The sequence below is a fragment of the Cibotium barometz genome, chromosome 48 (genome assembly GCF_041138505.1).
Source record: "Cibotium barometz isolate CiBa-2024 chromosome 48, ASM4113850v1, whole genome shotgun sequence".
NCBI classification, from domain to species: Eukaryota; Viridiplantae; Streptophyta; class Polypodiopsida; order Cyatheales; family Cibotiaceae; genus Cibotium; species Cibotium barometz.
In genome coordinates, this window is record NC_141093.1 from 28,849,046 (window position 1) to 28,921,134 (window position 72,089).

At 43.1% G+C, this 72,089-nt stretch overlaps 1 protein-coding gene and 2 long non-coding RNA genes across 3 annotated transcripts; 2 read left to right on the plus strand and 1 right to left on the minus strand.

Annotated features, from left to right (window-relative positions):
• Window positions 1–5,640: 5,640 nt before the first annotated feature.
• LOC147611036 (uncharacterized) lies at window positions 5,641–7,217 on the minus strand. The gene is made up of 3 exons (XR_015263945.1): window positions 6,582–7,217; window positions 6,097–6,195; window positions 5,641–5,770 (listed from the first exon to the last, which is right to left on the minus strand). It is a non-coding gene; the product is annotated as an uncharacterized LOC147611036 (long non-coding RNA).
• On the plus strand, window positions 5,676–51,276 carry LOC147611037 (uncharacterized). Its single transcript, XR_015263944.1, has 3 exons — window positions 5,676–5,776; window positions 6,139–6,201; window positions 50,408–51,276. It is a non-coding gene; the product is annotated as an uncharacterized LOC147611037 (long non-coding RNA).
• Window positions 13,154–14,882, plus strand: LOC147611038 (uncharacterized). Its single transcript, XM_086785683.1, has 2 exons — window positions 13,154–14,313; window positions 14,491–14,882. Exon 1 carries the CDS (start codon window positions 13,458–13,460, stop codon window positions 14,055–14,057), a length of 600 nt encoding a protein of 199 aa, XP_086641809.1. The 5' UTR covers window positions 13,154–13,457; the 3' UTR covers window positions 14,058–14,313; window positions 14,491–14,882.
• Window positions 51,277–72,089: the final 20,813 nt, after the last annotated feature.

Here is a 72,089-nt window from a genome sequence, read left to right on the forward strand (position 1 = left end):
AAATATTGATCCACCAAATGAGTTTTGTAAGCTTGTATCCTTATCTTGCTTTTTTTCAACGAGTTTCTTTTATGGCATACATTTTGCCAAATGGAGGCACGGGATATAGGCTACCAAGGAGAGAGAATCCAGTTGTCCGAAGATTGTTATAAAGTCGTGTTCAGGTGTGTTAAGGTTGTCATCATTTTATGATCAGAGAGGAGAGGGCGGATACGAAGGCGGCGAGCAAAGAGAAAGAAAACAAAGAGGTGCAACAGTGCATGTTTAATTATATAAAAAATAAAAAATAAAAAAAATTTAAAGCTTTGCTTACAATGTTGGTCAAAAGCAACTAGCGCTCAGCATAATATAGAGGAAGAAAAGTGAAAAGATAAATTAGGGAAAAATAATTCTGTGCAGCCGCCGTCGTCCGTCCATGATGGATTTCCTACTCCATCAATCTTCTGAAGATTAGAAGAGTGGGGATAAGGGTTTTGGGCTATGGTGAATCGATCCATACAGTTGGATTTGAGGAAGACAGAGAATAGAGTAAAAACACTTTCAATCTCAAAGTGTGGTTTTCTACTTGTGCAAGGTGGTTTCAAGAAAAGGCGATGATTTACTCCGATCCCTTGATCAAGACCTTCATCCAAGCGTCCACAAATTTCCCATGAACCTTCCAATCTTTTCCCATAGGTTCTTGAGGCTTTGTCTTCTTTACCCTCTGGATTTTTGTGAGCTTCTTGTTTTATTTTCTTCAAGTGCAAGTATCCATGGCTCTAATACCACTATCACGGGACCTTTTGTACATCTTGAAGAAATAATTAAAAACTCACAAATACATTAAGATTAAATCATAGACTTGATGAAAGAGCATAACATAGTATAAATAAGAGCGATAGAACAACATCACCATCAAGATAAGATTGGGTGCAATCTCGCCCCCTCATTCCTGTAGCTCCACTTCCATGACATGAGTATTTTGAGAATTGTATTCAATAAATAGCCCAAGGAGCTATTAATTGTTGTGCATACAAATTTGGGCTTTGCTTGTAATTTTTACAAAAATAGCTCAAGCACTAGAGCTTGTTCACACACTAAGTGTAAATAATCAAAACTCTTCTAGCATATGTGCTAGGAATATAGCAACGCCATGAACAAGCGTGCGTAAATAATTTGTACAAACATTTGGCATGAGGCCAATAAAAATAACTCGTAACCTTGTGCACATTCGCACATATAATAACCTCGTGCACATTTGCACATTCCATTAAGCCGATTTATACACACATTAAATCAAGCAGATTTTTCTACGATCATTATGCATCAAAAATATGATAAAATATATACCTGTAATAGCGGCCTTTTTTCTTCGCCCCATATTCAGCTTCATTAGACTTTTGCCAAGTGGCTTGGCATATCACAATAACTGCATTTGATGTAGTCTTCTATTGAATGTCCCACAATCTCTCACACTTGGTAAGTCGTGTGATGGAAACAGCTGAGGGGGATATTGATACTACCTTTTTTATGCTGTGTCAATAAGGCCCATGTCTACCTGTGTGGGTACATCAATAATTTTGTTGGGCTTGTTATAGACTCCCCTCATCTCCTTCAGACCCCATCATCATTTAAAGATGAAAACTTGAGATGCTTTTAGGACTATTCTTTTTTTTCCCCGAAGAAAAGATCCTTCTATTAGTTACTAAGAAAAACAACCAAAATGGCTACGTTCCCAAATGGGAAACAAGAGTCAAGATGAACAAAGGCGAGGATGCACTTCTCCACGAGGTTGGCCACTTTAGGAGAAGAAGGCTAGGAATGGGTTATTTGTACCATCCACCGGTGAGGTTTTCACTGTACCAGGTATTTGAGGGAGAACCAAAACCTATCTCATACAATGGGAGGGAGGGGGAAATAACCACATAGGTGGTCTGTAATGCCAAGTGAGCTCGCCACCACTATATGTAAGAAAGGGACCATGCTGCCAAACCTAAGGAAGGCCTCCCAACGATTCGTCATGCGGTTTGAGCCACCCTCAAGCTGCCAGACCTAAGGAAGGCCTCTCGATGCTTCCTCATACGGTCTAAGCCACCCTAAACTGCCCCCACCACTAACCTCAAAGGGTATGGTATGAATGATATTGAGCTAGATACTCCAGGTAGACTCCGCTGGGCGGGGTGAGGGTGCCTTCGCTTCATCGAGCTCTCCATATATGCCATGTGACTATATTGCTACAAATCTCCCATCTTTGGCTACAACCTAGAGTCCACCAACCTACAAGTGGAGCTAAAACTGGCACAATAGAAATACAAAGGTGAGAGACCTGAAGGGATAGTCCCCCACCTTCCTCCTCATACGGCATGATGATCGTGGCCTCAATGGCCCAAGCAACAGTGCCCCATATAACAATACAGGTGAGAGCCCAATCCATAGTGAAAATGCATAGGATGCTCTACTAGGCCTGTTGCAATCCCAAAGATAGTGACGTTGAGACTCCTGGGGATGGCCACACCTCCGAGAGATAATGCTTGTCTAACCCTAATGGCCAACCAAGTGCCAACTGCTAAGCTCTATTGTGTTAACTTGCTGTTATTGCCATATGAAAAGAGTGAACTTTGGTCAAAAACTAACCCATATCCAATTCTAGAAATCTAAGAGAAAATAGGGTGGGGTGGGATGCCCTAGGACTACCAATGTGTTGTTGTGCTATTGGAGTGCCCTCCACCTTTGACATCTGAATCCTATAGCCTAGCCGTGTGGTGTAAGAAAAGAAGGGGGTACCAAGCAACTCCTCCCTATCCTCTAGATAGGCCGGCCCTATTCTTAATCCCATTGATAGGCTGACCCTCCCACATCCACAGCCACCATAGTCTCTCTTTGGCCACCTTGGCTAGCGGAGGGTCGATGTTCCCCTCATGTGTATGAAAACCAATCACCCTCACCCTTTGTAAGGTGCATCCGAAGGGGTCTTCGATATCTCCAATCTGCCCCCATGAAGCCCAATAAAGAAGGTGAGTAAAGCAGAGTACTCATCTGCGCCACACTTTTAGGTCTATTCTTTCTTCAGGACTTTTGAGCCCATGCTCTTGTTCTATCTCAAAACTCTCATGGTCCTTTGCCCAATGAAACATACCACTCTAGGTATATGCCTTTGGGAGGGTTGATTTGTCTTCATTTTCTTCCTCTAGAGGTGTGGGACGGCTTCTTATTATGGCATGTACTCACTTCTAAGGGCTTGCTCCTGATTTTTCTTCCACTTGATTCACAAGAGTTATGTTTCCACAATGAAGCCTTATCACGAGGATTACATTAATAAGTGTTGGATGACACATTGATTGAGGTTTCACGTGTGGAAGATGTAATCTTAGATGTCGACCCATGCACATGGAAGATCTATTGCAATGCATTGTTTGAGTGAGATTCTTCACAAAGGATTGGAAAATTTATGATTGTGATCTTTACGAGGATGTTCCATATGGTGCATTGTTGACTCATGTGGACAACATGTTGATGGTTCATTTTAATAATCATGGTACTACCGTTCACACGAGGATGAGGATGCGGATGATGGTAGCCTTGATGACAAAGATATTCATTATGAGAGGACACATGTTCTATGCTTTGTAGTAGAGATCTTCAATTGGACTTTGAGGATGACACTTATGTTCACATGGGCGTTGATTTTGAGGTGTGCACTTTTATATTTTGTGGATGCCAAAGTAGTTCTATGGTTTATGAGATTGGGGCATTCACTTCAGATGCATCACTTGTGAGATGCATGGTGTGAAACTATGTGGCACGTCGTGGCTTTGGTGTATTGCCCTTAGATGATGGAGATCCTCTTGCACGTAGAGTCGACTCACTATTATAGCAAGAAGGAAAGAGCACATGCCCCAAAAATGGCTCTTCTTACATAAAGCTAAGATTATGAGGCATATTTCAATTAAGGATAGCTGCTTTAGATGCCATATTGAACACGACTCTAGCAAGTGACTTAGGAATCACATTCAAATTGAAGAGTTCAACGAGAAGTTAAAAAACTCCACTCTTTGACTTTGAAAAGCCTCAGCCCAAAAAGCTATAAAGGCATATCATGATTGCTTTTCTTTAAAAAAATTCTCAATGGTAAGAAGCAAGTTTCATAATTATGGTTATTTATAGATTTCATACTCAATTATTTCATAATTATGGTTTTTTATAGATTTCATACTCTCATTTTTTTCATTATTATTGTTATTTATAGATTTCCTACTCTTATTGTTACATCAACTTCAAACAAGATGCATCCAAAACATAGAAGCACTACTTTCTAGCTCTAGGAGAGAGAAGGGAGAGAAAAAAGAGACATTTACACCAGCTTCCAATACATGTAATCCTTCTCTATACAATCCAAAAGCACCTCAGAATTCTAAACTTTTCATTCACCCAAATTTGAGATACACATGTCGTGGAAAATACCAACCACTAGTTTCATATGGTCAAAAGTTCCACAAGCCACTAGTTTCATATGGTCAAAAGTTCCACAAAGAACACACACTATCCATTCCTAGTAGTCAACACCTAATACAAACTACTAGTTTCAACTGGTCAAAAGTTCCACAAAGAACACACACCACCCGTAACTACTACTCAACACTTGATACAAATCCTTAGTTTCATATGGTCAAAAGTTCCACAAAGAACACACACCACCTAACTACTACTCTTGATACAAATCCTTAGTTTCATATGGTCAAAAGTTCCACAAAGAACACACACCACCTGGCACCCATTACTAGTCGTTACAATTACAATTTTGAAAAATTTGAAGCAATTTTATGTACACATAGCTTGCCTTTTGTACTCATCAAAGGAGGAGCCAACAAACCCAAAGTCTATATAGGTACACCAATGTCCAGTGAAGGCAACGTGAAAGCCTCTTGTCCATGTCCATACATACAATGCACCACTACCCATTGGTGGCCAGTTTTTTAAACGTTTTAAAGGTACAAGTTCGCTGCTTTGTCAAATCTAAACGGGGGGTTTTTGTGTACCAAAGTTTATAAACCAAAGAACGGTTATAAAATAATTACATGCTAACTAATCCAGAGGTTATGAAATAATGAAATGGTACATAACAACTCTTTAGAGCTTCTGGCGGCCAAAATCAACAGTACAGCTCGCATGTCACACCACACATTTACCCTTTCTCCACTTTCGAGCCATCTTTAGGTTATCAGTCGCCTTTCTTACATCTTCACAAGCTTTTCTTCAGCTTCGTCTTCTCCTTTTTCGATCCGTGGACAGAACTCTGTGGAGGCTTTCTCTTGCCATAGTAGCCTGTACCAAAGCACAGCTTCTGCTAGATCTGAGTACAAGGAAGCGCTTGCAGAGGTTCATGTCTTGGCCCTTTCCTGATTTTGCTGTATTTTAAGTTTCATTTGGATATTGTTAAATCTGGTTTTATTCTTTGAAAATCGGTCAACCAGGACGCGTTTTGCTGCAGCGAGATGCTATGGCTTGGAAGAGACAAAGCTGGGAGAGATATTGCAGTTAGAGAGAGAGAGAGAGAGAGGGGGGGTGTGGTGGTGGTGGTGGTGGTGGAGGAGGGGAGGGAACGTGGGGCTTGACGACGAGAGAGAGCACGCTCGGAAACACGCACGATTAAGAGCGAACCTCGCGCGTGTGAACGTGCGTGCCCCCTCTCGCCGCCAGGCTTGACCGCACACGTCTCTTGCAAAAATCCTTCCAGCTTTCTCTCATGTCTCTGTGATCAAGCCTGAAGACATGAAGTCGCACGTGCTAGACACTCCAGGTAAGGTCTCTCACTCTCTCTCACACACACTTACATTTGCTGAGGATGCCCTACTATTTCTTCCCATAGATAGTCTCATTTGGCTTCTGCAGCTATGCTCTCTTTACTCTTTACTCAGAAACTATCGCCGTTTACTTTAGTTTTTAGCTTTACACCAAGATATGTGTGTAAGCGTGCGAGAGACAGAGAGAGAGGCTTTTTAATCATATGATTGCAGAGATGTTAGTCTCACCTACAATATTCTTTTTGATGATTAACTATGTGAAGAGAGAAGAGAGAGAAAGAGCTCACATGTATGTGAATGTGTGCGCCCCTCTTACCTCCAGGCTTGACCGCACACGTGTCTTGCAAAATCCCTGCAGCTTTCTCTCATGTCTCTGTGATCAAGCCTGAAGACGTGAAGTCGCACGTGCTAGACACTCCAGGTACGGTCGCTCTCACTCTCACTCTCTCTCTCTCTCTCTCTCTCTCTCTCTCTCTCTCTCACACACACACACACACACACACACATTTACATTTGCTGAGAATGCCCTACTATTTGTTCCCAAAGATAGTCTCATTTGGCTTCTGCAGCTATGCTCTCTTTACTCTTTACTCTTTACTCAGAAACTATCGCCGTTTTACTTTAGCTTTTAGCTTTACGCCAAGATATGTGTGTAAGCGTGCGAGAAAGAGAGGCCTTTTTAATCATATGATTGCAGAGATGTTAGTCTCACCTACAATATTCTTTTTTATGATTAACTATGTGAAGAGAGAAGAGAGAGAAAGAGCTCTCATGTATGTGAATGTGTGCGCCCCCTCTTACCTCCAGGCTTGACCGCACACGTGTCTTGCAAAATCCCTGCAGCTTTCTTTCATGTTTGTGAGATCAAGCCTGTACAAAACATAAAGCGTGTAAAGAGATAAGATCTCATTCCTCTCTGTCGTTTACATTTGCTAGAGATTACCCTACTATATGTTTTCAAAGATATCTCATATGTCTTCTATGGTTGTGTTCTCTTTATTTCTTTTGTTTAGAAACTATGATCATCTTACTTTTAGCTTTGCACCAACAAGAGAGAGAGAGAGAGAGAGAGAGAGAGAGAGAGATATGATTGCATGACTACTATGCCAACTACAATACTATGGAAAAAAAACAAGATGATTGCAAGAGATATTAGTCTCGTATCGAAGATATTTTGCTGATTTACTATGAGAAGAAGAGTTATGCGTATGATTGCAAGAGATGTTAGTCTCACATAGTTTTGAACGATGATTTATGAGAAGAAGACATGCGTTATGCTTGTGAAGAATAAGAGACAGATTTGCCTTTCTTGATGGCCATTGCTCATAATGTCACTAATTAGCTTTTGTTTTTTGATATCCTCAAGCACGTTCTTGCATCATGCATTTTTGCATGATGCTTGACTTCTGACATGTTATCCTCAAGCATTAGCATTTGTTTTATGATATCCTCAAGCACACTCTCTTCGTGCATCATTCGTTTTCACATGGTGCTTGACTTCTATACATATGGTCATGACATGCTATGTCATGACCTTTGCTAAACAAAGTTTTCATGTGTGATTTCTTTCTTACTTATAACCCTTGTAGAGAGAGTTACTTAGACATTGCTTGATGTAACACGTATTGGGCTCCCACGAGGTGCCTATCAAAGGTGTAATCTTGGGCAGGAATAAGCAAGTTGTAACCAATGAAATTTCCTTACAGTGTTCTCATTTATTACTTGTCCATCTATGGGTGAGGACGGTGTTGAGAAAAGTAGTACCAAAGCGTAGCACTAGGAGATTTCCACAAAATAGGTAGACCGGAGGTCTCTATCACCTTAAGGTTTTGGGGTCTAGATGACTAGAATTTCTGGAAACCTCGAGGTAAGTGCACATTGGCGTGAACACATGGATGGGTGACCTCCGAGGACTTGCCTCCCACCCAATTTCCAACATATTTCAAATAGGGCATTTGTATGTTTCTATTTTAGAAATTGTGTTGAGGAGTCATCTACTCTATTGTGTGCTTAATTTGGTGCAAGGCACTTTGTCTTTTTCTTTTGAAGAAGGGAGAGATGGCACCCATCTTAAGGTATATTTGCTTTGGTATGATACTGGCATATGATTCAAGTACAGTGCAGCTTTGATCTTTGATCCATAGTAATGTGGAAACGCAGTTTCCATTTCCTTTTCCGTTTCACGTTTCTTAATCTCTCAAATTTTCCCTAACCTTCGATTTTTCTCGATTTTCCTTGCTATCTCCTCCAAATCATGGTCCACCCCACTTCTCTCCTCTATTTTTCCCTCATTTTACTAGTTTACTGTTATGTATACTACACAAAGTTTAAGAATTGCTATTTGTGTTTCTGATTTCCATTGCTTCGGCATCAGGAAGCCGTTGTTTCCGTTTGATGCAACTATGCCTTGATCTTTAAATACCTTCCTTCTTGCTAGGTTGATTATTGGCCTATGAATCCAAGCTGAAAAGGAAGCGAGAACTTGCTAAACCGAGTAGAAGCTATGCTAGACTAGTAGATGGCTTTCTGTGTTGGATTTTCAGATTCTTGTTTTGCAAGGTTGAAGGATTCTTATGTGTTGGGACTTGACGATTCTTGTTTTGCAAGGTTGAAGCAAAACACCGATTTTCCTGTGCTCTCTTTGTTGAAGAAGATTGTTGAATTGTCTTGGATGATTAGAGGGGGGAGATGAGGAGCCTTGCGATTAAAGCTGGTTGGCTAGCTTCACGCAGGTAATGTCTACCTTAATTAGCATCTTCTTGCTGCATAAACTTTATGCCCAAACAGTAATGCAATTGACCAAATCTGACAACTCAAAGGCTGTCCATAAATCAGCCATTGTTCCGCGTTAAGATCATGTCATCAACATAGAGAATGATGACCGAAATTTCTAAACCTTCCTTCAGAATGTATAGAGTACTCTCTCAAGTGTGTTAAGGCACAATACATTGATGCTTAATCCCTCTATTCTGCATAAAAGCTTTGAACGCATTAGATATGTATTTGCCCCCCTATCTATATGGAGGATCTGGATCTTGCATCCAACTTCTGGTACATGATGAGGATGATCATAGTAATCATAGCCTTAATTAACTTAATTATTGTAGAGATGAATTTAGATGAATGCAAATGCAACTATATTAATGATGAATTTAGATGAATGCAAATTATTGTAGAGATGAATTTAGATGAATGCAAATGCAACTATATTAATGATGCAAATGATTACAACTGAGATGAGATCTGTGAAGAGATCTATGATGGTGATGTTGATGTTGAAACAACTCCAACTGCTGAACTTCTGACTTAATTAACTTTGATTTGATGATTAGAATGAATGACCTCTTTGTTTATATAAGGATTGGAGGTGCTAGTCGGTCACATAAGTTGCGTCGGCTTGCTTTTTAAGAACCCGACTTGGATAAATGCTTTTTTATGTTGATTTTGCCATGTGTCAATGCTGCCGATTGGGCGTGTTATGTTACTGACTAGATTTGGATCAGGATCAGGATCAGATCCAACCTGGTCTTCAATGCTAGATATACTTGCCTAGATGATAATGATGCTAGCTTGTCACCGTGCAACCTGAAGGGTGTGCACGTGACAACTTCATTCTCAACCATTACAAGATAGTGCAGAAATGCACTAAAAACCTTGTAATTGCCCCAAAAAGGGTTGAGCACAATCTTGACACACACGCGTAAACTATTAATACTATTAAACAAGATGAAATGGCACAAAACCAAATGACATAGCAATGCTACAATAGGGCCGGAAAGGGCTGACCCTCCTTGTAATATGATTGTATTATCAAGGATTTCTCAAGATGTCCATACTATGGACGGATAGTCCTCCTCGAGCAATTTTCCCATCCGACGGCAATTGGAAGCGTTGTCGGTCATGGCTTGCACCACATTCTCTGGTCTGACCTACATGTCACAATGCACATGAATGGACGCAATGAGTGTATACAGTATGAGACTTAAGTCATGACATAGCCACATATGACATTTTCTAAAGCCAAACTTTAAACTTTAAACTTTAAAGACTTGAGCTTAATTTGAAACTTACCTCCATGTTGGCTTGCTTAATATGGCGATATATGAATGTGCTCGATGTTTTCCTTCCCGCCTTTCTGAAATCCACGCCCCGCACAAAGTATGTGCCAAGAGGGCAAGAGACAAGAACGTTGATGATACCTCTCTTCTTTCGGTCACTCCATCCGTCGGAGAGGATGCTACACCCATACTTGGACCATGCCGCCCGCACCGCGGACTGAGAGATCTATTGATTCCCTCCCTCTCATCCACAAGCCTCTTTGTGTGCATGTCATGATAGGAGACACCAATCCATCCTTTACATGGGTCCACATTTGCAATGGCTTTCACCATTGACTTCCATTGATCTACCTTGAGCACGTGGAATGAGATATCGTACAGTATTGTACCGTACGAACCATACGGTACAAACCGGTTCATATCGGTACGAGAAACAACTCTTGTTGCCACCAGTGATTGCCTCACCTGTGAGGTGGGGAGCTGCTACGCGGACTTTGTCTTGAGGATCTGTTAGCTTTGCCAATGGAAAATAAGCATTGAACTGATGAATAAATTGATTGACAGCTAAATGATCACACTTACTAAAATTCAGTTGAGTTCAGATGACGGTTGTTGATGTCATGAGATGCTGGCTGGTAGCACCTATGGGTGGGGAACTGAAGAAAGGTGCTGATATTTGAGATCTTTTCCCGTTGGTGTTCGAGTAAACATGCGCTCTCGATCGAGCTCTCGTTGGTGCTCTGAGAGGACTCTGTAACCACAACTCAATCTAGAGCAGTCCAACTTTGCGAAACATGTCACAAAACCATTGACGAGGAAAAGGATAGCGAGGAATGTGCATCTCTTCCAGAGTTGGAAGACTCTGAGAACTGGATGCATATCCGAAGCGGCGAGTTCAGCTTGACATCGGTCTCCTTCAAGCCTACGTTGGTCTTCTTCAAGCCTGCGTTGGGTTTCGAGTAACATGCACTCTCAAGCGAGCTCTTGGTGGTGCTCCCGAGTGGCGAGTTCAGCTTGACGCCGGTCTTCTTCAAGCCTGCGTTGGGCTTCCTCATAGTCCCATCTGTGTGCTTTTTCTTCCCGCTGTCTGGCTTCATCCTCTCGTCTTTGTTGTTCCATTTGAAAGAAGAGGGTGATGAAGTCGGGGGTAACTGGAGGAGTGGGTTTTGCTGCTATTGCCTCCAAGAGTTGGAGATGCTCCGTAAGAGGTTGGTTCTATGCTCCGAGTAGAGCTATGGTATCTGTAGTAGGAGGAAGAGCAAGGTCTCCTTCAGGGGAGACGTCTTCCTGTTGATGTGTACTCTCCGCTATAGACATGTTACTGAAGTCGGTGGTCGTGCCGGAGCGAAGTATGACCATCCAAGGATGCTCTCACGGTAGGATGCGGTGTGTGTGTGGACAAGCTGAATCTAATACCAATGTAACATGCAACGGAATTATGTGTAATGAAGGATCCTGTCACACAAAATCTCACACCGTCTTCTTTATCCTGAATTTCGCGAGTCTTTAGCAATCCACTTTATCACTTCAAACTTTAAGAAATGAGAGAGAGAGAGAGAGAGAGAGAGAGAGATCTGTACACCTTATTGGGTCTCAAATTACCAACTGAAGGGTCCCCTCCTATTGCTAGGAGTATTTGCTTTATTATCTTTGAAGAGAATGAATGACGGATTGAAGAGAATGAATGACGGATTGACTTGGGACTGTAGATAAGCCAAACGCAAGACCTTTGAAAGACCAAGAGTCGGGCTAAACTGTACACAGCTGTAGAAGCACCAATGATGACCGATCTCAAGCCTATACACTCTTCCAATGGAATGTAGTGTCATGTGCACATTGTGTATCTACCGTGTGCTACACACACACACAAAACTAGCTTCGAGGTTTGGGGAAGCTTGGAGCTAGGCAGGCTAATTGGCGAGCGGAGTTAGGGATAGACTAACGGGCGGGCACCCAAGTATGGATGAGTGGGCACCCAAGTGTGGACGCTCGATGACCGGCCAAGAGCCTATAAAAGGGTGGCCAAATTTAGTCATTAGTTCATAGAGTCTCGCGTGTCTTTGTGAGAGCTCTATGGTCAGGAGCCTGGATCTAGTGCAGACGTGTACCTGCTTTATGCAGCCGAGGCTGGCAGCAGTCTCGAGGCCCACGAGGGTAGCTTTGTGGCAGTATGGGACGTCACGAGGTAGAGATTGGTCGGTATGTCCATCTAGTTAGCTCAGCTCGTGGCTCAGTGGGGACAACCAAGACTTGTGGGCCACGGCTGTCAAGGTTGGGAGGTGAGTCAGGCCTGCACCCCCTTCACGTTTGTTTGGTTTGTTTGCAGGTTTTGAGTCTTGTACAAGGAGCGTTCTACGAGGTGATCCTATGGGGATTTGACAGTGGTATCAGAGCAAGCCTCGTGAACGAGCAAGTCGGTAGGTATAGAGAAAGAGGTCAAAGAAAAGGTATGAGTTCGTGAAGATTGCTGTTTTTCTGAGTATACTGCTGTTTTCTCGGATTCAATATGTTTCTTTGCATTGTAGGAACCCGTGATGAAGGTTTGGTCTTGTATGGGTTGTTTGCTTTGCAAGAATTAGGGCTTAGATGTTTTCAACTGTGTAAACAGTTGAAGAGAGAGAGAGAAAAAAGAAAAATCCAGTCAGCTATTTTTGTAAGAGAGAGAGAGAGAGGTGTGACGTCAGGGTGTTGTAGTGCAGCCCTGAAGCTTTTGTGCGCAGCCAGGGCGCAAGCAGTCGTTGGTGGACTGGTACACGCAACCAGGGTAGGTGGCCATCTGTACGCCCAGGCTGGCCAGGTATGTGTGCAGGCGCAAGCAGGCGACTGCTTTTGTACGCAGGCAAGAGACAAACGCAGGCAAGAGATAGCTTTTGCGCAGGCCAGTTGGATACACAGGCGGCAACAGCGCAAGCAGGCACAGGCGCCCAGGTGGATGTGCAGGCGGCCAGGTACGCCTAGCAGGCGGTTACGGCCATGTACATACGCGTAGGCGCCAACTGAGTACAGGCGGCCTAGATTCGTGAGTCGGCGGCAGTTATGCAGGCGTCCGTAAGCAGGTTCGGCAGGCAATCAAGTGGCGCAGAAATTAGCAAAAAAGCAATCGACAAGTCATTTTTTTTTAGCTTTTGTTAAAAAAAACAATCGCCTGCTTTCGGTGTTTTTATATGTGCCTAAGTTTTTTTTTTAACCCACACTTAGTGAAAGGGGTTTTAAAAATCCAAATTTTGCCTTGCAAGTGTTTTTTATTATTAAGAAAAGCAATATATATATATATATATATATATAACAAAAAAAAACACAAAAGCAAAAGCTAAGTAAGCTTTTGGGGAAGCCTATAAATTCCCCTTAAGCAGGCTTCTTGCCACACATCTCTTAAGCTCTCAAGCTCTCTAGCACTCTTATTTGTGCAAGATCAATCTTTTCTCTCATCTTGCCTTCTTTAAGATGTCGACCCAAGAATCCGAGTTGGAGCCCATTCCCGAACGTGAAGACCTGCTGGCTACAGAAGCCACCGATTGGCAATCTTTTTGACGATTTTGTTTCAAAATCAGATTTCCAAGAGTTTAAAGTTACTCTCGAAGCTTCTTCCTCGAAACGTCAAGCACAAATTGCCGCGCAAATGCAGGCTTTACAGAACTCCATCTCTTTGTTGACCATTACCCTATCTACTCTTTCGGATATGGATACTTTGGCATCTGCTTTAGGTCCTAATATCACTCAGGAACAGTTTGGGGGCGATCAAAAGCAGCGTACCAAAGAGATAGTGGACACTTGGCTACATAAGTGGCAAGTCCATTTTCAATATCATCCATATGACGATGGCAAAAAGATCCAATTAGTAGCAGGTTTCCTCTCAGGCAAAGCTTTGCTTTGGTGGAAAGAACTCAACCCTAAACCAACGACTTGGACACAGTTCGAAGAAGTCTTCAAGAAAGAATTCCTCAAGAAAGAGGATGACTATGATATTGTTGCCCGGTTTGCTACTTTGACCATGACCTCGCAGAACCTCACTTATGAGGTCTATCTCAAGAAATTGCAGATGAACGCTACGAAGATGGATCCTACTACTCTTTTGGGGTTCTTCATAGCTGGTTTACCCGACTCATACCGTTTACAAGTTAAAAACAACAAATGCAGAACTTTGGACGAGGCCATTCATCCCGCTCGTATCTATGATGATACAATGGTCTCTTCCAAGTCTAAACCCGTTACCGAGTAGGGGAACAAGCACAAAAGGAAGTTCTCCGCACCGATGGCTAGCACAACAGAAGGAAAGTCTTCTGACCAACCTTCGAAGAATTCAACTTCGACCCCAACGAAGAAAAAACGTCTCCTTAAGGCTTTGAAGCTCAAGAAAAAGGGACGTTGCTTCATTTGCGAAGAAAAAGGACATGCGTAACGAGTGCCCGAAGCAAAAGGGTGCAAAGACCAACGCAGGACCCAAGCCAAAGGCAGCTAACCAGTTGTCTTGACAGGTACGTCAGTTACTGTACTTTCTCGTCCTAGTTCAGTTTTGATTGTCTGTTCAACTCTAAAGTTTTTTGGCGTGCATGATCTTCTTCGAGTTTATGGAGAAGTGAATGGCCATAGAATCCACATTCTTCTAGACCCTGGCAAGCTCACACAATTTTGTTAATTACAAACTTGTGCAGAAATTGGGTCTTGACACAACACCTAGCGATCATACCTATGAGGTACGCCTACCTGCGGGTCGGCAACTGTGGGATCGAAAGGTGGAGATGCTACCGATCTGGATTCAGGACTACGAAGATACTTTGGAATGCGAATATGATAAAAATATTGGATGATATTCCAAGGCTTCTGCCATGGTCTATGTGCAAATGAGATGAATGATATGCAATATGCAACCCTGATTTGATGCAAACCCTAAGGCTTCTACTGACTCTATATGCATGAATGATTCTCTCCAAGTGGGTTAAGAGACTCGACTAGCTGACTGACTGACTCTGTAAGGCTGAGGAATGACCTACGTAGCTCGTACCTGACATATCCTAGACTGACGATTACAATGGGGTCATGTCATACGACAGTGCGGAGTGCATGTGACATTATGATATTCCGGTTGGCCTGGGGACGTAATGTCTACGCCCACAATGACCACATGCTACAAGCAAATGTAAGTTTGATTGACCAATACATTGTTATGCATGGCATACTTGCATGCTTGGAACTGTTTTCGCGTGAAATGTTTTACTGCCTGCAAGATATGTGTGTCTAGTTTAGGGCAGGGGATGCCCTCTCATGAACCATGCACGTGAATCTGTATTTTGATCTCACTTGTGGGCTGAGTGATTTCCATCTTCTGCCTAAAAGGGGGCGCCGTTAGGTGTTTGGAGAAAAACATGATCGTTAAGAATGTCAGCAGAGCTCTAGGTTAAGACTTGAACTCTTGGTACACCATCTCCCTCTGCAGTGACTTCCACTACCATAGATGAAGGGCCGGTTTGAAGTTAGGGAATCTTGAAGGAAGGTTACAGAATTATTATCCAGCCAAGGCGACAGTTTGATGTCTAAATCACGCCTAATTTGTGTGAAGTTGCTCAAGCATGGATTCTCCTCATAGTGGGGGCCTTACAAAACATGATCTAACTAAAATCCCATTATAAAATAGAGTAAGGGTGGGCATGGATATCTAACAGATTGCTCTTGCGTGATAGTTGGACACGATTTTCTTGATATGGGAATTGTGCACTGATTGCTTTATTTTGGGCGGATAAGTACACAAGAAAGTGGACCCTTTGCGAGATTTATGATAATGAGCCATCGTGTGCCTGTGGCTGATTTTGAATGACTGAGACAAGGCGAACTTCATGTTTGATTATTTGGTGCTGAGACATGTAGAGCAACATGGAGTTGTGTGTGTGTGTGTGTTAATAATGTGACCTTGATGTGTCGCTTATGCAAGGGTTTTCTTCTGTTTTATATGATACTTTGGGAGTCGGGACTAATAGTTTTGAGAGGGACTCTATTGAGCTGGTCAGCTTATGAAGCCACTCACCCAATTCATCAAGAATGAATGTGAGCCAGGAAAAGGTGGTCTTTTGAACGACCTTCAATAGGCCCCCACCACAATGTCGTATGCTGTATGAGTGTTTGTCGAGGATCATTGGAGGGTTTTGTTTTTGCTTTCAGCGTGACCATTGCAGCGGCTAGTAGGTTGTGGATTGTGGATTTTTTGGCAGCAACATAAAATCATTTGGACTTTACTAAGGAATTGTCTACCTTGGACAGTGGCTAGCTATTGGACAGTGAAATCTGTAGATGATATGTGCTTCGAGCTCCGTTGTGATTGAGGGCGTTTTCCTTTGCCAACTTGTAGTGGTTGGTGGTGACCATGATGTACATGTTTCAAATTTTTGGATATTAGCGTCAATGTGCCTGTAAAATTGCGTCCCCACTTTTAGAACCATGCATGGCATCATGATGCTTGGCGTTTTTCAGCAATGGGCTGATAGATATCATACTGTTCGCAATGTTTGCATGCGCTCTTTTAGGGCTTATCAAAGAACTGATTGCATGTGTGCGTTGTACTTGATACCTTAAACAATAGCTCTGCATACACATTTATAGCAAGGTAAAAAAAGCTTTAAGTGCTGGCTAAGCTCTAGCTCATCACCCAGGCACAAGCTCTTCGTGAAGAACCTTAGAGGGTGAGGCTGAAAAAACGCCGAGCCAAGCTGTTTGTTCAAACCAACCTTGGTTAAGGGCCAATTTGGTTAAGGGCCAATTTGGGTTTCACCCTTGCAGGAACCCTAATCGTGGCAGTCCACTCAAATATTTAGGCCAGAGCGTATGACTAGACCTTGGTTAAGGGCCAATTTGGGTTTCACCCTTGCAGGAACCCTAATCGTGGCAGTCCACTCAAATATTTAGGCTTTTGCTACTTGTTGAAAGTGTCTAATCCTATGATCACCTTACAGTACCCTTCTCTATTAAGCAATGGACTCGTGTAGCCCTTCACCCCGAAATGTGTTCCATGTAATCTTAGGTGTCTTGCCCAATCGTGTCATCTCTCAAGAAGACGTTACGTTTACCAGCATAAGGTAAAATGGCAACGATCCAAAAGCCTTCGACTGCTGTGATCATTCCTCTGCTATGTGAATCCTGAGTCTCCAAAGGTCATTGGCACTAATGATGAGGCCTGCTTATTTGGTTTTTTTATTTTTTAATTCTGTAAACAAGTCCCCCTTTGGAGCAGGCAAAACTCGTCTTGCGGTGAGCTCAAGCCACTATTCGATACACTAAATTGCCCACCTTTGCAATGCAGTGGCATTGGGCAACCATTGTGCATGTGTGTGTGCCTGTCTCAGTCCACCATTCTCAAGTCAGTGCAGGGGTTCCAAGTTATTCAGCTTCTTTGCTCTTGCAGTTGGATTTTGATATTTCTTTTTCCTCACTCTCATTCTCCTAGCAAGCCTTTCTAATTACGTTTCTGCTTATCATGATGCCGCTCTTTTCAATTACCAGAGCTTTGTCCACTAGCTCCTCTGAATGTTCCTGTGGGTGAGAGACTATTACACACGTGGCATTTTATGTTGCTAGGCCCATTTAGGAGCCAAGTTTGCTAACTGTACTCATTGGAGGGTTTTAACTGCATCAGCATTTCCTTCGTTTCATAGTTTTTTGTTGCCTAGATCCTTGTTTTTTCTGGCTCCTGAATGATGAGGTAGGTGGATATTCTTGTCATGAGGGATGTTTGCAATCTTGCCCATGTTCTCAATTACAGGGTTTGACCACTTGTTGCCACTTCATGGTAGATCATGCCCGCATGTGCCCACATGCATTGTCCTCACCTTTAATGGTGCCTCTGTGCTGTGCTCATACCTGTGTCTCTTTCCTTTGCCCAACGAGTCTGCTTTCCTGTTTGCGGCTCAATATCTTATGCTTGCACATGAGGGTCTTGTTTGGCTTATTTGTCTATCGGATTGTAACGTAATGCTGAGTTGATAGGCTGATTCAAGAGCGAGGATCTGAACTGGTTTTTCTTGTTTGTTCTTGTATTATGTAATAAATACATGTACCTCATGAATGCTTGTTGTTGCAAGGCCTGCTTGCCATTAGTCAATCTCACATGGTATAGGCTATAACATTGGTTTAAATAATTCATGTACCTACATGAGCTGTAACACTGCGTTTGTCATTCAATTGCTAACAGTCTTTTAATCAAACATATCCATGGTGAAGCCAACGTTAAGAGGCCAGATGTGTAGATAACACTATGTGCGCAATGACTATTTTTTGTGTTTTTTTACCAAGCAGTTAAGTTGTGTAATCAGCTATTTTGAGCTCCTCTAATCTATTGGTTAACCTTGACATGGACGATCTGCATTCATGCTTTTGTACCACAGTAAGTTACGTGGTGCACACACCAGCAGCAGGATTCATTAGTGTGACTTTATCATAATCCTGTTTTGTTAGCATATGAAATGAAAATGTCAAGGGACATTCCACTGACCATGATCGATTATGTTTTGGGCTGCAAATGTGGTGTTTTAATGCATGATTAATCTCCTCTTTGTAGTTGTACTTGCTGCATTCTTGAGATATAGCATGATGATAGGATTTGGGCTGGCGTGCATTTTATCGTTGCAGCCATCCACCTCCTTTTCTACTATGAGAGGGCTACACCAGGCTCTTCAAAGTCCACGTTGTAGTTAGATCTGATCCCCTTAACTCACATGTTAGAAAGGATTAGGCAAGCCTATTTTACATTAATTACCTTTTCCCTCATACAGTCATCTTACCTTACCCTCTAGTTGGGTCTCCTCTGTTACCAAAGCAGGCTGCCTGCTTTGGTGTATCCCAGACTCCAGTATAGAATTCTGTCCTTACCTTGGAAAGTTCTCAAAAATATCCTATGACGATTAGAGGAAGTCCGAAGCTTTTACACTTACTTCTATGTGTTGGGGTAAAGGCATTATGCCCACCCTTATAGTGTGTACTAGCCCATAAGTTATAATACATAGTACACTTAGTACATTAAAAGTACTAAGTGCACTATGTGTCCTAGTGCAATATACATGTGTGATAGGGGAGTCACACACTCAACACTCAATGCTTGAGTTGACTTATCCCCACAACTCTCTCTCTTTCTCTCCCTTGTTCTCTCTGTGTATGTCTCCCACATGAAAAAACCTAACCCTAATTATCTCTCCCATTCAACTTGTATCAGAGCCTTGAGCTTGGCACGAGCAGAGGAGCTTTCTGGTGCTCAGCAAGGAGCACATGCACTGCAAACAAACAGGCTGTTGTGTTGGGCGCTGCAAGACAGTGGAAGTCGCCTGTGTGCAGTGTTGGCCACTAGGCGAAGGCTTTCAAGCGTTGGGCACTAGATGGCTGGCTTTCAAGCGTTGGGTAGTGCACCAGGAAGGGGGCGAACCTTCAACAAGATCGCCGTCGACCATCAGCTGGGAGGAGTCGTCGTGGGGCAGCGTCAACAGCCGTGAGACGCCGACTCGTAAGAGGAAGGCCCATCACGTGTAGTGCTATCCACTAGGCAGGCGGGCGTCAATACAACTGGCGAACATGCCTACGAGCGAACCCGTAGTGCGAAAGGGAGGCAGGCGATCGTGGAGCTTTTCGTGCATCCATTCGTGCTTCCCCGTGGCGACGTGTAGCGCTGGCCCTGGGCAAATTTGCTTCGCTCCTCGTCACCTTCTCCTTTACAGCAAACTCGAGCGCGTTGAGGCATCCGGGTGGTGGTCCGCGTGACTAGGCGAGGTGGAGACGTGGGCTGCCCAGCAGCTGGGCGTAGGCAGTCAGAAGACTTGGGCTGCCCAGCCGCAGCCACGCTGCCCAATCAGGCAGCGCAGAGGGCTGCCCAGCCAACCAGGCGCAGCCAGCTCAACAGCAGTCAGCAGCACGTCGTCCTCGCATCAGCAGTACCTTCAACATCCACATAGTCAGTGTGTGCAGCACCTCATCAACAACAAAAATCGACGCCCCCTTTTCTGCAACAGCATCAACATCATACATTCAGCCTGCAAATTGTAGAAAAACAAAAATTACCTGAGGTATTTGCTTCAATTTTTTGGAATTTGCATGTCCAATTTGCAATTGAGCAGGTACAATCATCAATTGAGCAGGTCAGGTGCCGAATTGCTCAATTTCTGAGCAAAATTGGCAAAATTGGGTGACATTGGTCACAATCAGGATCAATTTGCAGGAAATTGGATGTCAAAATTTGGGGTTTTTGATGTATTTGTGCAATTGGGCATTCATACATGTTGTATGATGTGAGAAATCGCGCATTCAGGAAAAATTGCAGTGCAAATCAAGGGGCTTTTGTGCCGATTGGGTTGGTTTGCATGCAAGCAATCGCATTTGATGCTTTGGGCAATGTGTTGATGCCTGACAAGCACTCAATGTGCCTGTAAATCAAGGGGCTTTTATGTACTGGATGTTTATGTGGCCAGGGGGGAGTACCGTGAAGACGCTGGATACCTTCATGTGCGTCAATGTACCATGTATGATCAGCAATTGATCTTAAATCAAGGGGCTTTTCAAGATTTTATGCTTGTTGAGCTTGGCAAAGCAGTAGGCAAGACTTTTATGCCTTGAATCCTCAGAAATCAGCTTGCAGTCAAGGGGCTTTTGCCCAATTTCTGTTCGGGACTGTTGTATGCAGTGTTCGGGACTATAAAAGTCTGATTTTCACTCATTTGGACAGCCAGGAGAGCATTTATTGCTACTGTACTTGTTGGTACAGATTTGGTACAGCTTTGTACAAGTTTTGGCATGGCTGCACATTGTTTTGAGTGAGCAAAAGGTTCAATTTCAGTTGTTGTACTTGCCGGTACAGGTTTGGTACATCACAGGTGAGCACTTGGTACTGTTGTACAGTACTTTGGAAGGGGAACATAGCACATTTAAGGTGCTGTCCTAAATCTGTAGCAACCAGATTTTGGTGATTTCATCACATACAGTGGGAGTAGAGTTGCATTTGTGCTTCCGCAGTGGGAGATAAAGCTTGGGAGAATAACTGTGAGCACTTTGTGTGCTTTTGGTGCAGTGTTTGCACATTTTGCAGGGAGTCAGGCATTGACAGGTTGCATATTACTATGGCAACCACAGGTGAGAGCTCTTCATTGCTTCACATCAAGAAGCTTGAAGGCTCACATAACTATGATATTTGGCAAACCCAGTGCTATAATGTGTTGCTCCAGAAGAAGCAGCACAAGCCTATCAAAGAAAGGGGTGTAAAGCCCGCTTCTCTTACTGCTGAAGAGTGGGAAGATATGGATGAGCTGGCAAGATCTACTATCATGTTATCTGTGTCAGACTCTTTACTTTTCAGCATTCGTGAAGAGAAGACAGCTTGGGGAATGTGGCAAAGATTGCAGGACTTGTATGCCCAGCAAAGTGCCTCAAGCAAAGTGTATTGGTTGAAGAAACTCATAGGTCTTCAGATGAAGGAAGGGGCGTCTATGGCAGCCCATCTAAATGAGTTTAATGGTATTGTCAGCCAAGTCATTAATCAAAAGTTGGCAATGGACGATGAGTTCAAAGCCACTTTTCTGTTATGCACTTTGCCAGAGAGTTGGGACACATTCAGGACAGCCACTAGCAATTCGAATGCTATGCTGTCATATGCAGATGTTGAGGGTGCTCTTCTTCAAGAAGAGATGAACAAGAAGAACAATTCTGTTGGAAAGTCCAATGCAATGAATGCACGTGGGAGATCCCAGCAAAGGGGTAAAAGCCAAGAACGGGGAAGGAGCAAGTCTCGCTCCAAAAAGGACTTGGAATGCCATTATTGTGGCAAGAAGGGACACATCAAAAAGCAATGCTACAAATGGAAAAATGATCAAAAAGAAAAGGGAAAAGGCAAAGACAAAGACAAAGATGAAGCCAAAGATGTAAAGCCAAAGGGCAAAAGTGGAGTCAAGATTGAAGAAGTCAATGTGTCACATGCAGGTGACAGTGAGGATGAAGTCCTATTCACGACTTCACTTGATGCCCGTTCACTTCTTACAGGAGATGGTCATGGTATGCACTCATGGATCATTGATTTAGGTGCCTCCTTTCATGTCACAGGTTGCAGAGACTTGTTTGTCAGGTATACTGCTGGCAATGAAGGAGTAGTTTATTTGGGTGATAACCATGCATGCAAGATTCTTGGCAGAGGTGATGTGAGGCTTGTGTTTTCAGATGGCTCACAGCTTATGCTCCATGATGTCAGGCATGTGCCTGAGATCAAGAAGAACCTGCTTTCTACTGGACAGCTTGATGATGCTGATTATGTTACCACATTTGGTCGTGGAAAGTGGAAGATTAGTAAGGGCTCACTGGTTGTTGCCAGAGGCTCTAAGGTGGACACTCTTTACTTCATGCATGCAGGTGTTTGTCGCCATGCTAATGTAAATGCAACCGAGCTGCCGGAAATCTCTATGTGGCATAGCCGGTTGGGACACATGAGTGTCAAAGGAATGGAGCAATTGTCTCGTTTGGGTTACTTGCCTTCTCTAAAGTTTTCAAGTTTAAGTTTTGTGAGCATTGTATATATGGCAGGCAACTCCAGTGCCCCCACAAGAAAGCTCTTGGACAGAAAGATGCTCAGTTAGAGCTTGTGCATACAGAGATGTATGTGAGATGCCTGGGCTTTCTTTGGGAGGGGCAAAATATTTTGTGTCTTTTATAGATGATGCCACACGCAAGGTGTGGGTTTATCCTCTTCGTTTGAAGAGTGATACATTCTCAGTGTTTGAGAAGTTTGTTGCTCATGTTGAGAATCAAACAGGTAAAACACTGAAGGCTTTGCGTTCCGACAATGGTGGAGAGTATATGTCCAAACAGTTTCAGGACTTTTGTGATGCTAAAGGCATCAAGAGGGAGCTCTCTACTCCTTATAATCCTCCACAAAATGGGACAGCAGAGAGGATGAACAGGACCATTCAGGAGAAGGTCCGTTCTATGTTGTCACATGCTGCATTACCTCATGGTTTTTGGGCTGAAGTTGTTATGACAACCGTTCACCTTATAAACAGGCCACCTAACACGAGACTTGGTGGGAAAGTGCCAGAGGAAGTATGGACAGGGAAGCCTCCGTCATACAAGCACTTGAGAGTGTTTGGTTGCGTTGCGTACGTGCACATACGCAGGGAAATGCGCACCAAACTTGATCCTAAGTCTCACAAATGCATATTCCTAGGATATGGTGACAGAGGTGAAATGGGGTATAGACTTTGGGATCCCGTGAATAGAAAGATTATACGCAGCAATGATGTCATTTTTGATGAAACATGCATGTATAAGGAGCCTGCAAGGCAACAGGAGCCTAGCAGAGTCATCTTTGATGATGATGGACATCATGGACAACAACCAAGGGCTGTAAATCAACCATTACAGCAGCAAAACCAGCCCTTAATTGGTGTTGAAAATGGTCGAAATGGACAGCCAGAGATGGCAGAAGATATCCCTATGGATATCCCACAGTTAAAGGAGATACCGGGCATGATCTTTCAACCTTATGGCATGGAACAGGAGCCACCAATAGGTGATATGCAGGCTGGACAGCAACCTGCAAATGATGGTCATTGGGTACGGAGGTCCACAAGACCCTCCAGAGCCCCTGACAGGTTTGTTCCAGGGGTTGACTACTTGATGCTCACTGACTGTGGGGAGCCCTCATGTTATAAGGAGGCTTTACAGAGGGCAGACAAGGCTCTTTGGGAGCGTGCCATGAAGTCAGAGATGGATTCTCTGCACAAAAATGGAACATGGAAGTTGGTGCATTTGCCTGCAGGCAAGAAGGTTTTGCCATGCAAATGGGTTTACAGGCTCAAAGTTGCACCAAATGCAAAGCCAAGATACAAAGCCAGGTTAGTGGCTAAGGGCTTCAAGCAGGAATATGGTGTGGACTTTGATGAGATCTTCTCTCCAGTGGTCAAAATGACCACACTTAGAGCTGTATTAGCTTTGGTTGCTCATGATGATCTAGATTTGATTCAGATGGATGTGAAGACTGCTTTTCTTCACGGTGATCTCCATGAGGAGATATATATGCAACAGCCAGAGGGTTATGCAGTGAGTGGAAAAGGAGAAGCTTGTATGCAAGCTGAAAAAGAGTCTTTATGGGCTCAAACAGGCACCAAAGAATGGTATCATAAATTTGATACATTCATGAAATCCCAGAATTTCAAGAGAAGTGACATAGATCATTGCTTATACACAAAGAGAAGTGACATAGATCATTGCTTATACACCAAGAAAGCTTTGGATGGCAGTCTATTGATCCTCATCTTGTATGCTGATGACATGTTGATTGCCGGGAAATCTCGTAAAGAGATGGATGCCTTGAAGAAGAGGCTGCATCAAACCTTTGATATGAAGGATTTGGGTGATGCAAATCACATTTTGGGTATGCGGATACTTCGGGATAGAAATCAGCATGTGTTGTATTTGTCTCAGAAGGAATACATTGGCAAAGTTTTGCAGAGGTTCAATATGGACGGGGGGAAGAAGACTAGTACTCCTTTGCCTCCATATGTGAAACTCAGTGCTATGGACAGCCCACAGTCAGATAGTGGCAGGGCTGATATGGCCAAAATTCCGTATGCTTCAGCTTGTGGCAGTCTCATGTATGCCATGGTTGCTACTAGGCCGGACATTGCATTTGGAGTGGGAGTGGTTTCTAGATACATGGCCAACCCTGGCAAGAAGCATTGGGAAGCAGTGAAAGGTGTCATGAGATACCTGAAGGGCACACAGGATATGTGCATTTGCTTTGGCAAACAGGATGCATTAGTGCATGGTTACACGGATTCGGATTATGCCGGTCATCCAGATAACTGGAAGTCTACTACCGGTTATGTGTTTACATTCACAGGAGGTGCTGTGTCATGGATATCCAGGATGCAGAAGTGCACAGCCTTATCTACTACAGAGGCCGAGTATATTGCAGCCACAGAGGCTTGCAAGGAGGCATTATGGCTATCTCGGTTAGTGGTTGATTTGGGTTATACAGGGGATATTCCATTGTTGCATTGTGACAGTCAGAGTGCCATCCAGTTGGCAAAGAACCCGGTCTTTCATGCAAAGACGAAGCACGTGGATGTGAAGTATCACTTAATCAGAGAGGTGATAGAGAACAAGCAAATTCAGCTTGTTAAGATTCATACGGATGACAACCCGGCTGATCTGTTGACAAAGAGTTTGCCTCCGGAGCGGTTTGCTCATTGCAGACACTTGATGGGCATTGGATGAGGCCAGTTTCAGCCTTGATATGGCCTTGTATATTATCATGTACATGCTGATTTTTCTTTTCCTTCATTTAAGGGCACTTTGCCTTTAAGTGGGAGGTTGTTGGGGTAAAGGCATTATGCCCACCCTTATAGTGTGTACTAGCCCATAAGTTATAGTACATAGTACACTTAGTACATTAAAAGTACTAAGTGCACTATGTGTACTAGTGCAATATACATGTGTGATAGGGGAGTCACACACTCAACACTTGATGAGTTGACTTATCCCCACAACTCTCTCTCTCTCCCTTGTTCTCTCTGTGTATGTCTCCCACATGAAAACCTAACCCTAATTCTATACTCCCATTCACTATGGGCTGTATTCACCACTTCATGGCCAATGCATGTGGAGCTATTTATTGGAGCACCGTCCCATGGGCCACCACAGACTTTGACTTACTATCTTGAGTTAGTCTTTGATCAGTGGTTATAATGTTCAATGGAGCTGTAAGCCTGTACCTGGTTCCAGTGGCCTCTATGCATGAAGTTGCTCATATTTACTATATATGGATGTGTTATGTGAGGCTCTTCAACAATCAAGATGTTAAAATGTCAGGTTTTTTTTCTCTGAATAGCACTAAGTTGGTATAGTTACTCAAGTAAAGCTGAGCCCATGGTAACAGATGGGCCCCTTGTCTCTATGCCCTAAGATGTAGATTACAAAATATATTTTTGATGCATGCATGGTACGCTAAGGTTAAAAATCCACTCACACTACAGATTTACATCATGTATCAAGCAAGGAGCACTGCTTTGTGAGTTACCTCAACATCTCCTGCCACTTATCTTGAAATAGTGGGAAGAAGGTCTTCAAAAGTTGCTGGTTGTCTTTCTAAAATTTGTTGCTGTTCTTATTCACAAAATAAACCTTCAGTAAAACCCATATGAATGTAATTTAAGGTGAACGTAATTAAAGCGTACTTGAAAGATTAATGGAGTTTGTGGATCTGAATTATGTGTGGCAGTTTGGTTCTTGTAAGTTTGCACTTTGGTTTTTGGTGGACGATGTGTGTGCCCATGACAGAATTAAGCAAAAGGACATTAACCATTGCACGGTTAGTATTCAGTCTTCCATAGATAAGATCCTTTGATTCAGTGTCGATATCACACAATGACCTCCTCTTATTGAAAAAGGGAGGAGGGACAACTAGTATTGCTGGGTGATGAAAAAGTGCTCGTGGACATGGCTAATCTCATGGCAAATCAGGGATTAGCCATGTCCACGTGTGATTTCCACGTGCATGCAGGTGACAAATTCACCCTTGCAAAATAAATTCAATGTCTTGAATCCCCTTTGAGGTTATGAAGGCACCTTTAAAAGCACTTGCAAGACTTAGATCTGTTCTGGAGTGATCATGAATCTGGCACGTTTTACCACTCCACGTAAGATTAGGTCCTCTCCTTTTCTAGGGTCAAATAGTACCACAACGCACTGACCCTTCTCTGTCTGGTAGCTCTTGAGCACTGACCCTTCTCCGTCTGGTAGCTCTTGAGCACATTCTTGAGAGATCTTTTTTCAGTTTTTTCTTTGTGCTTCTGTTTAGCTCTTCAATGACCACATTGGGCCTTCCTGATGCTGGGAGAGGCTGCTTTGTCTTGTATCTCTATTGAGGCCTCCAAGGTGCCTTCAGAAAGAGCATCGGCAAGACTTCAGTTTTGTGCAGGAGTGGTCATCAATCTGGGAAACCCTTCTTGGTGTCTTCCTCACGCTTAGCTCTTAAATGCCCACATTAGTGCTACGTGATGCTGGTGGTTGAGTCTGCTATATTGTTGGCTGAACAACCACCAATCCAATTGAGGGTAATTCTTAGTGTCACCTGATTATGGCACTTGAAACAATTGTTCTCCACATGAAATGGCAACCATCTCCTCTATGGATAAAAAGCCTCAGTGAGTTGGTCTTGTTGTCCTCATCTTGGGTGTTTTTCTATTCATTATGTGGGGCTGGCTTGGAAGAGAATGACTGTCCCTTCCTTCCATCTACCCCAACATGTGAGAGAGGAGGGGAATAGTTGAAGAAAGGGGCATCAGGGCAAGCTAATTATGGAAAGAGGAAAATTGTGTTAATGTCTTTAGGCTTCAAACAGTTCTTCTATCTGCAATGGCATTCAGGGCAAGCTAATTATGGAAAGAGGAAAATTGTGTTAATGTCTTTAGGCTTCAAAGGCAGTTCTTCTATCTGCAATGGCATTTGTTTTTAAATTTTTTTCTCAAGATGTCAAACTTACAGTGTATCTTATTGATAAGTCTGATGTCACAAAATTAACCTGCACAAAGGAATTTCGGGAACTGATAAGTATGTGGTAATTGGCTGGCTCGCTGAAGCTCCCGCCGTCACCCCCCTGCTCGCGCTGCTCACCCCTCGCCTCCCCTTCCTCGCACCCTGTCCCCCGCCTGCCAGCGCTTTTGCGCCCCCCTCTCTTCTCGCGTCTCACCTTCCCAGGAGGCCCTGGCAGTTCCTTGGCGTTCACCTGCAGTCCGGAGAGCGCTGAGCACTGACCTCGCTCGAGCATCACAAAGGAGACCTATGCCGATTAGGGCTTCACGGATTTCATCTATCCGCAGTCGGCTGAGTCGCCTTGGCATTAGACAGCGCTCGGAGGCTTTTGATTATACCTTCACACGGCTTTTTGGAGCAGAGGGCCCCCATGAGCCAGCACCCATCCGAGTTCATGTAGTGATACCTTCGGCCCGCGGGGAGGAGGCACTAGACTCAGCGGTGGCCTTCTCGTTCCCTCTATGTGGCCCTTGCGACCAGGAGTGGACTCTAGAGCTCGCTCTCAGCACTTTGAAGACTCAAGCAGTTGAGTTTCCTTATCACATGAGCGATCTGGAGGTGACACATGTGATAGGCCGACTTTGGAAGTTGGCTCATTTTTTCTTGGATCCCGGGAGTGTGGATACCTCAGGGATTCGGCATTTGGTCGTTCGCATAGTGGCAGACTTAGCACGCGACCCTAGATACGTGTGTATACACGAGGTTGCTTTGTCAGAGCAGGAGGCAGTCGCCATGGGCCACAGCCACTGGCGCCTGATTCGGGATTCTTGCAGCACACCGGGTGGGCAAATTCGCAGCCGCTCGGATGGGGACTACTCTCCATCCAAGCCGCTTGCGAAGGCCCGCCGTACAGCTGAGACAGCATCCACCTCAGCAAGGCATCCATGAGGATTATCTCATGGAATGTACAGGGCCTTGGCGGAGCACATTTTATACGCTATCGTGGTTGCTTGAGGCAGGAGCTTCAGAGATGCCTGGTTGGTGGCAGCATTGATATTTTGATGATGCAGGAGCACCACTTGGGTGAGAGCAGGATCCGGAGATATGGTTCGGTGATGCCTGGTAGATGGGACACTTTTTGGTCTGCAGGGTTTGGTCCTTTGGGTGGACAAGGAGGAGTATGCATGGTCATTGCAGATGTATGGCGGCAGGCCATTGTGGATCGAGGGATCATTGTGCCTGGTAGAGCACAGTAGTATGTCATTCTGAGGATGCATGATGAGCTATTGGGCATGCTCAACGTCTATGCGCCCAATCATGCTAGTGCCAGAGCAGAGTTCTGGACCCAGGTTACGGATGCATTGCTAGAGGCCGCACATTGGTGTGTCGGGGGAGACTTCAACATGCTTGAGGACCCGGCAGATAGGGTGGGAGGCAGTCATGTTACAGTGCATGGCACGGAGCTTGCAGCTTGGGACCGGTTGTGCATGTCACTGAGGATCACTGATGCATGGCAGCATGGGGCTTTCTCCCGGTCTCAGGACAGTCTTAGTTTCTCCCGGTTGGATTGCCGGCAGGGAGGGACTAATCTATCACGGATTGATCGCTTTTATGTGGGCGACTGGTTAGGGGAGCGAGGGGGCTCCGTCGGCATTCTCGCTGGCACCTCATTTTCAGATCATGCGCCAGTTATCTTGACATTGGAGGAGAGGACACGGGAGCCCAGCTTGCAGTTGAGGATCCCAGAGAGGGTACTTACAGATCCCAGTCTCGCTGAGGACATTGAGAGGATCTGGCATGATAGTCAGTGCTCTGACCAGGATGCAGCGGGCCAGTGTGCCCAGGGACTCATCGATCTTAGCTCTTTTCTGCATGCTGCAGCTTTGACACGGTTGGGAGAGATTCGCGAGAGGGAGCACCGGCTGAGACGCAGCCTTGCTTCGCTACAGCGCCTTCAGGAGCAGCAGCCTGCATGTGAATGGGTGGCGTCCCAGCTGAGCCAGGCACGCCAGGAGGTTCGAGAGGTAGAGGAGCAGAGACATGAGTTTTACTATCGTCGTCAGGCCTCTCAGTGGACGTAGCTTGGCGATAGAGTGACTGGAGAGTTTTTTGAGATCACTGGGGCCCGACATGCGCGAGCAGGAGTCCGCCAGCTTGGTAGACCGGATGGATCGGTAGCTACTGAGCTCGGGGAGATCAGAGCCATTGCCACTGCATTCTATAGAGACCTGCTTTCAGCGGAGACTGCCACTGAGGATCGAGATGTTTGCAGACAGACTGTGTGGGCCCATGTGCAGAGGAGGGTCACAGACCGTATGCGTACAGTTCTAGGTGCGCCTCTGTCAGAGATTGAGCTTGCCGAGGCCTTGAGGGTCCTGCCGCGACATAGTTGCCCAGGGGAGGACGGACTGACGCCGGCCTTTTTTATGCGCTATTGGGACCTTTTGGGGCCAGGCCTCCGCAGGGGCTTTCAGCATGTTTTGGACACTGGGGTGATGCCGCAGAGCTTTTCAGAGGGCTTGATCTATCTTATCCCCAAGGGGGAGGGAGTATCATATGATATTAGGCATTGGAGGCCTATTACGATCCTCAATACTGTCTACAAGGTCTTAGCAAAGGCCTTGAGTTTGAGGATCCAGCCGTTCCTGGGGGAGTTGATTCATGCTACTCAGACAGGATTTGTCAAGGAGCGCAGTATCCTTGACAACATCTTTACTTTCTGGGAGGCGACGGCCCGAGCTAGATTTCTTGGCGAGGACTTGGTCGTGATGCTTCTCGACTTTGAGAAGGCATACGAATTGATTGGGGTTTCTTAGAGGGCACTATGCTTCGCCTGGGCTTTGAGCCAGGATGTATCAGAGGGGTGGCGGCTCTGTATTCCACAGCTCACAGCCAGGTGTTGATTGCAGGAGGACGGGGGCCGAGTTTTGAGCTGACCAGATCAGTCCGTCAAGGGTGTCCCCTCGCCCCTTTTCTTTTTCTCTTCTTTGCGGAGGCTATGAGCATGTATTTGACGGCAGAGGAGGTCGGTTTGAGAGGACTTCAGCTCCCAGTCCGGGGGGAGGACCTGCGTGATGCTGAGTTTGCAGACGACACGGGCTTATTTTTGCATGGCCAAGAGGCCAATCTTCTTCGGGCAGAGCAGTCGCTCCAGGTTTTTAGTGCAGCTTCGGGAGCATTGATCAATTGGCGCAAGACAGTGGCCTTTTGGATCAGTAGTGCTCCCACTCCGGCATGGAGCCCGGACCCCGGTTTTAGATGGATTCCTCCAGGCACAGCAGTGCGGTATTTGGGATGCCAGATTGGCCTAGATTTGTCACCTGAGCAGCAGATTGCCCCGCTTCTTCTGAGCATTCGGAAGAAGCTTTTGTATTGGAGTACAACTCGACTATCCTTGGCTGGGAGGGTGGTGGTGGCAAATCAGGTGCTGTTAGCGACCATGTGGTACATTACGTCTTGCTGGATCTTCTCGAGCTCTTGCATCAGCTAGGTATACAGAGGCTGATCAGGAACTTTCTGTGGTCTGGGCGGGACGGTCAGCCAGCTCGGGCAAAGGTTGCATGGGCAGTTATTACACTTCCGCTGGCTCAGGGAGGTTTGGGCATTATAGATCCAGTCGATCAGAGTAGAGCTTTATTGGGGAAGCTTATCGTTCGGGGGTTGCTTCCAGGCGCTGAGCCTTGGAAAGAGCTCCTCTTGCAGCGACTGCAGGCTCGGGCGCCCCCAGCAGCAGGGGGCACTTGGGCACCAGAGATTCGCTGGATCTTTATAGAGATGAGGAGCACAGGCCTCAGTAGAGGATGGGAGGACAGATTTGCTTTGAGTATCCTGAGAGCTTGGGAGCTGCTGAGACCGGGGCTCTCTCAGCGACCTCCTTCTTGTGTTGAGGAGCGGGCCAGACAGCCGCTCATCTGGAGCCCAGCGGTTCGCACAGAGCAAGGTCATATGCTGGGTTCTCGGCCTCGGCTAGCCTGGGGGCCTTTAGCAGCAGGCCCAGCTCGTAGTTTTGGAGACTGGCAGGCCTTCTGCAGTCTACCAGAGGAGATCCAGGTGGAGAGGCTGAGTCACTTTAGAGGGGGGTTGATTATGAGGGATGATATTCAGGAGGCACTCACAGAGGAGTGGTTCACGCCTCTCGAGCCAGTGGCCCCACGGTGGATGGGAGCCTTTACACAGTTGGAGATCCTGATTGCTGTCAGAGCTTGCACTGAGAATGGCAGTTGCCTCTACTATGAGATTCAGGATGAGGGTAGACTCCAGAGAGTGGAGGTGGATTCGCCTTTGGTTGCAGAGTGCACCTTTCAGAGGATTCGGGTAGTGGCCGCTGCTTCTCGGAAGTGGCATATTGACCCCGACCCTGCTGATGTGCTCCCGGATTGGCGCATATGGGCATATGCAGCGCGTCCCTTGGCCCGGCTACAGTGGGACCCCGGGGAGTACGAGTGGCATGATCCTTATGCATCCCTTGAGGCCACAGAGATCACCTTTTTCCAATATACTGTTCGGCTGGGGCGACATATTTTGACGGCGAGGAGGACGGTCTCTCCAGCGATAGCGGGGCATTGGCGACTACTACAGGGACTCTCACAGGAGTTCCTGGAGGATTTTTGGGCTCGGCTCTGGGCTAGTCGACAGGCCCGCAGGATCTCGACTTTTCAGTGGCTGGTCGCCCACAGGGGCTCAGCAATTGGTACTTGGCTTGTTTACAGCGGTCTTCCGGCAACCTGCGTCCGATGCGGCCACCCTATGGAGACACAGAGACATTGCCTTTGGGATTGCCCTCAGGCGCAGCAGATTTGGCTGCGGATGCTGCGTATTTTGGCCCCCCTCTCTCCAGAGGGTATGTTTACGTGGGGTGCCGCTGCTTGGTCGACTTCGTCAGGGCCTGCTATGGGCTATGAGATGGAGCAGGGCAGTCAGGCCATCAGATTTATTAGGGGCCAGCCTCGCCTGGTTCCGGCACCGAATTTCTCTTCCGCCAGCTGGACACAGGAGAGGGATTTACGATGGGAGCTCCTCAGCAGCCTCACCATCTGGTTCACCTGGAGGGCCCGGTGCTTTACGGCCTTTGAGGGGAGATTGGAGCCTCCAGCAGAGACTGTACGGGGGATTTGGCAGGAGTTGACCACACCCTGCGAGGACAGTACGACCGCATCCGGGGAGACGGATGAGGCGATCTTACGGCGCCAGGCCTTTCACACCACTTGGCGCTGTGGCCCTTTCTACACCTTACACACGGGATTCCCCCGTTGGCACTATAGGCCACCTGTTTGGCTCTTCCCCCCCCCTATTGTATGAGTTAGCCTCTCAGGTCTTTGTACTGATGCTTGTATTTTGCAGCACCTAGGGAGAGTCTCCCGGGCTGCCATGCTGTATTCTCTGCTCTGTCTCTCTTATGAGCAGGCGAGATCTTTTGTAGCCCTACGGGCGTTTTTTATATAACTAATGAAAGGATCTTTTCTCGAAAAAAAAAAAGTCTGATGTCACAAAAATTTATGAGATAAAGTCGTGTAATTTTGTATGAAATTTGTGAGATGATGTGTCAATATCTCTTGCCTATACTCTATCCTTGCTCTCCTTTTTGGCTGTTCGTGTTTGCCCCTAATGCCACTCTGGAGAGAAAGAGGGTATTCGGGTTCGAGGTACTTCGGGTGGTGTAATTGTTGAGACAACATCATAGGTCCTTGTTTATGAGATCCAATTTGTCCTGTTGCAATTGAATTTACTTTTTTTGAAGTAATAGTCACTCCGGCTTTCTGATTGACGGTTTTCTTGGCAAGCCTTGATAGATCATTTCCCACCACTCATTTCCATGAGTGTCCTCTTGCTACTTCTTTGGGCCTTCCATCATTTGATTTGCCGCCCACCATGAGATAGCCGAAAGTGTGTAACCCCCACTCAATCAGAACCTTAATGGTACAACCAAAAAAGGAAACCCTATGCAGATATCAAACTTGTAGTGCCGATGAGCAGCAGCACCATGAAAGGTTGGGATGGAAAATGTTTCCAGCATCACCATCATACTTGAAATTGCGGAGCAGAAGCTGCGGTGAGGAGTGCTTGGTGTCTATGGATCTGGCAGGAAGAATGATGCAGATTGGGAGTGTTGGGCTTTTGAACTAGGGTGGAGCTGATGGAATTGCAACATGCGGACTGAACTCTGTAGGTTGCTCTCCACCCCAATGCTGTATACTTATTAATGGTGGCCCCTCTGTCCCACACCCCCATCACCCCACATACACTTTTTTTTTTTGTAAAACCAGTTAAAATTGCATTATATCATAAATGTACAAAAGGGTTTGACATCAAGAGGATGTCTAAACCCTAGAACTTTAAAAACAGTAGTAAAAAAGTTCTATCGAATATCAGGGCAGTGCTCAAGAAAAGAGCCTATGCCCTATCCATCAAAAACAGTAAAAGAAAAGCTGAACACAAGAAACATCCAAATCTTCCTCATGTACGGCCTCATAAGGGTGCTGAAGGGGTGAATTCAGATATGCATGATTTCGCTGTAGCCAGAGGTCCATAAGGCCCAGTATCTGATCCAATGGAAGAAAAGAGAATACTGTGACAAAGAAGCTGATAAATCCAGAAAAACCTGTAGAACCTGTATGTAGGAAATCTGAGAGATAAAAAATAGGAGATCTTGTCCAGAAGGTCTCTGGAATATGAACAAGACCACAATAAATGCGGAATACTCTCAGTAGTATGATGACATCTTGGACAAAGAGGAGAGGCAATCCTTCTTTGAGCCAATTTCACTCCCACTGGAAAAATACCGACAATGCATCTCCAAAGAAAGAGTCTCTGCTTCAATGGCATTTTCAACTTCCATATCAATGTCAGTTTTCCTTTCCACCAAGCTAAAGACTTATCCAGATGCCAAAGAGAATTAGCATGATGAGCAATCCATGGAGGAGGTAATATCAATTGATAAGCCTGTATAGAAGTCAATAGATGCAAAGGCTGAGAGGATAATCTTGAATTTGAAGACTGAAGATGCCAATCTTGAAGCCTGTCTCTTACATCCAATGTTGGAATCGGAATGAAAGGGTGTAAGAGATCTACAATAGCTTTCCATATAGATCTATGATGCATCCCAAGATTGTATTGTTGACATGCTGCCGGAAAAGAAAGAATATGCCCTCGAGTATCTACCACGTCGTCAATGAACCGGATGCCCAACTTCATAAGATTGTAAGCTCTGATTGGTTGCTGTACAACAAGGGGAGAGTAAAAAACAGCACTCCAATGTATGCTTTGCATTCGAAGCGAGGAAGCTATAGGAGCAGGATGGGGAGACCATTTGATGTGAGAGAGCACTTTCTTCCAATCCTGAATCAAGGAAGTAGAAAATGAACAACCAGGGATTTTACCTTGAAATTTGCCAAGCACTACTTCCGATGGATCAACTAACCAACGACCATAAGCATTTGTGCGCATCTGACCACACAAAATTGCCAACATGATAGACCAAGGCTGCTCTTGTTGAAAAAAGGTTTTGAGCATAGTGATCTTTCTTGCCAGCACATGAAATTTGATGTTTATAATATTCAAACCACCATGCATTCTTGGTGAGCAAAGCAGGTCCATTTTGAGCAACCTTAAAGCTTTTTTATGAAGCTTAGTTTTCCAAAAAATCTCCATGGCTTGAGACATAAAAGAAGAAAGATCTCGAGATGACCAATGTAAGAGAGGAAGGTAGAACTGGACATAGGCCAGAATAATGGACTGAACAATTCGGAGCTGTACGTGCAATGGCCAAGTGGAGATCTTCCAATATTCTAATTTGTCCTGAATTTTGTTTAGCACCCAAGATATTTGTTGCTTATTTCTGATTTTCCAGCCAATGGGATAACCCAAATGTCTTACTATGCTTTCCGGATAAATAATCTGGCCGGGCCACAGGATAGCATGCCAGTCACAATGCTTGAGAGGTAATAGTTTTGATTTCTGAAAATTAATTTTTAGACCAGCAGCCAACCCGAAATCTGAAAGAGTATCCATCAATAGGCGAAGCTCCAGAGGACTGTTCTTTGGCATGAAGAATGAATCATCTGCATAAGCCTGTGCAATGAAAGGTCGTGAACCAGAAATCTGAAGCCCCTCTAACTGTCTAGTATCAACCAGATGATCCATATAAAGAAGCAAAGGATGTGAAGCAATAGCATAGAACAAAGCACTGAGAGGACATCCCTGTCGAACTGATCGTTCTAGAGTCCAAGACTCAGACAAATGTTTCCCTATAAAGCATTGAGCAGTGGAATCTGAGTAAAGCCAATATATGACATTAACTAGCTTTGGCCCAAAACCAAGTTTACACATGATTTGAGAAACATAATCCCACTGTACCGTATCAAATGCCTTTGCCACATCCACCGGCATGACCAAGACATCTTGAGCAGAATATTTTGCATATTCCATTGCAATGAGAGTATTGGAGATATTATCATGTATATGCCTTCTTGGAACAAAACCATATTGCCTGGGATGAAGTCCATCATGAAGGATATCCTTTATCCGATGTACCAACATTTTAGCAATAAGTTTATATATAACAGGCATCAAAGTGATAGGCCTCCAGTCATCCATTGTCTCACACAGAGGTTTTTTGGGGAGAAGCTTAACCAGACCATGCTTCCAAGCTGAGGGAAGATGTTGATGCTGCCAGGCTACATTAATGAGCTTCAAGATTAGTCCCTTCAATTCAGCCCAGAAGGCTACAAAAAATTCAACCGTCAAACCATCCCAGCCTGGGGATTTATGTTTACCCAAATGCTTAAGGGCTTCATCCAATTCAGTATCTGAAAAGGACATTTCCAGCATTGAAGCTTTTTGCAAAGAAACAATAGGAGAAACAAGCTCAATAAATCTGCTCCGAGCCAATGCAGCCTGAGGTGTAGAAGAAGATGGTAGAGAAAAAAGAAGCTGAAAATGATCCAGACATTGTTTTTCTAGCTGCGATAAAGTCTGGGTCCAAAGACCATCGGGTTTCCTGACTCTCATGATGGATTGACTTTGTCTGTAAGTGTGTAAATTTCGAAAGAAAGATTTCGAGGAGCAACCCTTATCTAGCATAGGTTTAACTCTAGCCCTTGTCTGCCATTTGGAAAGCTTGCGTTTATCATTAGCATCAATTATGGAAGAAGCACAAGACAATGAATTCTGTTCAGAAGCAGAAAGAGACCTTTGATGGCTAATCTACTGCTTGTATGATTTTGCCCACTGGATATGCTGTCTGGTTTCTGCCATGTACCATCTTCCATATTCCTTAATGACATTTTGAATACGATGCACAAAAGAGTTCCAAGCAAAATCCAGATCCTCCTGAGCATGGGATAACAACGGCTTACAAGCCAATCTGATCATTTGCTGGAATTTTTCATGAGAAAGATATAATTGATTAACCTGCAAATGTCTGACTAAAGTGATCATCCAGAGGCATACCAAATGAAAGGTTGAGCCAAAGTGGAGTGTGATCAGATAGTTGTTGAGAATAATCAGTCCACATTTGACATGTATAATCATCATATTGCTGAGCATGAATAAGATACCATCTATCAAGCCTGGCCCAATATTCTGTAAAAGCATTATGATGATATGTAAATCCCAAAACCGAAGGGTGAGTTGCTGTCCATAAATCTGCAGTATGAAGCGATGAAGTCATATGTTCCCATTGCTGGATTTCAGAGGGAAGCATATGGGATTTATGTGTGGTATTGTCCTTCCAGTGAGGAGAATTATTAAAGTCACCACAAAGTAAAGCATTTGAGGACCAAGGATATTGGTTTATGGAGTCCCACATTTGAGCTCTGGAAGCTGAAATTTGAGAGGCATACAAGTGTTAGAAGTCATCTCCTGTCTAGATTTATACACCAGGGCCTTTGTTGTGGGTGTGCCCGCCCTTATGAGGTGTTTTCCCATTTTTCCCCACACTCCGTATTTTTCCCCTATTTTTTTCCCATTTTTTCTGAGGCTTGGGAGGGCTGCCAGGTGATGCCAGGAGCACTCTGAAGCTGGCCGACTGGATCTACATCAGTCGTGGGCTGTCAGAGTGTTGGCCGACTTGTTCTGACTAGGCGTAGGCATCTGTAGCTGGCCGACTGCTATTTTCAGCAGTCGTGGACATTTTTCTCAGTCGTGGGCTTTCCTGATGCTGGCCGACTGCCCTCTAGGGGAGTATATATAGGTCCTTAGCCCCCATGCCTTATTTGTATCATATTCGGGATCTTCTTGTGTATATCAGAGCAGAGTTACACGCCTACATCTCTCTCTTTTTGTGCTGTTTTTTCTGCCTGCGTTTTTTGCTCTTGTGTTCCCAGATTTGGTCATCATCTCCGCTGCATATTCTGACATGGTATCAGAGCCTTAGGCTCTAGATAGTTCTTGGGATTTGTGTGAGCAAGAGGGGGCTGTTTTGTGGCTGATTGGTGGACTGTTTTGGGCTGATCGGGAAGAGGAGAAGCAAGAGGAAGGCGGGCTGATTTGCTGGACAGCCACTTGCAGGTATCAGTTCTTCTTTGTTCCCACCCAGCCACCCTTTTCAGAGTACATCCCCGCGATGGCAGATCTGTTTGAGATGGCCGAGAGACACGTGAAGATCCCGACACTCCCCATGTTCCCGGTGGACCGTCAGTTGGACGGGAGCAACTACGGCATATGGAAGGTGATGATGGAATCCGTTCTGGAGTCCTACGATCTCGCCGATTTCGTCGTTGTTGGTGTTCCACGGCCGGAAGTAGAGGAAGGGGAGTTACCGTCAACCCGAAAGGACCGGGAGGCCCAGACACAGATGTGGGATCGCGTCAATGCCAGGGTCCGTTCGTTTATTTTCCTCAACTGCACACCGCAGGTAATCAATCATGTAAAGCACATGACGCTGGCCAGAGGTATATGGCAGCATTTGGCCTCACTTTACAACAGGGTATCGCCCATGAAGAGGATTTCCTTGGAAGTACAGATGCGGGTTATGAGCCCTGCAAAGTCGTCGACGATGCGGGAGCATATTAACAAGCTGCAGGCTCTTCAGCAGGAAGTTCTTCAGGCTGGGAAGGAGATATCGTCAGAGGACATGGCCATAACGTTGCTGTCACATTTGCCCTCTTCGTACTCAGCATTCTACTCGTCGTTGATTACCAGTGGCAGGCTCAGCACCATCACGTGGGAGGAGCTTGTGCCCATGGTCCTGGACCAAGAGGAACGATTTACGAACCCTCCTCAGGGTGGAGGTTCGGAGGCCTTTACTGGCCAACGGTCGAAAGGCCGTAACTCGGGCAAAGGGAAGGCTTCATCGGAGAAGTCTTCTGAGAAGAAGTCCGACGCTGACCGCGAGAAACTGAAGGCAGAGAGGACCTGTAATGATTGTGGCGAGAAAGGCCACTACTGGAGGCAGTGTCCCAAGCGGAAGACCGAGAAGGGTGAAGACTCCTCAGCAATCATGAAGACTCCGGCTTTTGTGCACCTAGAGGTGATGGACACCGATGCTTCATTTTCTTCAGGCAGGGAGGAGATTGGAGGACTCTCCGCAACGGATACACGGGAGTGGATTCTCGATAGTGGTGCTTCCAGGCACATGACTCCTTCCCGTTCCGGTTTACAGGATCTCTGCAGGCTTTCTGGTCATATTCTTACTGGGGATACGTCCACTATCCCAGTTCACAGTGAGGGCAGGATGGAGATAGTTCCCGATGGCAGAGGGGGGAAGCATTCCTCCCAGGTGTTGTATGTTCCGGCACTTGGTTTTCATCTGTTGTCAGTGCATCAGGTTTGCAAGACTGGCGTACGGGTGGAGTTTGATGAGCATTTTGTTGCTCTCCGGGACAAAGCAACAGGCCAAGTGGTTTGGGAAGGCGGAGTGGAGAATGGAGTTTACAGGCTTTCAGCACTCTCTCTCCCAGGTCCTCAAGATTGTGATGAGTGGCAGTGTGGTAATAGCTACTCAGGTGTGGATACGCTGCAGGTGCGGGCTTTCCGGGACCAGATGGTGGATAGCTTACCAGTAGATGGCAGCAGTTGGCAGGAACTTTCCAGTACTGAGGTTGGTAGTTCTTGTGTTCGTGAGTCAGAGGAAGCTGAACAGGTCACTTATGCTCTGATGTCTTGTCGTGTTCAGGACATAGAACTTCCAGTAGTTGAGGATGTTCTTTCCACGGGGACCTTTCGGAAAGCCAGGCAGGTGACAGGTGATTACTTGCAGAAGGAGGTGGTTTCTCCAGGCTTTGTGGTTCCGGATTCAGAGGGGGTGGTTGACAGGTTTCAGAAGGCCTTGCGTGGTCTTCAGAAGGTTTCCAAGACTTGCTTGTGCACCGTAACAGGTGTTGATCCTTGTGAGCAGTGTGATGTCTCTGTGACTCAGAAGCTGTATGGTTCATTGATCTGGTTGATGGACACCGGCGGATTGGACGGGAGCTTCCTGATGAGGCAGTTGAGTTCTTGGTTGCAGATATCTCTTTGGGAGGCAGGATTGCGTTTCCTGTGGTTTCTGCGACATGCGAAGGATCATGGACTCTTGTACACAGGAGGGGGATTGTTGGATGGAGTCCGACTCCGCGGTTGGAGTGACTCGGTTTGGGGAGGAGATTCGGACACGAGGGGATCTACTTATGGCCCAGGAGCAGTTTTACGGAGCAGGAGGAGGTTGCATGGCAGGTTTGGGCTTCCACTGGAGGAACCCATGGTCATCGAGAGGCACTTTGTTCGTGAACAGATCGTTGCTGATGACATCTTGCTGGAGTTCTGTTCGACGGAGGACAGTACGGTGGACCTCTTCACGAAGTCGCTCTCAGGATTTGCTCAGGCGGCACCCCAGCTCCCAGTGGTTGGTTACACAGCCAGGAGCTGAGAGGGGGTGTTAGAAGTCATCTCCTGTCTAGATTTATACACCAGGGCCTTTGTTGTGGGTGTGCCCGCCCTTATGAGGTGTTTTCCCATTTTTCCCCACACTCCGTATTTTTCCCCTATTTTTTTCCCATTTTTTCTGAGGCTTGGGAGGGCTGCCAGGTGATGCCAGGAGCACTCTGAAGCTGGCCGACTGGATCTACATCAGTCGTGGGCTGTCAGAGTGCTGGCCGACTTGTTCTGACTAGGCGTAGGCATCTGTAGCTGGCCGACTGCTATTTTCAGCAGTCGTGGACATTTTTCTCAGTCGTGGGCTTTCCTGATGCTGGCCGACTGCCCTCTAGGGGAGTATATATAGGTCCTTAGCCCCCATGCCTTATTTGTATCATATTCGGGATCTTCTTGTGTATATCAGAGCAGAGTTACACGCCTACATCTCTCTCTTTTTGTGCTGTTTTTTCTGCCTGCGTTTTTTGCTCTTGTGTTCCCAGATTTGGTCATCATCTCCGCTGCATATTCTGACAACAAGGAGCCTATTTCAAAAATCTCTCCATTGATCATACATTGGATAATCATCCATCGGCCACAAAGATCATTATATGCTACACAGGGCTGCAGATCATGTCTGGCTAAAATGCACAGCCCAGAGAATTGTCCAGATCCTGCATAAAATATATCATATCCTGAAAAGAAACCATGCTGGCCAGCAAAAGAATGCTGATTATGCTCTTGCAGACACACTACATCTGGATGAGTATTATTTATATAATGCCATAGGAGCCTCCATTTATGCTGATTGCAGAGGCCCTGTATGTTATAAGAAAAACATTTAAGAGAAGTACGCATGAAAATATGTACAAGAGATGAGCAGTCCTCAAAGAGAAAGGGAGGCATCAGGCCTCTGCCCATTGCCACAGGGTCTTGCTGACCCTCAGAATCCAATTCCCTGACTAGATCATCTTCTTCACAAAGTGGAATACCCTTCTTAACTGCATTGACCCATGCCTTTGAGATGGGGCTGTCCGAAGAGGTAGAAGGTTGACCAGGAGGAGATGGAGCAGAAGCATCCCAATTTCGAGATTGGAGAGGTCTTTGTTTGAGGGGCACCGTCTTCTTTGCATTCTGCCAACCGTGGTGAGAAGATGAATTATTTTCCACTAGCTTGCTTTTTCCTTTATCCTTGTTTTGAGCTGAATTGGCTTGGTTCCCTGTATGAACTGAAGGCTTTGCTCCTTTAGCTTCAGTCTTTTCCACATAAGTCTTTTGACCTCCTTTATTAGATGGCGGAGGAATGGCAGCTGGAGGAGGCGGATGAAGGATTGAGGGACACTCAGAAGCTAGATGCCCGAACTTGTGACAAGAGAAACAAGCTCCAGCAAAAATGCCCCATTTCAAAGTGAAATATTTCTTTCCCAAATTAACACCCTCAATCTTAAGTGCAATAGAAGAGGGGGTTGGTCTATCAATATCCCATAAGATGCAAAAACGATTTTTATTACCTGTGGGACGAGGGGGACAGATCACTTGTCCCAATGTCATCGCTAAGCCTGGAAGCTCTGTTCTCATGTAATCTAGAAAATCAACGACTTCAACCCATACAGGGCAGTGATGTTTGATGAGATTCTGATAATCCTTATTAGGAGACCAAGGCATGATGTGCACCATTTGACGACCAAAAAATAAAGGGGACATTTCCAGCATCTTTTGTTTTGTCAATGCATCCAAGAGATGAACTTCATAAAATCCTCTGGAGGCAAAATAGACTCCTTCTACATAGCATCCACCTAGGAGAGAATTCACCCATTGTCCCACATCATTAGCCGAGGGTATTTTACCTGGAAAAAAGATGATGACTGCAGTTTGAGAGAGCTTCTTCAGAGGATGCACAAGAGAAGGCAACTTCATCTTGTAGGTGAGTTCCGGAGCAGGTAGTATCCATTCTCTTCTGCTTTGTTGAAAATCCTCATTCAACATATCAAACACATAGGAAGCATCTTCAGATGAAGGAGCTATGGGGGGCAGAGTTTCCCTTGATTGTCTTTTAGGTTCAGGAGAAAGTGCTCTCTTGACATAATATTTGCTTGTTTCTGCCATCGAGACTATTCGATTCAGCAGAAAGACACAGATCAGAAAAAAGGAGACAGCTCTATTGGAATACTATCTTACACAGAAGGGAAAACAGTGACCTGTAGTAGCGAGGGGCGCACACACACACATACACACACGCACACACACACACACTCCTATACACGCACACAGGTCGCGGAAGAGAGGAAGAAGAGCAGATTGACGATGAGAAAACAGTGCATCTGGGAACAAGAGAAGGTCGCGAAGAGGGCTTCAGGGCCGACACAGTCCAGGAAGGAGGCCCGACACAGTCCAGGAACACGCGCCTCACCACACGTGCTCACCCACAAGGAGCGAGCAGATCGTCGAGGGAGCAGGCGAGCAGGTCGAGGGAGTAGGCGAGCAGGTCATCGGGAGCCTTCTACACACACACACCTCTGTCCTCTTTGCGGACACACACACACCACATTCACACACACACCACACACACACACACACACACACACACACACACACACACACCATCACCCCACATACACACACACACGCACGCACGCACACACACACACAAAAGAAGAAGAAAGAAAAAAGACCACCCCCATAAAACTCTAGGCATTGGGGTTGGAGAAAGAAAGAAAGTCATATTCGTGTCTACAAAAGGCCCCAACTGTCTATGGGACCATGAGTGATACAATGATACCGAGCCATGGGAAAGAAAATGAAAAACAACTATCGCTAGTGTATATACATGTAATATCAGCATATGGCCGCCCGGTAAACTAGCAACTAATGGTAGTGCCCACCTCATCCAATACGAATCTGATGACCAAAAGAATATGAGGCCTCTATGATGTGGAGGCATGTCATGGCATCGAAGAGCCTCCTAGTTCTGTATCTGTTGGGTGGAGGGTCGTGATGCTCTGGGTTGAGGGCATTTGGCCCACAAAATAGATCGAGCTCTATCATTCAGGGACCGAGTGGACCAAACCCCTCTTGAAAGAACCTCATCTCATGGTAGGCCAGGCAGCTAAGCTTCCACTTGTCCTGTGGTGCATACTTTGCATTTTGGATCCTCCTATGAGATATCATCAGCTCTGCCAGTCTTGACTTTGAGGCGGTGAGAGGATACCCTGAGCCAGCCAATCACGATATGCATGGCATGTGAAATGTATCTGACTGTATCTCGGGATCTCAACAATGTCTCCATCCCCCGAAAGTGATCCCTGTAAAACTGGGATTTCGTGCCAAGTTTGTTGGGGTAAAGGCGTTATGCCCACCCTTATAGTGTGTACAAGCCCATAAGTTATAGTACATAGTACACTTAGTACTTTTAATGTACTAAGTGCACTATGTGTACTAGTGCAATATACATGTGTGATAGGGGAGTCACACACTCATGCTTTTCATGAGTTGACTTATCCCCACAACTCTCTCTCTCTCTCTCTCCCTTGCTTCTCTGTGTATGTCTCCCATGAATGAACTCTAAACCCTAATTACAGGTTTCTCCCCATCAACTGGTATCAGAGCAAGGTCGCCTTCTGAATCTTTCTTGGAGCTGGTCGCCTGCTGAATCTCTGACAGAACTGCCTGTATTTTTCTTGATCTCTGCCCAGCCAGTAAGCGTGGGCTGGCTCAACTGCTGCCCAGCCATCAGCGTGGGCTGCCCCAGCTGCCCAGCAGCCAAGCGAGGACTGCCCAGCAGCCAGGCGGGCTGCCCAGCAGCCACGAGCACAGGCACTACTAGGCGAAGGCAGCATAGCGAGGAGGCCAGCAGCGAACACAAGCAATTCGTAATCATTGGCGCCAAGCGTTGAGCGAAGGCGAGAAGCGTTGGGCGAAGGTGACGTGACGGCGTAGAGCTACCGGTCGGAGGCACTGTCAATGAGCGAACCTGGCAAAGGAAGCGAAGCGCTCTTGACAACCCGTCGACTGCAGGCGTGGAGAGCTGGTCGTGGAGGTCAGCCAGGTGTGCAGCCACGCTGCCCAGCAGCTGGCGTCGAATCGCTACTGCCCAGCAGTACTTCCACGCTGCCCAACCAGAGTAACATTTTCAGCGCAGCAGCAACCTCAGCAGCAGCCAGCGCCCAGCATTAGCCGTACCTGCACAAACGCATGATCTTGATTGGAGCAGCCATCAAATCTGCAGCAAAAGTGCCCCCCTTCTCACCTGCACAAAACAGAAGCAGATTCCTGCAACAAAAATTCAGCCTGCAAATTGGATTAAATCAAAGGTATTTTGCTTCAATTTTGGATTTTCCTTGTCAAATCAAACAATTGAGCAGGTACAGGTGCCCAATTGCTCAATTTTGAGCAAAATTGGCAAAATTGGGTGACATTGGTCACAATCAGGATCAATTTGCAGGAAATTGGTCAAATCAGGATCAATTTGCAGGAAATTGGATGTCGAAATTTGGGGCTTTTGATGTAATTGTGCAATTAAGCACTCATACATGCTGTATGATGTGAAAAATCGCACATTTGGGCAAAATCGCAGCAAATTGCAGCAAATTGCAGTGCAAATCAAGGGGCTTTTGTGCCGATTGAGTTGATTTGCATGCAGGCAATCGCATTTGATGCTGTGGATAATGTGCTGATGCCTTACAAGCACTCAATGTGCCTGTAAATCAAGGGGCTTTCATGTATTTGATGTATATGTGGCCAGGGGGAAGCATCGCAAACACTCTGGATGCCTTTATGTGCGTCAATGTACCATGCATGATCAGAAATTGATCTCAAATCAAGGGGCTTTTCAAGTTTGTATGCTTGTTGAGCTTGGCAAAGCAGCAGGCAAGACATTTATGCCTTGAATCCTCAAAAATCAGCTTGCAGTCAAGGGGCTTTTGCCCAATTTCTGTTCGGGACTGTTTTATGCAGTGTTCGTGACTGTAAAAATCTGATTTTCACTCATTTGGACAGCCAGGAGAGCATTTATTGCTACTGTACCTGCTGGTACAGATTTGGCACAGCTTTGTGCATGGTTTGGCATGGCTGTACATTGTTTTGAGTGATCAAAAGGTTCAAATTCAGCTGCTGAAATTGTCGGTACAGGTTTGGTACATCATTGGTGAGCGCTTAGTACTGCTGTACAGTACTTTGGAAGGGCAAAAGAGCACATTTAAGGTGCTGTCCAAAATCTGCAGCAACCAGATTTTGGTGTTTTCATCACAAAAAGTGGGAGAAAAGTTGCATTCTTGCTTCCGCAGTGGGAGATAAAGCTTGGGAGAACATTTGTGAGCACTTTGTGTGCTTTGGGTGCAGTGTTTGCACATCTTTTGGTGCAGTGTTTGCACATTTGCAGGGAGTCAGGCATTACAGGTTGCATTTTGCTATGGCAACCACAGGTGAGAGCTCTTCATTGCTTCACATCAAGAAGCTTGAAGGCTCGCATAACTATGATATTTGGCAAACCCAGTGCTACAATGTGTTGCTCCAGAAAAAGCAGCACAAGCCTATCAAAGAAAGGGGTGTGATGCCCGCTTCTCTTACAGCTGAAGAGTGGGAAGATATGGATGAGCTGGCAAGATCTACTATCATGTTGTCTGTGTCAGACTCATTACTTTTCAGCATTCGTGAAGAGAAGACAGCTTGGGGAATGTGGCAGAGATTGCAGGACTTGTATGCCCAACAAAGTGCCTCAAGCAAAGTGTATTGGTTGAAGAAACTCATAGGCCTTCAGATGAAGGAAGGGGCTTCTATGACAGCCCATCTCAATGAGTTTAATGGTATTGTCAGCCAGGTCATTAATCAAAAGTTGGCAATGGACGATGAGTTCAAAGCCACTTTTTTGTTATGCACTTTGCCAGAGAGTTGGGACACATTCAGGACAGCCACTAGTAATTCGCATGCTATGCTGTCATATGCAGATGTTGAGGGTGCTCTTCTTCAAGAAGAGATGAACAGGAAAAACAACTCTGTGGGAAAGTCCAATGCAATGAATGCACGTGGGAGATCCCAGCAAAGGGGGAAAAGCCAAGAAAGGGGAAGGAGCAAATCTCGCTCGAAAAAGGATTTGGAATGCCATTATTGTGGCAAGAAGGGACACATCAAAAAACAATGCTACAAATGGAAAAATGATCAAAAAGAAAAAGGAAAAGGCAAAGACAAAGAGAAGGATGAAGCCAAAGATGTAAAGCCGAAGGGCAAAAGTGGAGTCAAGATCGAAGAAATCAATGTGTCACATGCAGGTGGCAGTGAGGATGAGGTCCTCTTTACGTCTTCACTTGATGCCCATTCACTTCTTACAGGTGGTCATGGTATGCACTCATGGATCATTGATTCAGGTGCCTCCTTTCATGTCACAGGTTGCAGAGACTTGTTTGTCAGGTACACTGCTGGCAATGAAGGAGTGGTTTATTTGGGTGATAACCATGCATGCAAGATACTTGGCAGAGGTGATGTAAGGCTTGTATTTTCAGATGGCTCACAGCTTATGCTCCATGATGTCAGGCATGTGCCTGAGATCAAGAAGAATCTGCTTTCTACTGGACAGCTTGATGATGCTGATTATGTTACCACATTTGGTAGTGGAAAGTGGAAGATTAGTAAGGGCTCACTGGTTGTTGCCAGAGGCTCTAAGGTGGACACTCTTTATTTCATGCATGCAGGTGTTTGTCACCATGCTAATGTAAATGCAACCGAGCTGCCGGAAATTTCTATGTGGCATAGCCGGTTGGGACACATGAGTGTCAAGGGAATGGAGCAATTGTCTCGTTTGGGTTACTTGCCTTCTCTAAAGTTTTCAAGTTTTCAGTTTTGTGAGCATTGTATATATGGTAGGCAACTACAGTGCCCCCACAAGAAAGCTCTTGGACAGAAAGATGCTCAGTTAGAGCTTGTGCATACAGATGTATGTGAGATGCCTCAGCTTTCTTTGGGAGGGGCAAAATACTTTGTGTCTTTTATAGATGATGCCACACGCAAGGTGTGGGTCTATCCTCTTCGTTTGAAGAGCGATACATTCTCAGTGTTTGAGAAGTTTGTTGCTCTTGTTGAGAATCAAACTGGCAAAACACTGAAGGCTTTGCGTTCCGACAACGGTGGAGAGTATATGTCCAAACAGTTTCAGGACTTTTGTGATGCTAAAGGCATCAAGAGGGAGCTCTCTACTCCTTATGATCCTCCACAAAACGGGACAGCAGAGAGGATGAACAGGACCATTCAGGAGAAGGTCCGTTCTATGTTGTCACATGCTGCATTACCTCATGGTTTTTGGGCTGAAGCTGTTATGACAGCCGTACACCTTATAAACAGGTCACCTAACACGAGGCTTGGTGGGAAAGTGCCAGAAGAAGTATGGACAGGGAAGCCTCCGTCATACAAGCACTTAAGAGTGTTTGGTTGCGTTGCGTACGTGCACATACGCAGGGAAATGCGCACCAAACTTGATCCTAAGTCTCACAAATGCATATTCCTAGGATATGGTGACAGAGGTGAAATGGGGTATAGACTTTGGGATCCCATGAATAGAAAGATCATACGCAGCAATGATGTCATTTTTGATGAAACATGCATGTATAAGGAGCCTGCAAGGCAACAGGAGCCTGGCAGAGTCATCTTTGATGATGATGGACATCATGGACAACAACAAAGGGCTGTAAATCAGCCATTACAGCAGGAAAACCAGCCCTTAAATGGTGCTGAAAATGGTCCAAATGGACAGCCAGATATGGCAGAAGATATCCCTATGGATATACCACAGTTGGAGGATATACCGGGCATGATTTTTCAGCCTTATGGCATGGAACAGGAGCCACCAATGGGTGATATGCAGGCTGGACAGCAACCTGCAAATGATGGTCATTGGGTACGGAGGTCCACTAGACCCTCCAGAGCCCCTGACAGGTTTGTTCCAGGGGTTGACTACTTGATGCTAACTGACTGTGGGGAGCCCTCATGTTACAAAGAGGCTTTACAGAGGGCAGACAAGGCTCTATGGGAGCGTGCCATGAAGTCAGAGATGGATTCTCTGCATAAAAATGGAACTTGGAAGTTGGTGCCTTTGCCTGCAGGCAAGAAGGTTTTGCCATGCAAGTGGGTATACAGGCTCAAAGTTGCACCAGATGCAAAGCCAAGATACAAAGCCAGATTAGTGGCTAAGGGCTTCAAGCAGGAATATGGTGTGGACTTTGATGAGATCTTCTCTCCAGTGGTCAAAATGACCACACTTAGAGCTGTGTTGGCTTTGGTTGCGCATGATGATCTGGACTTGATTCAGATGGATGTGAAGACTGCTTTTCTTCACGGTGATCTCCATGAGGAGATATATATGCAGCAGCCAGAGGGTTATGCAGTGAGTGGAAAGGAGAAGCTTGTATGCAAGCTGAAAAAGAGTCTTTATGGGCTAAAACAGGCACCACGAGAATGGTATCATAAATTTGATACATTCATGAAATCACAGAAATTCAGGAGAAGTGACATAGATCACTGCTTGTACACCAAGAAAGCTTTGGATGGCAGTCTATTGATTCTCATTTTGTATGTTGATGATATGTTGATTGCCGGGAAATCTCGTAAAGAGATGGATGCTTTGAAGAAGAGGCTGCATGAAACCTTTGATATGAAGGATTTGGGTGATGCTAATCACATCTTGGGTATGCGGATACTTCGGGACAGAAATCAGCATGTGTTGTATTTGTCTCAGAAGGAATACATTGGCAAAGTCTTGCAGAGGTTCAATATGGACGGGGGGAAGAAAGCTAGTACTCCTTTGCCTCCATATGTGAAACTCAGTGCTATGGACAGCCCACAGTCGGATAGTGACAGGGCTGATATGGCCAAGATTCCGTATGCTTCAGCTTGTGGCAGTCTCATGTATGCCATGGTTGCTACTAGGCCGGACATTGCATTTGCAGTGGGAGTGGTTTCTAGATACATGGCCAACCCTGGCAAGAAGCATTGGGAAGCAGTGAAAGGTGTCATGAGATACCTGAAGGGCACACAGGATTTGTGCATTTGCTTTGGCAAACAGGATGCATTAGTGCATGGTTACACGGATTCGGATTATGCCGGTCATCCAGATAACCGGAAGTCTACTACCGGTTATGTATTTACATTCACAGGAGGTGCTGTGTCATGGATATCCAGGATGCAGAAGTGCACTGCCTTATCTACTACAGAGGCCGAGTATATTGCAGCCACAGAGGCTTGCAAGGAGGCATTATGGCTATCTCGGTTAGTGGTTGATTTGGGTTATACAGGGGATATTCCATTGTTGCATTGTGACAGTCAGAGTGCCATTCAGTTGGCAAAGAACCCTGTTTTTCATGCAAAGACGAAGCATGTGGATGTGAAGTATCACTTCATCAGAGAGGTGATAGAGAACAAGCAAATACAGCTTGTTAAGATTCACACGGATGACAACCCGGCTGATCTGTTGACGAAGAGTTTGCCTCCGGAGCGGTTTGCTCATTGCAGACACTTGATGGGCATTGGATGAGGCCATTTTCAGCCTTGATATGGCCTTGTATATTATCATGTACATGCTGATTTTTTCTTTTCCTTTACTTAAGGGCACTTTGCCTTTAAGTGGGAGGTTGTTGGGGTAAAGGCGTTATGCCCACCCTTATAGTGTGTACAAGCCCATAAGTTATAGTACATAGTACACTTAGTACTTTTAATGTACTAAGTGCACTATGTGTACTAGTGCAATATACATGTGTGATAGGGGAGTCACACACTCATGCTTTTCATGAGTTGACTTATCCCCACAACTCTCTCTCTCTCTCTCTCCCTTGCTTCTCTGTGTATGTCTCCCATGAATGAACTCTAAACCCTAATTACAGGTTTCTCCCCATCAAAGTTAAGAGGAAGGATACACCCATGTCCGATGTATGTGAAGCCTCAGTAGAATATTTGGTTGTCGTGAGAGGTCTAAGAATGGACAGTCCAAACTATAATGAAAAGGGGGGAGAGGATACATCTAGACGGGGTGTATACATCAAACCACTCAACTACCTTGAGTACTGTGTGGGCGAGGATAATGATGGTGATGGTGCTGATGATAAAGAGGGTAGGCTAGCCAACCTAACCCTGTCCCTCTCCTGCTCTTGATTTAACATGTAAGTTTGTCAACTGTATATGCATGTTGGAAATTGGTGATAAAGAGGGTAGGCTAGCCAACCTAACCCTCTCCCTCTCCTCCTCTTGATTTAACATGTAAGTTTGTCAACTGTATATACATGTCAGATATTGGTGGTCTGGAAGAGGGTATCTATTACAGAGTGGGGCCACCCCAAACTCTGCTAGTACAACCTTATGTGGCATCGATGGATTACTTCTGATCATGCATCCCGAGAGGCCCACTGTAAACCCTTCTCATCTAAATCAATCTCTGACAATATGATGGACCATCCTGGAAATCATACATCCGGACTTGTTCCCTCGTGGCATGGCATGACCATGCTGAACAACCCTAATGCGTGCTTCACTGCTGTTAGTGTTGTGAGCATGGTCAAGCAAGTGTATTAATTGATAGGTCAAATGTATGCGTGTTTAAGGTTTTTGATTATGATGATGATTCAAAATGCTGTTACAATTCTTTACCTTGCTTGTTGCAAAGGCCATGGCTGTGATTTTTTTTCCTTGTGTAGGTGGATTGCAATATGACATGGGATGCTATTCATGTAAAAGTACACTCACGTAGGAGTTTTTATTCATGTAAAACAACACTTCCAAAATTGCATTCTGATTCTTGAACTCGAGCTGTTGTTATAGAGTGCAAGGAAATGCATCTCCATGAAGAGCTGTCTTAACGAGTGCTATGAAAGGCATCTGTATGAAGGATTTTTGAGGGCGAAACATGTTGGAGTGCTAACATGTTTTTGCCATGTTTCTAGTGAGTGCACATGCCTAGGAAAAAGAAGACAATCAAATTGTCATTCTTAATACTTGTGTTGAGGGAGTGTGGTCTTCAAGTGTATGTAAGAGAAATGATGAACAATGGGCTAATTTGTACCCCGTGGTTTTTGAACTTTGGTGGATTGGGGCCATCAGTGTCCGTCATCCTAGCTATGCACAAGTAGTTCTTGGTTAATGATATAATTTCTTAACGAAAATGCTTTTATCTATTTTAAGCTTGCTTTAGGCTACAAAGGGGTATCAATATCTTACATTTTTTAGTTCAAATATATAATAGCAATGAGCATTTCTATTATGAATATCTTACCTATTATTATGAATATCTTACGTATGAGTGATTGAGCTGAGGGAATGCCTATGTCTTAAGTACCCAATCATCTATAAATATATTACTTATCGAATATTGTTTTAAGTAAAATTTCTAATTAATATCTTTTAATGTATTTTTGTTTTTTTAAAACCCGTATTCGCTTGCATATTTTTGTAGTTTTTCAAATAACTTTGCTGATATTGGAGCACTCCAAGAATATGGATCTACGTTTGAAGGAAAAGCCTTTATTAGTTTATTTTTTTTATATTTAAAAATTAAAATGCTTACCCTCTATTGAGCAACTTGATTTTGTTGTAATGGATAATTGTTTTCCCATAAAATTTAAAACCAAGGTTAATACGAGGTTTAACAAATAATAAATTTATTGTTTATATATTTTTTATTTTTATATATTGTTACTTTTACCTTTTTATTAATTATCTTGTCATATGCAAGATTTTCTTGTATACTACATTTTTTGTTATATTTTCTTTGAGATTGTTTATTTTTGTCTCCGTGCATTCTTCTTTTAAGAAAATCTTTAAGTTGTCTAATGATTTTGCTCGAGATAATGCAACATATAATTATCCATGAGTGAAGATGGGAGTTGATGGATATAATCCTAGGTTTGATAATGTTTGACCTTGTGATTTGTTTATTGTCATACATAATGCCAGTTTTATTGGAAATTGTCTTCTTCTCATTTCATATGGAAGTCTATTAGTTTCATATATATTATACATTAATATAACAATTGGTATTATGCTATCTACACCTTTAGGTATTACTTCTCTATTACTATCCAATGGTCGAACAACTCATTCAAGATTTAAAATACCATTACATTTGAATGTTTCAAGTACATGCAATATAGCAATTAATAGTCATTTGGTTGAACTTCTCAGAGAAACAAAATTAATAATATGGGATGAAGCTCCCATGACACATAGATATTTGGTATGAAAGTTATTCTTGGTATGAAAACTCTTTCTTCAATATTTGTTCCTCAAAATATATTATTTGGTGTTATTTTTTATTTTTTTGTGAAAAGGTTAAATCATAGATATATAGTTATTCTTATTCAATGTTTTTACTTGTGATTATCTCTTTCTCTATTGCTTTGCTATAATTCTTGGATTTAAATTCTTGAGTAAAATGATTGGTGCATTTCTTTGAATCTGTACTAAAATATTCATGTTTTTCTCTGTGCATTGATTCAATTGCTATACTATTGATTTTGTCAACTTCTATATTTGTTGGTGTTAGGATAGCTCGATCTTTGAAAAAATGCTGAAAATTCTATATCATTGGTTGTATCTTTATATAGTCAATGAATTATTTCATTTATTGTGTTATCTTGTAAGAGCATTTTGCTAGGAATTGTTATTGGTTGTTCAGTACCTCTGGGGCTATCAAGAAAAAATGCAACTGGCTTCTCTGTATAAATTGCCTCTAAGATTTGATTGTATGTAATAATTTAAGATTCGTTTCCATTTCATTAGCAATTTCTGCTTGTTGGTATACATTGAATGTTCTTTCTTCTTGTAATAAATATTGATATTTTGCATATTGTTTAAGCTTGTTACAAGTGGTATACCTACGTAATAGATTTATTTGTTAGCTTTTTAATATATTATTATTTTATCACCAAAAGGATAACAATACTTTAAATACTTGTGTAATCTTGTAATCTTTCTCCATGTTTATGTAATATGCACTCTATATGTTTTAAAGCCTTGTTTTTTTGCTAGTGATTCAATATTCAATAAATTATTTGCTGTTTGATGTATTTCATGTCTAAAATCTCTAGACATATCTTTTGAAAATCTATCCCATAAATCTCTTGGAGTTGCTAGCTCACAAAAGATCAAGATTGTTGCAAATAGATATCGCAATTGTGAACCACTTTGATGAAAGGTTGCTTCTTGCATGCAGATATTCCATTCTTGATCACTTTCTAATAAACCTCTTGCTATACATATGCGACTTTAAAAGAAGGATATATATGATTATTATATGTTTGTAAGTGTTCAAAAGATTTACATCCTTGACAAACTGTTAATAGCATACGTAAGAAATATTGTTCTCGAGTTGAAGGACTAATATTGTACGTATGTCTAATACAGGTCTCTCTTTTTCTGTTGGTCCATTTTCTAATACTTAAATTCCAAACCCACGATGTTGGAAAATCACTATAAAGCTTATCGTTTGCTTCAACATTTTGTTCATTACATGTGAACCACTTAGTGAGAGTTGTTTTCTACTGTTCTTTGTGTTCAAAATTCTTCTAACACTATCCTAATCTTGAAATAAGATTGTCTTTTCATTAGGTAAATGTACTCATAAGATAATTTGAATTTAGTATGTTCTTTTAATTTGAGCTCCTATTTTTGTATTATAAAAATAATACCTGTAATCTTTGTACATCTAGCTTTTCTTCATGCATGCCATATTCAAAGGTTCTCCAACATGCTTTTGAGGCAGACACATATCGCACATCTAAGAATTTGTTGATTTCATTCATGATATGTAAATCTTGATTTTGAAGTTGTTGAAAATTTGTTTGATTTGTTGCTTGAAACTCTACTATGGCTTTGTCATGTCGTTTGTACAGATACTTATATAAGTATTTCACTACTGTGATGGTAGAACATACTTCTATATTGATATGTGCTTTATGTTTCAATGACAAATATGGGTTGTAAGGTACAACTCAACGATTTTCCAAGAAACCTTCTTTTACTTGATTTTTTTCCAATCATTACGTCTCATATAAATTGAAAAACCGTCGTCCTCAACCACTGTTGATTCTGAGAATTTTCATGGATGATGGTGAGTACATTTTCCTTCTGACATGCATGGTGCTAAAGGTTTAATGGATCCATATGATCCATGGATGTTGAATTGTGTAATGTTATGATATAACTCTAGATACATATCTTTATTTGGTATTTCTGTCCATACCAACTTATCATAACCAATTATATTTGCTAGCTTGTATTAATTTTACAAGGTCAACAATATATGAGAATGAGGTAAGCCTCTTTTTTGAACTCAATCACGGAGACATAACCAATTACTTTACCAAATAAGTTATCATTCTTTATGGACTTCATTAAATCATTATGCTTCTCAAAAAATACACGTGCTATGAGATCTGGATGATCATTTGCATTTTGTCTAGGTAATATTGCTTCTGATATTTCTGTCCATTTAGAATTACATGTGAATGTAATTAATAAGTTCGATTTTCCTTTGTTTTTAACTATAGCCATTGAGTCTTGATAAAGTTGATACATAAACCGAGGGCCTCCTAGAAAAGATGATGACAAGACAATCCTTCTTCTTATACTTCTGTCCATAATATTCGTGATTCCATTATTAATTGATATCATCTCCGAAAGACCTTGATATAACTCTATCCTAAAATTTGTTTGGTTGTTTCTTATCCAAGCTAATCTAGATTCCTCAATACTACTATACGCATCCACTGTATATTGTTGTAATAATCTTCCTCCTCGTATAGACATGCATTAGTATTTGCTCTTATTTGTGATTTCATTATTAGCTGATATCATATCTGAAAGGCCTTGATATAACTCTACCCTAAAATTTGCTTGGTTGTTTCTTATCCAAGCTAATCTAGATTCCTCAATACTACTATACGCATCCACTGTATACTGTTGTAATAATCTGTCTCCTCGTAAGACACGCATTAGTATCTGCTCTTATTTGCAAATGATAAGCATAATACCGCCTTTCTGTAACTTGTTTATGCTTTTGAAATTCATTAGTAGATAAATTTAAGGAATCTTCATCTTGAGAGATATCTAGGTGCCAACCATCTTCTCCTTTTGGGAAAAAAAAACATAAAATAGAGCATATAAGATCAATATACATTAATTTTTTTTGGTTAAATTTTTTTGTAGAAACAGATGTACCTTTTGGAAATAACAAAACATATAATAATGGCATATAAGAGAGGTGTAGATTAGATGTGAAGATATTTTTGTTAAATTTTTTTATAGAGAGAGATGTACCTTTTGGAAATAACAAAACAAATAATAACGGCATATAAGAGCAATGTAGATTAGATATTCTTAAAGTTTCATTCTATAGGAAGAGTTGTATATCTTGGTGTCTTAACTCAAAATCATCTCCTTGACATGGTAAAATAGTTGTAAGTTCACTTGAAGTAGGTGCTATATATTGCTTATATGTTGATTGAGACTCATAGATCACCATTTTCAAATCAGCATATGGTTGATGAGTTATGAGTTCACCCATTCCTTTAAAAGGCTATTAATCCGATTTTGTAACTCTTGATCAGTATCATACACGTATAACTGTGTATAACGTGGAAATTATCCTTGTTCTCTGTTTGGTAATAAATTACCAATGAGATGATATATACTTCCATGAATACAAAAAGTATAAATACCTTTGTTTGTACAAAAACTTTCATCGATTTGAGCACCCATGGATACAAAAGCAAGAAGAGTGTTATATGCACTGATGTTTTCTTTGAAATCTTTTCTTTTTACATCATTCTCTTGAAGTAGTTTTTTAAATTCCTCAGGTGGTCCTTCTAGAGGTAATAGTGAAATGCTTTCAAGTTTACAACAGTGCTTTCCCATAATGGAGTCTCTTCTTTTTTTTGTTTCTATTTTCTATAGCTTTACTTTACAAAAAAAGTATTCAAATTTCATTGGTCCAAGAGAATGACATGATATATGTGTATTAAGTAATGGAGACAAGTAATGGAGACATAGCTGAATGTGGTAAATACTCTCTTTGTAAGAACTCATGAGATATATATTGAATGCTTTCTTGATTATTTATATGGGTACTATTTTCAACTCCTTACTGACCAAAGACACTTATATCTGGCATTCTTATTGAAGATAATTGTCTTGGATTATGAAAGAAAGGTGCATCTATATTAGCTTATGATTATTCTAATTAGTCCCAATTGGATTAGATTAGCACTAAGCAATATGGAAAGTAAATGTAATGAGTATCACAAGATGTCAAAAAGGTACAACACTCCTAAAGCACATGCTTTTTATAGTCCCAAGGCCCATGTGCTCTAATCCCACATGCAAATGACCTAAGTCCATGTGCCTAGGTCCATCCCATGTGCATGTGCATCCTAAGAACACTTTGTTACAAACCATCCCCTCCTAACATGATTTTGTCCTTGAAATCGAAGAGTGGCCATGCCCAAAGAAAAGACATATACAAGTGGCTATGTACAAAAGCTAAAAATTACATCCATGACTGAATGTCAATGTAGCAGAAGACCTATACATGAATCATATGACCCCCAGGGTCAAATGGAAAGGATAAAGGGCTCCCATGGATGATGAGGGTATCTATGCAACCGCTTGGATCGAAAGGAAATCCAAGGCTTGCAAAATCCAAGGCAATGGTCCCATGATAATCTCGTGCAAGTGGAGAGGATAAGGAACCACTATCGATGACGAAGCTAATCGAATATCCTCGAAGATCAAAGGGATATGTATGGTATACATCCCGAACCATCAAAGCTAAAATGGTAGTAGCTCTTGGGTCAAAAAGGAAAGCTCAACTCCGAAGCCAAAGTTATGGTAGCTCCTAGATCAAAAGGAAAGCTCGACTCCAAAGAGATAGTAGCTCCAAGGTCGAAAGGGAAACTCATAATCCCATCCTCACGAGACGACCACAGTGTGAATCTGGAACGAAAGGTATCCACCGAAGAAGCTCAAAAATCCTGGCCAGAATGTCAAGTGGTCCTGGCACAAAAGAATCATCGTGTAGGCCAAGATTGAAATATGTCATAGATGCATCTGAATGTCAAGCCACATATCCAAAAACTATGCTCCTCAAATGGCAAAGAATGCATCCAAAGGAAAATGTCATGGCTCCAAAGAACATAGGCTTGTGACATCCGTGGATGCCAAATGAATGTAGCTCAAGGTCAGCTACATATAGAGTCAAATGTGAACTCATGCCATCGTCCCATGTAGCACCACTCAAAAAGTCGAAGGCACGATCCATCCGTGGATGCCAAATGAACGTAGCTCAAGGTCGGCTGCATGTAGAATTTTAATAAGGGCAATCCATCTGAATAAATGTCTTGCTTCTTTTTATGTCATGTTTGTAGATGCTCTAGGCCCACGTTCACCACAACTCTATGAATGAATCTTACCTTAGCTTGGAGCGCCATTTTGCCTTCACCATAAATTAAGTCCATATCAACACAAAATAAAGCTAATAACACACAAACAAAGACTATTGGAGAAGTGGTGGAGGGGAAAGGGACACAATTACCCCTTACAATCTAGTTATTACCTGGATTATTGGCCCTATTTTTTTAGTGTCCAATATATATATGTATTTATATACTAAAAAGGATTGTATTTACATCTTACATTTGCATTAACATACTTCAGACCCTATTTAGCAAATCAAAAATCACTGTCCGTCTCTCATCCTCAAATACAAAAGAAGATTTTTCCCATGATATTTGGTATCCAAGCTGAATATAGCCTTCAATTAGGCCTTCAGTTAGGCCTTCAGTTGTACATCCTTTGGGTGACTGCTGCTCCAAGATCTCTCCCTTTTTAGACCACACTTTAACAACTGGTCTAGTACCAACTAGATTCTCAATAAAGGCCAAAAAGGTGTGGTCCACTTGCTTTACTTTCTGGTACCATCTTTTAGTCCTTTAACTGGTCTTCTCCTTGGCTTTAGTTCTATAAATACTTGAATACAAAATCAATAAATGACTAGGCTCAGCCTAGTATGCCTGAGTGTTTCCCCTTCCATGGATAGAGTCAAGATATGGCTGCTTGCAGGGCCTAAATCATTAGCACCATCTCATCCTTATTTAGTTTATTAACCAAATGTATAGACCAACACATATGAACACATTTGTACATCAATCCTGTATCAACAGCCCTTTGAAATACACTGCAGTTCCTAGTATTCCATATTTCCCAAAGGCAACAAAATCTAATTATGTTAAAGATAAGATTAACATACTCCTCACTAGATGCCCATTTTCTAATCATCCAATCCTCCCATTGTCCATGCATCCCAGTACAGCTATATACCCATCTGCCAATTCTAGACCAAATGCCTCTGATAGCTGGACATTCCCAAAAGGCATGTTTCCCATCTTCAAGAGCAGTTTTACATCTGGGAAGGCACCCATCAGTGAAGTTTCTCTACATCAGTTTGATCCCTAAAGGAAGATATCCCATACATACTCTCCAAAGAAAAACTTGACAATAGGAATATCCAATTCCCATATAGTTTTCCATCTTTTTCTCCAGCTGCTAGGACCCCAACTTGTCCTCCAAATCTTATTAAAATAGACCACATTCTCCTCAGTTTTCCTTAATTCCTTATACAAATTATTGGTGATCCCCCTATCCAACTTAAACCCATTATGCCAGACTCAATCCTTTACCTAACAAGATTCATCATAGTAGGTAGTAGAATACCACCCTTTTTACACCTCTTCCAACATAAATTTGACTAACTATCCTTCACTATAATTTAGACTAAAATCCACATCAAGCTGTTCTGGATCCTTCCATCCCACCAAAGCCCTATCCCAACAGTCAGACAATTCCTTTAGGCCTTTATTATTCAAGCTCCTAGAAGTTTTGGGATCCTGGAAAGCTAAAGGAGGATTAAATTAACGTGTCCACCAAATCCCAAGGGATAACAAGAAGTTTCCCCTCTAGCAAAGCTTGTATAAGAGCTTGGTCTTATTTCATAGCCTTCCTTTTATCCCTTTCTTGGATTTCCAGCCTTAGACAAAGCTTGTACAAGAGCTTGATCTTATGCCATAATCTCCCTTTCATCCTTTTCTTGGATTTCCAGCTCTAAGGGTTACATCCTTTCAAAGTTTCTCTTTTGTGATAAGGCCCTCCTTGCTTCTAGTTCTTGTTTCGTTTGATCAAAGATTTTTAATTATCTATGGGCCTCCATTTTATCTCCATCTCACTCACAGGGAAAAAAGTCTCTCCAATTCTAGTGATACCCTTTGCATCCCTCTCTTAATCCTAGGAGTGTAAGAGATTTGCTTTGAGGTTTCCCTTGGCACAAAAGTTTGGCACCCCTTGATCCCCCTCTTCGCACATGCATTTGGCCACATCTCCCTCAAGACTCTTGTTGGGAACATGGGGGACTTGAGGATGATGCTAGCGGACACAACCGCTAGAACACACAGGCGCCCCTACTAACCAATACATGTATAACATATGTACGCTCTTTGCTATTGGCAAACGATCAACCCCAACCATCGAGCTAAGAAGATGTATGAAATTCAGTGAGTTGAACTTACTTAACAATCAATCCTATAACATCTCGACTTTCTTGCTTAGATCTGCATAATTACACATGCCATTGCCATTTTTCGATGTTATTGCCTAGATTTGCTTGCTTGGGCTTGTGGTTTGAAGTTTCCCCTTGCATAATGTATGGATTTTCTATTTGAGATCTTATGGGGGTCTGAACTAGGGCTTCTTAATTTTGTTATTAAGGCCATAATTTTGTTATTAAGGCCATAATTATGGTTCTATGCCATGCTAGAGGATTTTTTATTTTTGACTTGGAACAAAAAAAACCTTTTTTAAAAATAATTTAACTTTTTGGTGAGCTGTACTCACTCAACAATCAATTATGCACTATCTTATTTGCTTATGTAGATCTACCTTTTGGTGAGATAATTAGAAGTTTTTCTCTTTGTGGAAATTTTAAAATTGTTGTTAAATTTGCAGCAATGTGATGAGCTATGGTGGATCAAATGCAAGAATCAACATCATTAGCAAAGAGATTAGATGATAATTAAGACGTGATTAGTGAGCAATTAATTGATAGCTTAATGTAGGCACGGATAATCAAAAACCAACAAATTCTCATTAGGCCAATGCCTCAATTTATAGAGTTTACATCCAAGCATTTTATCCCACTGATCTCTCCTTGATTCACTCCACCTCTTTTGCTTGATTCTCTCCACCTCTTCCCCCAGAATATCTCCACACATCCTAAATCTTCTCATGCTACCCTTTATTCTCTCCCAGTAGATACTTCTCACCTTTTCACAGCTTCTCTCTCATTTACAGATTCTCTTTTACAGCCTCTTGCTAAGGGCTTGTTCCCGCACACACCCTATTCACTTGTATATTTCAACACCTCCCCTCAAGTGAATACTCCTAGCACACCTAGACCCCATACCAAGTTTCCCTCTTACTTGGTAGTCCGCGACTAGTGCCTCAAGTCCCTAAACTCATAGTCCTTGACACACACTCTCTCTCTATGTGTCCAAGGCTACTACAAGTGCCCGCCGTGACCTTGACTAAAGTGCTCACACATACATCTACCACATGGCCTACATCATCGGTGGCTCAGAGGTGGTTTTACTCTGTTGGGGCACGTTACATTGGGTTGTGGGGTCTCTCTCTCTCTCTCTCTCTCTCTCTCTCTCTCTCTCTCTCTCTCTCTCTCTCTCTGTCTTTGAGAAAAGATGATCTGACTCCACTTCCTTAGGAGCCTCCATGAAGTTTGCCAATGTCATTCCTTCTCCATTGGGTTTGCTGTGTAGTAGTCTCTTGCCATGTGTCCTGGCTTTCCATAGTTGTGGTAAGTGAAGGTCCTTCCTCCTACTTTGCCTCTTCCTCATTCTTGTCCTCGTGAGAATCCTCCTCGGGTGAAGAATGCTTTTTCCTCTCCAGTTGTTGAGTCCAGCCATTTCTTCTCTTTGACCTTGGTCTATTGCTCTAGTAGAGCTCCTTCTATCTTGTGCAACTTCAATTCAGGTACATTCTTTAATGTTGCTACAATGTTTTCATATTCACCTTTGTTCACACTCTTTAGAGGCACTGCTAGTGCCTCACCATCTTCTACCTTTTTGCCAATGGCTGCCAGCTGTTGCTTAATGCTTTTATATTTATTCAAGTGTGTGATTAAAGGTTCACTTTTCTTCATATCTAGTTTGTAGAATTGCATTAACAGATTTATCTTTGAATTATTTGCTTGAGTGCCAAATAATTTATTGAGTTCAATTTCCCATTGTATCCCTATGATGTGATGAATTATTTCATCATTTAAACTGAGTTTGATAAGTCCTAATGCTTTCTCATTCCTGCTCTTCCACTCATTTTCCCCACTCACCTCTGGGCATTCATCTCTTCCCTCAACTAGTCCCCACAGATTTTTCCTCATGAGCAGATACATGGTTTTCGTTTGCCATGTATAAAACTGCTCCCCATTAAATTTGGCTATCTCTTGTGCCGTGCTCATGATGATATGAAGGGGATCTTACCTCTTGATCTAATTTCAAGATTCAAGGGCAGTGTCTACCCTTTTACAACTCAACTTGGTGTTTAGGTGATGATTACAACAAATTTATCAGCATAAATTCACTAGAAATTACATAAAACCAAGGGTAACAAATCTATAGTGAATGGTTGGAGTATCAAACCGTCTCAAAATTGTAATATGAAGTTATAGGGATATGTATCAAATACCCAATGGTTAATTTGAACCCTAAATTGTACCAAAATATAGTGATTACTGTTGATTAATCATTGATTAGCAAAATAATCCTCTATTTTATGTGCAAAAAATAGAGTATTCGGGGAGTCCAGATGTGGAGCCTTAGAGTTCAAATGAGCTCAACCCCTTTCAAAGCCATTAATAGCAGTTAGTCTAGTAGAGGATTAAGCCAAGAAACTTAAGATTTGACCAAACATTGAATGCTTGATCTTTGTTTTACCAAAGTCACCCCTGCAGATTTGATGGAGAGCTTGGATCTCACTGTAGACTTGATGAAATCAAAAACTGTCTTCACTAGCTTGTAGAGCAGCCTTGAAAACCCCTAGGGCCAAGTGAAATTAGACCCATTGTATATGTGTGGAAGACAAGATCTCCATTTTGCTTCAGAAAAATGACGTTGGCTTTTTAGCAAAAATTGGCAGCATGCGATGGCGGTTTGGCGTTTTATTTTGACAGGCTGAAGCACAGGGAGTATGGCTACATGTGGCTAAGAGGTTTTGGGCCAATTTTATGTATGAAGGGAGAGAGAGCTCCTCCACCAACTGGGGGTATAGAAGCTATTTGAAAAAAGAGGTAAAATCTTGATTATCTACTAATCCTAATTAACTAGGTGATTAGCAAGATAATGGCCTCATAAATTTGATGGATTCTAATCTAGGCTCTGATACCATGTTAAATTTACAACAATGTGATGAGCTATGGTGGATCAAATTTAAGAATCAATATCATTAGCAAAGAGATTAGATGATAATTAAGATGTGATTAGTTTACAATTAACTGATAGCTTAATGTAGGCATGGATAATAAAAAACCAGCAAATTCTCATTAGGCCAATGCCTCAATTTATAGAGTTTACATCCAAGCATCTAATCCCACTGATCTCTCCTTGATTCACTCCACCTCTTTTGCTTGATTATCTCCACCTCTTCCTCCCAGAATATCTCCACACATCCTAAATCTTCTCATGCTACCCTTTATTCTCTCCCAGTAGATACTTCTCACCTTTTCACAGCTTCTCTTTTACAGCCTCTTGCTAGCTAAGGGCTTGTTCCCGCACACACCCTATTCACTTATTTACATTGTCTTTGTAGTCTTTGCATAAACCATGGTTTTTATACTCTAATTCATTGGTGGGCATTTGGGGTTTCCCCTACTTGATGTTATAATTGTGTAATTTATGGTTGATATATGTAATTTGGAATTGATAAATTAACTCTCGAAGTTATGAATATTATAATTTATGATTAATATATATAATTTATTATTAATAAATTCATACTTCAAGTGGCTTAGATCTCTTTCTTTGATTGAGTTATGTTGGCACTATTTTAGTGTCGTGCTTTGCCAGCTCCAAGTGTGTTAACCACTCCATAGGTTAACATGGTTTCACCCGCTCGAGCTACCATAAGGTAACCATAAGTTCTTTGACATCTTACCCACTTCACACCCACATTGGGAAGTTGTAATTTTGGCAGTGGCTCAAAGGGTGGCTTAAAGGCAAGGCCCAACAACACATGATTCGGCGAAGCTAAGGTAAGCTCTTGACATGAACATATTTGGTGCCACTGTCGGGGACTAGCCTAGGACTTACCTCCATTGATCCATACATTCCAAGCCATTGGGGTCTGTGATATTGATCGATGTTGATTAGGAGGTCACACTCTGAAAATGGAGCCTTGGATGTGTTGGTTTTGTTGTTTTTTATTTTGATTTGAAGTTTATTTGTATTAGGCCATTCTATTTTCATATCTTGGAAGGGAAAAACTCTGGTTTCTTGGTGATTTACATGATTTTGGAGCCCAAAAGGCTTAGATTTCATTGCATTGAGCTGGAAAAGCTTAGCAGTTTTTGTGATTAGGAGTGGAATCCACTCGAAAAACATAAGCATTATGATCCATTAGGTGTGGATTAGAGTGGGATAGCTAACTGTGTTCATGCATTTTATAAAATTTTCATGCATTATTTTTGAATTTGTAGCTTAGAACCATGTAACCATCAAGTCTAAAATAATTCAAAACCAGGCCAAAACCAGCTCTCAGGTTGGTTGGCGACGTGACCCCATAGTCCCATGAAAAAAGGCATGCGTTTGGACTCTTGAGCATGCAAATATGATCTTGGAGACATGAACCTAAAGACGTGAGAATATAGACATGAGCTTGGACACGTGAATGTGTAGATATGAGCTTAGAGGTAGGTATACCTAATACCGTACCAATCCATTATTATTGCCTTAAAGACTTGTAGGACATACCTACTCATTATTATTGCCTTAAAGACTTGTAGGACATACCTACTCATTATTATTGCCTTAAAGACTTGTAGGACATACCTACTCATTATTAATACCTTACAGACTTATAGGACATACCTACTCATTATTATTGCATTAAACTCTTGTAGGACATACCCACTTATGTCCTTTGAGGATTTTCTTGTCATACAGTCTGTACTAGCTATAAATTCCAAGGAAAATTTTTGTGATTAAAGTATAATCATTTCTCAATAATTGCATACCAACCTTGTCATAGACCAATTGTATAAAATTTTGTGTCCCAAGTAGGTTTATTTTATAAAAATAAAGGACGTGAGCCTAGTTCATACAAAAAAGGTGTGAGCCTATAGATGTACGCTTGCAAACATGAACGTGCATATGAAAACCTACAGACGTAAATCTATAGACATGAGCGTGTAGACGTGAACTTGCATATATGAGACTGAACACGTGAACCTAGAGATGGTGAGGCTAGCCAAAAAAAAAGAGAGGTTCCAAAAGCAAAAAAAACTCAAAACTCAAAAAAGGCACGAGCCTACAAACGTGAGCCCGCATACATGAATGTACATACGAAAACCTGCAAATGTGAACCTATAAATGTGAGCGTGTAGATGTGAACATGCATACATGAGAGTGAACACGAGCCTAGAGATGGCAAGGTCAGCAAAAAACAAGAGCGGTTTCAAAAGCAAAAAAGAGAGGTTCCAAAAATAGAAAATCTCAAAACTCAAGAAAGAAAAACTTAACTTTTGTGTTACCCAAAAAAAGGTTTTTTTATATTTTGAGCAAAACAGATGTGTCTAAAATCAATTTTAGACCAGCTTCAAGCAGCACTAGAGAACATTTTACTAGAGTAAAAACCTTGATACAAACCTGATTTAAGCTAATTGTTAGACAACGATTACAATTCAACTATATAGTGCATCAAACCATGCCTCCTCAAACCCAATGAACCTTTGATTCAAACAAATGATAACACATTGCTTCCTCGTTAAGAAGGAAAAAATCCATTGGATCTAAGCTTTGGGATGAAATGAGTCAACTAAACACAAATATGAATAGAGGAAACAATAGAGTACCTCGAAGCGAGAGCCGACACGGTCCTTTAAACCCCATTCATCAAGTGGCTTTTTAACAATACCATAAACTTCATGAAAAGGGCATTATATTGTCTTATCTTTGGGTGAAGCTCTGGTGAAGGAGAGAGGGTAGGAACATGAGCCTCAAGGTTTTCTCTCTTAGGAATTACTCAATTTATGTTCGATAGCACCACCTTTCAAGCATTTAGTGTCGACCTCCTTGAGATCGATTATCCCAAGTGAACCATGACCAACAATCAGGAAATATCTTCTTTGCTATACCATTATGGATGAGTGTTCCACAAAACACCCAACAATAAGTACAAATAGTGCAAGTAGAAGCCTACTATAGAGGCTTTTCACCACACAACCAAGTTTGAGTTCTTCAACGTTCAAACAAGGAACAAGCTTCTCAAGGAGCCCACTATAGAAGCTTCTTCACCACGTAAACTATTCGAATGAGGAACATGACACATGGGAAAGTATAGAGCCAATGTCCAAAATACCTCAAAGAAAATGGATCCACAAGGGCAGTTGCATTAATAGTCACATGTGAGTCTGCAATTAGGCCAGTAGAGGATAAGTGCCATTGGAAGTCACTCACCCCAATCCCATGGAGCAAGAAATCCTAAACCCTAAAACATAGGGTTTTTTTGTAACCACTCCCTTACATTCCACTACCATGTGAATATGTAGAAGACATGCTTAGGATGCCTTTCAAAATGGGAATGGGAGTCGCCACAAACATAGCACCTAGGCATGTGAATATGTAGAAGACATGCTTAGGATGGCATTTGAATGGGAAGGGGAGTTGCATTCCATTGCCATGTGAATATGTAGAAGACATGCCTAGGATAGAATTTGAAATGGGAAGGGGAGTTGCCACAAACATAGCACCTAGGATCATATTTGGAAGCCAACTGACATCTCAAGGATGATGACCAAATTTGATGGAACAAGAGATCCCATTTAGTATCTAGAGAAGTTTGATTGAATTCATGAGGCTATGGCATGAATGATCTCTCATTTGAACTTTGCTTGAAGGCAAACCATGCTAGTGTGGTTTAGGTCTCTAACCCCACATGCAAAGGCAAGCTATGAACTCTCAAGACACAATTTTACTGTGGGATTCTTACCCAGTAGAGCCGGATGGAACCCCATCACACAAATCTATAACCTCAAATAAGATGAGGGAGAAACAATGAGGGACCATATTGTAAACACCAAGTATCTCTGCCAATGAGGTGATAGCTCAAGTAGTGAAGGTGTTTGCCTAGGACTAAGAGATCCTGGGTTCAAAACTCCCCTTGGTGCTTCCTCCATGGCATTGCCTATGGGCAGATAATTAAGGGCATACGTGCGGGCACCTATAGGCAGTGAAAAATCAATAACTATAAGAGGATCTTGGGCCTAAGGCCAATTTACGCAACTTCACAGGCAAGGGACTGCTAACCATGGCCCAGAAGATCCCCTCACATACTCTCTCTACAGTAGAGGAGTATGAAACAAAGGCCCGGAGTACCATCACACATCTCAATGCACTTAACGAGAAGCAACATGGTATGCTAATAAGTGCCACAAACAAGACCAAGGAGCTAGAGCTCAAGTCACATCAATGGAGCAACAAAATGAGGAGCTGCATAAGACGATAGCCATGGCGGAAAGGTCACTGGTGGACCAAAAGGAATTGAGTGAAGGAAAAATCAGAGCCCTTACCAATGACATGCAATTACTCCAATCACAGATAGGAAGGCTACAGGCAGAGTTGGAAGAAGCCAGGAAGCCAACCAAAGTCTGGGCTAACACAATTCAAGGTCTGAAGAACAAGGTGCTAGACAACACAACAACATTATCCGTAGCTCAGTCACACAGGCACAAGCCCTAAAGAACCCGGGAGAAGAAGAAGTTTTGTGTCTTCCTGGATGCCAAAGTAGTAGTGATTAGAATAGCGAAGGCTAGATTAAGCAGAGTATGGGATCAAGCACTGCAAGCTCTGGTGGAGATCCAGGAACAAATGTCTTGCAAGCCCCAACAAGTCATCCATAACCTGGAGGATAACAATGATAATAATGGGGAGCAACAACAAACACACAACCAACTGCAAGAACACCAACATCATCATCAACAACAACAACAAGAACAACCATCAAGCATTGAATCTCCTAGAATCGGTACCTCCTAAAAGGGGAAGCAAACAGAAGGTGAAGATCAGAGTCTAATACAGGCACTAAAGGCCACCACCTGGAAGGTAGAACATTGGGAGAGGGAAGCAAAGAAGTTGGTGGAAAGGAACAAGATATTGCATCAAGAGTTGCAAGAGGCCACACCCACAAAAGAGTATGCAGATATATTAAGGGATGCACTTCAGTAAAGGGACGAGGAAAGAGACCAAGCAGAGGAATACAAACAGAAATTGGAAAGAAGCACAAAATTGGAAATAGATGCCATCAAGGAGTTGAATGCACTAGAGCTTGAATTGCAACAATGCATGGAAAATGAAAACCAGCTTCGGAAGGAAGGACCCGGAGACTGGGAAAGTTACAGAGCTGCCCTTGAGGTGCAAATAGAAGAAGCACGGCAGGTAGCTGAAAAAGTGCAACAAACCCAGAAAACAAGGCTACAATGGAAATTAGAGCTGAGAGAAGCAAAGGACAAAATTTCCAGACTCCAAGTAGTGAATGCAAAAATAAGAGCAGATGCAGAGCCGAGCACTGAAAACACATAGATGCTGTCAACCGATGTCCCCATAAAGGAAAGAGGTGAACTACTGGTTGAGGTCTGAAAGCTGTAGGATGCCAACCAAGATTTACTCAAAGAAAATGAACACCTGAAAGACCGTCTGGTCAATAGTTCCTTAGCTCCATGGGCCAGCATAAACAACCCATTCTTTGAGGCATGACATGTAATGTTTTCTGAATTGCTAAAGGCGGATATAGAGTTGCCTCAGTACTTTAAAAATGCAGAAAGAATAAAGTCTATACTTTCTCAAAAACCTCTTTCCCCCTGGAGCACCCATACACCCAATTTTTATTCTCACAGTAGACAACTGAGGGAAAGAGAGTGCTGCCACCTAGAATGCAACCACCTGCAAGTATCAACACATGGGAATGGAGCACCGGGGAGAATCAGTAGCAAAAGGAGCAAAAAAACCTTCTTCAAATAATCCGGAAGAGTATGAGGAGGCCGCCCAGGTTGAGTGGAGACCAATACCAAATGGCAGAAAAGAAGATACTGGGGAAAACCCCACTCAGACCAATGGTGAGAATTTTTTATAAAAAGATATCACAAGCAACCAACAGGGGTCTGGGCTGTTCAGAAGAACATATGAAAAAGATTCAAAAAAGTGCCACCCGCTCTGACGAAATTTACATTTTGGATTACACTCCCCTAGAGATGCTCTTCAAGTTCAAACAAAAATTTATCAAGGGAATCAGTCCAGAAAGCAGAAGCTCTATCACCGGGCATGCCAGGTGTTGTGCCTCATGGTGCAATGGCAATGGGAGGGTCAGTGGCAGTTGGTGGAGTAGTCAACCCAACGCACAACACAGGACGTGAGCACCACCTCGGTGTCACATGTGTAGAGGTGGAGGAGTGTAATCACCTTGGAGTCGTTGCCAAGATCAAGAAGGCACAACTTAAAAGAGTGATCAATTAGTGCAGAAAAGAGAGATGGATGAGGAGAGTGTGCTGGTGTGTGTGTGTGTGTGTAGACTCAAGGTCTGTGAATTACAGTATAGCCTTGTAAGCTTGCAATGTTAATTGTCTGTCATGTCATAAAGCTTGTAATGTGTCAAAGTCTTACAAATGTCTTCTATCTCACTTGTAATACTTCTAGAATGAAACAAAGGGCACACTTGTTATTACTCTTCCTTTCTGTGTCAATTGCTACTCTGTAGTGAATGATTATGTTATAGTTCTGCTCATGTGTACATGCTAAGTGAGAGCTAAGTGAGGAAGGGAGTGATGCACATTCACTACACTCAAGCCTGCCCACAAGAGAGTAGTCCGGAGAATTCCCCACAACCACTTTAGAGTTGGTGTTTGAACCTTGAACCTCTGGCGAGAGTCTTCATGTCTTCCATGGAATTGCCTGACTAGTCTGCCACACTAGATTGTTGTCTTGCCATTCCGCTAATAGGGAAATTAGCAAGAAACAACCATGTTGCTAAGTGTCTCCACCATAGAACCATCACACCAAGTGCCGTGTTGCTAAGTGTCCCCATAGAGCTATCACACCAAGTACCCCAACTCTATCCTTGAATCTAGTGATGCACATTCACTACACTCAAGCCTGCCCACAAGAGAGTAGTTCGGAGAATTCCCCACAACCACTTTAGAGTTGGTGTTTGAACCTTGAACCTCTGGCGAGAGTCTTCATGTCTTCCATGGAATTGCCTGACTAGTCTGCCACACTAGATTGTTGTCTTGCCATTCCGCTAATAGGGAAATTAGCAAGAAACAACCATGTTGCTAAGTGTCTCCACCATAGAATCATCACACCAAGTGCCATGTTGCTAAGTGTCCCCATAGAGCTATCACACCAAGTACCCCAACTCTATCCTTGAATCTAGTGCCAAAACCCAAATTCATTCCATATGGAGGTACATGTTACAAGTGTGGATGTGAACATGCTCTTAAGGATTATCTCAATGTAGTGACAACAATCACCCTAGTGGCAAGAGCATCAGCCATTTTGGTGAGCTTGAACTTGTTAAGTGTACAAGAAGGAATTATTTATACGGTCCCCCTTAATGCTATCACAAGGCTCTAGACCAAGACAAGGGTGGCTACCAAGGAAACATCTAAGGCATGTCAAAAGAAAAAAGCTCAGGCTTCAACCTTAAAGCCTTCAGCCAAAGAGCCTAAGGCGTAAGCCCCAAAGGTTGCAGTAGCCCCTAAAAAGGCTAAAGGATCGGAAACGTAGGTCTAAAAGAAGATGCATCTAGTAGACACATCAATAGGCACTAATATCTCAAGTATCTACATTAATTCTCATCGTTATAGCTGTCCAGGTACATTTCTAGATGGGGGACCATGGCAGGTGCAAGCCTGACCCATACCCATCACCTAGACCTTTCTCAAACCAATAGGAACCCTTTGTGGTCTCTTCCTCGGCCCCACCACCCATTCATCCACATTGCCTCTTTTTTGAGTGCTTGCTAACACTAAATCCCTTAAGCCGCAAAGGCCGCCTAGCTTTTTTTACAACAATTGGTAAAGTCCAATGCTATGCATCAACAATCTAATGATCTTGCTTCCCCAAGAAAAGGGATATCAAGTAAATGTTATAGCTAAATTCCACTGCTATGTATCAACAATCTAACAATCTTGACTCCCTAAGAAAAGGAATATCTAGTAGATGTCAAAGAAAGCATAGTAAAGAGAGTCGAAGAAAGTAGTGAAGAGAGTCTAAGAAAGTAGTGAAGAGAGTCGAAGAAATCAATGAGTTGGTTAAATCTTTCAGTTTAGAGAGGAGTATACATGCTTGGTAGAAAACTTCCACCTATTACCCATGTACGTGCATATTTCATTGCAGATTTCATGATTATTTTTCACCTTCCACCCATTTCCCATGTACATTGTCGGTATCATGATTCTTTTTACAGACACATGCACTTGCTACTAACCTCAATCCTCTAAGTATATTTTTGGATGGTGTAGGTATCATGATTATTTTTCATATCTTACACCTCATGATATGCACACACACATGCACTTGCATATCTTACACACATGCACTTTCATATCTTACACCTCATGATATGCACACACACATGCACTTGCTACTAACCTCATGATATGCACACACACATGCACTTTCATATCTTACACCTCATGATATGCACACACACATGCACTTGCTACTAACCTCAATCCTCTAAGTATATTTTTGGATGGAGGATCATGGGGGGGGGGGGACATGCCTATCCCATGCTATAACCCAACGTTTCTGGAGAACCCTTGATCTCTTAGGTGCCTCCAAAGAGCTTCAATGTATGCAACCCTCTACTTTTACTCCAATTCAACACCACCACAAACTTGCCCTAGCCGACATATTCACCATGACGAAGCCTAATCTCTCTAAGCATGACACTGTGAGATCCCTCCGTAATATCCTATCATGCCAAGACATCCTAAAGTGCCATCTACCTATCATGGTGGCCTTGGTGCTCATTCCCCCATCACAAGGTGCAGAAAATTTCTTCTACTAACTACCTAGTTTTGATGGCTCCTAGCCATTTACTCAATAGAAGGATGCCTCACATGATGAAGAACTTCTACATCACCTATAGCTTTCATGCTACCTCCATAAGCTGCCTACCACCATGAGGGCTACCAAAATATTTTTACCAATATGCTCTACATTATCAAACTGTGGAGATTGGTCCCAAACCATACCACTTAACCTTACAAATTAGATTATAGATTTCATAGAAAAGTAAAATTCTTCACTGGCCATGCAAGTGCTACAACATAGTGACTTTACTTTACCATGCAAGTACTAGAACAAAAAAAACCCAAGAATGGAATCCTCTATTATGGATGCTCTTCTCTATCTTAGTGAGCCATGCGGCTTTTGGATTGCATCTTCACCTACTTTCTACATGCTTGCCCTATTCCATAACATTACTTGTAGAACAATTTCAAACGGAAGTTGTTTGGCCTCTCACTCCCTCCTCTCGCAAGCTTTACCACTCATGCTTCTTCACTTTGCTTCCTTTACCTGTATGCATATCCAAGTTCTAGAGCCTTTCATTCTCTTTCTATGCTCTCTTTTTATCTTTTTCCCTTTGCAAT

Coding starts and splice junctions, on each gene's coding strand:
- LOC147611038 (XM_086785683.1), top strand. CDS start 13,458: ATGCAGGCTTTACAGAACTCCATCTCTTTGTTGACCATTACCCTATCT.